This window comes from Zingiber officinale, chromosome 2B (genome assembly GCF_018446385.1).
Source record: "Zingiber officinale cultivar Zhangliang chromosome 2B, Zo_v1.1, whole genome shotgun sequence".
Lineage (NCBI taxonomy): Eukaryota > Viridiplantae > Streptophyta > Magnoliopsida > Zingiberales > Zingiberaceae > Zingiber > Zingiber officinale.
Window position 1 is genome coordinate 142,744,073 of NC_055989.1, and position 72,089 is coordinate 142,816,161.

A 72,089-nucleotide genomic window follows, 5' to 3' on the forward strand; every position below is an offset into this window, starting at 1 on the left:
ACTATGCAACTTATTAAGAATTAATTAAACAGAGCGTCAACATTTATCCAATCTTCTGCAGCAAGCTTTCAGGCATATGTTGTTGAACCTTCACACATGCTGATGACCTGAAGAGTGTTAAGTTCCATATGAGCATCTCTATCAAATTATATGGTATGAGTATAAAATCATGTTAATATGTAAATTAGTACATGTAAGCACATACTACATTATCATAATCTGCACATAGCATAGGCTTCTCCTTGAGGAAAAGGGAGCTGCTCTTGGCACAAGTTCCATGCCAACATGCTAACAATCATGAGTTGGAATTACATAAATGTATCTTTTCTCTTTAAAGAAACCCCAAAAATCTCATCAATCCAAGAGAAACTAAAGATATGGGGAAAAAGACAAAGGGAAATTATAAATCGACCCCAAATACATAAAAATACCATCTTTTGATGGCAGACGAGTCGCAAGCCCCAAAATAACACAAATCACGTCGAAAAAGAATGTTGCACGCTTGGATCGTGAACACTGAAGCACAAGGAAAGCAGATCCAGCCCTCCCAGACTAGACATCAGCAGAACTAGGATGAAACCCAAGAAACAAGACAAAAAATGGGAGCAAAGCGCGAGTAAAACCACACCTTGTGTCAAGTTTAGACCTTAAGATCGCTAGACAGGCAGTGAGCAAGGGTTCCAACTCTTACACTGCAGTCCACATCTCACCATGGAACATAGAGAGAGCGAAGTGGGGGGATGGGAAAGGGAGAGGGAATGAAAAATTTCTTAGGGTCTGAGAATGCGAAGGGGAAACACGGCGCTAAAAAGATTTTCGGAGAGAGGGAAAACAAAACTGCAGGGGGAAAATGACGAAACGAATAAAGTCAAAGACAACGGTTTTATCAAAACTGTTGTCGTAGCCTCTAAAAACGCGCTTAAAGACAATGGTTTATAAAATCGTTGTAAAAAGTGTTGTTGTTTTAAAAAGAAGTTGCTCAATGACAACAGTTTTCACAAAACCGTTGTCTTTTATATTTAATGGGGAGTTCAAAGACAACGGTTTTGGCAAAAACCGTTGTCTTTGAGTGCATACGCAACGCTTTCTCTTAAAACCGTTGTCGTAGGGGTGTTGTCTTTTAACATTTTTGTTGTAGTGTGCACTTCATGTGCATCAACTAAGTTTGAGAGTTGGTTGATGTGCCAGTATGGATAAAGCCCATAGGATGTAAATGGATCTTCAAGAAAAAAATTGACATGGATGGGAACATAAGTGCCTATAAAGCTAGGCTTGTGGTAAAGGGTTTCAATCAACGTCAAGGAATTGACTATGATGAAATATTTTTGCCTGTTGAAATGCTTAAGTCCATTAGAATTTTGTTAGTTATAGCAGCTTATAAGGATTACAAGATTTTGCAAATGGATATTAAAACTGCTTTCCTAAATGGAAGGTTACAGGAGGAATTATATATTGTACAACTTCCCGATTTTATAAAAGCCAAGAACGCCAATAAATTTTGTAAGCTCAGGAGGTCCATTTATAGACTAAAGCAAGCATCTCGGAGTTGGAATCTACGATTTGACAAAGTCATTAAAGATTTTTCTTTTGTCAAGAATCCAGAAGAACCTTGCATTTACAAGAAGGTTAGTGGGAGCAAAATTACATTCCTAGTGTTATATGTTGATAATATACTTTTTATAGGCAATAACTGTTGGTGCAATTTCCAGTAGGTCAATGTTGACCTAAGTTGACCAAGCGTAAACCTTGGTCATGGTTTCGATATTTGACAATACAGAAAGACATATAGACATGGACAATGCAGGTGCAGTTGTCCATGCGGAGAGATACTGATCAGGGTCTGATCAGGTTGGATGAAGAAGAGTCAAGTAGGTGAAGGTTGACCGGATACTTGACTGGGAAGTCCTAACTGGGATGTTAGGCAGTTCAGAAAGTCCTGGTGAGTGAAGCCAGGCAGTTCGGAAAGTCCTGGTGAGTGAAGCCAGGCAGTCGGGAAATCCTGGTGAGTAAAGCCAGGTGAAAATCCTAGTGAGTGAAGGTAGGTGAAAGTGAAAGTCCTGGTGAGTGAAGCCAGGCAGGGGAAAGACCTAGTGAGTGAAGCTAGGCAGTTTGGAAATCCTGGTGAGTAAAGCCAGGTGAAGATCCTAGTAAGTGAAGCTAGGTGAAAGTGAAAGTCCTAGTGAGTGAAGCCAGGCAGGGGAAAGACCTAGTGAGTGAAGCTAGGCAGTTTGGAAGTCCTGGTGAGTGAAGCCAGGCAGATGGAAAGTCCTGGTGAGTGAAGTCAGGCAGTTGGAAAGTCCTGGTGAGTGAAGCCAGGCAGTTGGAAAGTCCTGGTGAGTGAAGCCAGGCAAGGGAAATCCAGATAGGTCAAGGTTGACCAGACATCTGGTGAAAAGTCCAAGCATGGAGCTTGGCACGAGAAAAGTCCAAGTAAGACTTGGCACGGAAAAGTCCAAGCAGGCAACTTGGCACGGGAGAAGTCCAAGTATGGAAGATTGGCATGGGAAGTCAGAGAGGGCTCGGTAGCTCGGTAGCTCGGTAGCCCGGACTAGGTCAGAGAGGGCTCGGTAGCTCGTTCTCTGGGCCGGATGGAGTCGGAGAGGGCTCGGTAGCTCGGTAGCTCGGTAGCCCGGTAGCTCGGTAGCCCGGTAGCTCGGTAGCTCGGTAGCTCGGTGGCTCGGTAGCTCATAGCTCGGTAGCTCGGTAGCTCATTCTCTGGACCGGACGAAGTCGGAGAGGGCTCAGCAGCTCATTCTCCGGACTAGGTCAGAGAGGGCTCGGTAGCTCGGTAACTCGGTAGCTCGGTAACTCGGTAGCTCGGTAGCTCGGCTGATCGGTCTGGTGACCGATCAGTAACCAAACAGAATGCTTCTGTGGATTATCTGATCGGTCTGGAAACCGATCAGAAAGCAAACAGAAGAAGAAGAAGGAGAAAGGCTGATCGGTCCAGGGACCGATCAGACTCCTCCTGGACCGATCAGGACATAGCCTGATCGGTCCAGGCTTAGCCTGATCGGTCCCCAAGACCGATCAGAAGGGTCCTGGACTGATCAGGGTGGAGCCTGATCGGTCCACGTTCGACCGTTGAGTCACAACGGGTCGCTCCGTCTTCTCCGCTGGCTTCTGTCTTTGCTGTGCAGGTTCGCAGGTTATAAAAGGAGATCAAGGCTTTGGTGCTATCGCTCCTTTTTCCTTCTTCCTGTCCCTAAGTGCTGCTGTGCTTGAGCTTTGTTGAGCTTCTCCAAAGCTTCGCGTGAGCTTCCGGCTGGATCATCTGCTGTTGTAGGCGCTTGGAGCTGTTGCTTCTTCCAGTCGACGAGAAGGCAAGATTGTTTTTACACTTGTATTGTCTTCTGCTTTCTTGTATTTCTTGTACATTCATCTTGTTGTTACAAGTATTGTGGCGAGGTTTCTCCACCCACAAGGAGCATTTATTAGCCGGTTCTCCGGGGACTCATCCACCGACGGATTGATAGGCTTCGTCCACCTTATGGACACGCCGAGGAGTAGGAGTTTATCTCCGAACCTCGTTACATCGGTTTGTTTGAGGTTCGTCTTCTTTCCCTTTCGTTTCTGTGTTTATTTTCCGCTGCGCTAACACGTTTTGTAGAAAGAAACGACGATTTGGGGTCGGCTATTCACACCCCCCCTCTCTAGCCTCCGTACGAAGGATCCTAACAAGTGGTATCAGAGCAAGGTTGCTCTTCGTCGGATTAACACCCGGGGGAGCACAAGCTAGAGAATGGATCGACTCGGAGAAGACATCACGATTCCACCCTTCTACGAGTGTTGCGACTTCGCGTATTGGAAGGTAAGAATGAAGTATTTTCTTATGACTAACCTAGCAAATTGGAATTGTGTACAAGTAGGTTTTATTCCTCCGGTGGATAGAAAGGGAGAACTTCTCAAGAAAAAGAAGTGGACGAAAGAACAAATCCACCAATCCACAATCAACGACGAGGTAACGAAAATCCTTGAATTTTCATTACCTAGTGATATCTTGTGTAAGATAGGAGGATACAACAATGCCAAGGAGTTGTGGAACAACTTGGCAAAGTTCCATGAGGGGAACTCCACTTCAAGCCATGAAGAGGAGTCAAGTGAGCCAAGTAGCTCACATCATGGAGGAGAGGAATTAGAAGTTGAGGGCTACTCAACATCTAAGGAAGAAGAGGAGGAGAGTCCTTCTTCAAGAATGGAGCAAGAGGAAGAAGCTTCTACCTCCGGAAGGGATGAAGAAGAGAGCATTCATCCATCCTCAACCCTAGGTAACTCAAGCAATTTAAGTTCAAATAAATTGCATATAATGTGCTTTGAGTGTAGGGAATTTGGGCACTACAAGAGCAAATGTCCAAAGAGGATTAGAAAGACTCCACCGGCGCCAAAGGTCAAGGAAGCCGGAGTCCCGACACGCAAGGGCAAGGAACACGTGGTGTGCTTCCAATGCAAGCGAAGGGGACATTATCGGAGTCAATGTCCGAGGGGGAGGCAATCTCACAAGGACAAGAGACCGAGCACGTCGATAGGGGGAGCTAAGGCAAACCCTAAGGTAACATTTAAGGCACATTCTTGCAATAATAATAAGACTCATGCTAGTAGTTTTATTGCAATTGTCAAGAATGATAAGCATGATAATCTTAGGAATCGATATATGTGCTTAGGTGCCAAGCATGTTAGTCTAGGTAAGGACAATGCTAGAAATGATAACACTAGGATTAACTCATCTAAGGTTAAGGAGAACCTAGGTAGAAATCCTAAATCATCTAGACATATGCCTAGAAATACCTCAAGGAATAATGATAAATTAAAACTTGAGGTATTAGAGAAGGAGAATCAAGTCTTGAGGTCAAGACTTGATACTTTGGAAAAGGCTCTTAAGAACTTAGAAAAGTCAACTCTAGGGTCTAAGGGTCAAAAACCCAAGTCAAAGGACAAGAGAGGTTTGGGTCACAAACCTAAGTCCCAAGTGGTCAAGCCCACTTATCATAATGTTTCATTCGATTATGGAACAAAATCTAGGGCTAGGAAGACCACCACCAAGGTCACAAGGGGAGTCACCCCTAGAGTTGATCTTGATGAGTCCCAAATGACCAAGGCTTTAAAGCCTAAGAGGGTCATTAGGAGGGTTGCTAGGGAAGTTATCCCTAGTGAATATTTAGTGAACCCAATGAGCTCAAATAGGTATTGGGTACCTAGGAGCATCTTCTCTACCCCATAGATGGGTTAGAGAGTGTCAACTCCGATTAGAAGGGTAGTTAACCCAACTTTGAGGAAATTGACACTCAAGGAGCATTTTCAAGGTTTTTGGGAACCTTTGAAAATGAAATGGAACAATCATTAATATTTACTCCTTGGAAGAGTAAAATGTGCCATCATGGAAAATGATGATGTTAATTTCAATTGACAAAATTTGGGAAAATCTAGAGAACTCTTGAGGAAAAATGAAACATGCCAAGATTTGAGGATAAATTTGATCTTTAAGTGGCATGAATGAATCTAGAGTTCAAGAAGTGTCAAAATTAGGATTTTGGCATATTAGGGCAATCAAGGGTTAAAGCTTAAGTATTAGCTAAGGCTAAGGATACTTAGATAGGTAATCTAGGTATGTCTTATTCATGCTAAATCTTGCCATAATTGTTTGCCCTCACATGTCATGACATCATATTTAAGTTTATCTTTTGAAATGTCATGATAATGCTTAGGTTAGTTTTATGTCATGTTTATTTAAGTTTCAAACTTTATGCCATGACATCATGACATTGACACATGCTTCTATTTATGATATTATTTCATGTCATGTCATCATCTCTTGCATTAATGATCAATTTAAATTGATTTAAGGATAGAAACACAATTTGATATTGAGATCAAATTGATGTTTAGAAAATGCATGAGAATCTAGCCTAAGATAACCTAAACCCATATCTCACATCAAAATTGACTTGGATGTGTTTGATACACCTTAGATGTGTGTGAGATATTAGGATCATGAGTTAGGATCAAGGTGCATAGTTCTTGTACCTAGATGAGACTAATTCAAGAAGGAGGATCATAGGGAAAGCTTATGTACAAGTCATGTACATTTAGCCCTAAGATTATGGTCCTAAATTAAAGGGTTAAAAATCATTTTAAAATTGATTTGAAAAACCTTGATGAAGCCATTCTAGTGATAGCATTCATCATTGAACATTGTGATACAAAGTTTACTTAACTTTGAACTATTTCAAAGTCTTTTGAACTTTGTATCAAGATTGAAAAATGGAAGTTATTTTCATAGAAAACTATTTTTCCTTGACAGTATATGGTATGAGGAATGTATCCTCAAAATTTCACAATTTTTCGAATTTTCTAGAATTTGTTGTGAGTTTCTGAATTTCGGGAGAGAAGAAATCAGAAACCGCCTGATCTGAACTTGGATCGGTCACTGGACCGATCCAAGGAAGGCTGGATCGGTCTGAGGATCGATCCAGAGGGGTCCTGATCGGTCTGGTGACCGATCAGGCGTGCTGAATTTGCTGAATTTCAACTGTGGTCTGAAATTTCAGCTGTGGGAGTTGAGTTTCGGGTTTCTAAAGGTTTGAAACTCTCCAAGACATTGTTGGTGCAATGGTCAAGGGGGAGTTGACCTTTAGGGGGAGTCTTAACTAATTGTCAAGGAGGAGTTGACTTTTAGGGGGAGTTTTTACTCCTTAAGACTTTTGAGGATTAGTGATATGGGATTATCACTAAATTGACTACTGACATTAGTATCAAGGGGGAAATTAAGGGTTTCAATGAAAGGTATGAGACTTTCATTAGGAAGAAACTCTTGACCTTTATTCACTCTTTTTGATGTGTGTCAAAAAGGGGGAGAATGGAGAATGTCTAGAAAATGTTCAAGGAAGAACATTGGAGTTAGTGGGAGAGTTTGTTGATCACAACGAGTGAAGTTGTGAACAACGGTAACTTACTCTTCAGGGGGAGAGTTTGTTGATGTGTGCCAATAGGGGGAGAATGAAGGGTTTAAGTTAGACCTTCATTATCTAAGAAGGAGGTTGTCTTCTTAGAAGGAGAATGCAAGGTTGTAACTTATGTTTCATTACCTAGTGGCATGAAGAAAGTTGAGGCTATTGGATTAGCCTAACTTAAAGGTATTGTCAAACATCAAAAAGGGGGAGATTGTTGGTGCAATTTCCAGTAGGTCAAGGTTGACCTAAGTTGACCAAGGGTAAACCTTGGTCATGGTTTCGATGTTTGACAATACAGAAAGACATATAGACATGGACAATGCAGGTGCAGTTGTCCATGCGGAGAGATACTGATCAGGGTCTGATCAGGTTGGATGAAGAAGAGTCAAGTAGGTGAAGGTTGACCGGATACTTGACTGGGAAGTCCTAACTGGGATGTTAGGCAGTTCGGAAAGTCCTGGTGAGTGAAGCCAGGCAGTTCGGAAAGTCCTGGTGAGTGAAGCCAGGCAGTCGGGAAATCCTGGTGAGTAAAGCCAGGTGAAAATCCTAGTGAGTGAAGGTAGGTGAAAGTGAAAGTCCTGGTGAGTGAAGCCAGGCAGGGGAAAGACCTAGTGAGTGAAGCTAGGCAGTTTGGAAATCCTGGTGAGTAAAGCCAGGTGAAGATCCTAGTAAGTGAAGCTAGGTGAAAGTGAAAGTCCTGGTGAGTGAAGCCAGGCAGGGGAAAGACCTAGTGAGTGAAGCCAGGCAGATGGAAAGTCCTGGTGAGTGAAGTCAGGCAGTTGGAAAGTCCTGGTGAGTGAAGCCAGGCAGTTGGAAAGTCCTGGTGAGTGAAGCCAGGCAAGGGAAATCCAGATAGGTCAAGGTTGACCAGACATCTGGTGAAAAGTCCAAGCAGGGAGCTTGGCACGAGAAAAGTCCAAGTAAGACTTGGCACGGAAAAGTCCAAGCAGGCAGCTTAGCACGGGAGAAGTCCAAGTATGGAAGATTGGCATGGGAAGTCAGAGAGGGCTCGGTAGCTCGGTAGCTCGGTAGCTCGGTAGCCCGGACTAGGTCAGAGAGGGCTCGGTTGCTCGTTCTCTGGACCGGATGGAGTCGGAGAGGGCTCGGTAGCTCGGTAGCTCGGTAGCTCGGTAGCTCCGTAGCTCGGTAGCTCGGTGGCTCGGTAGCTCGGTAGCTCATTCTCTGGACCGGACGAAGTCGGAGAGGGCTCGGCAGCTCATTCTCCGGACTAGGTTAGAGAGGGCTCGGTAGCTCGGTAACTCGGTAGCTCGGTAGCTCAGTAGCTCGGCTGATCGGTCTGGTGACCGATCAGTAACCAAACAGAATGCTTCTGTGGATTATCTGATCGGTCTGGAGACCGATCAGAAAGCAAACAGAAGAAGAAGAAGGAGAAAGGCTAATCGGTCCAGGGACCGATCAGATTCCTCCTGGACCGATCAGGACATAGCCTGATCGGTCCAGGCTTAGCCTGATCGGTCCCCAAGACCGATCAGAAGGGTCCTGGACCGATCAGGGTGGAGCCTGATTGGTCCACGTTCGACCGTTGAGTCACAACGGGTCACTCCGTCTTCTCCGCTGGCTTCTGTCTTCGCTGTGCAGGTTCGCAGGTTATAAAAGGAGATCAAGGCTTTGGTGCTATCGCTCCTTTTTCCTTCTTCCTGTCCCTAAGTGCTGCTGTGCTTGAGCTTTGTTGAGCTTCTCCAAAGCTTCGCGTGAGCTTCCGGCTGGATCATCTGCTGTTGTAGGCGCTTGGAGCTGTTGCTTCTTCCAGTCGACGAGAAGGCAAGATTATTTTTACACTTGTATTGTCTTCTGCTTTCTTGTATTTCTTGTACATTCATCTTGTTGTTACAAATATTGTGGCGAGGTTTCTCCACCCACAAGGAGCATTTATTAGCCGGTTCTCCGGGGACTCATCCACCGACGGATTGATAGGCTTCGTCCACCTTACGGACACGCCGAGGAGTAGGAGTTTATCTCCGAACCTCGTTACATCGGTTTGTTTGAGGTTCGTCTTCTTTCCCTTTCGTTTCTGTGTTTATTTTCCGCTGCGCTAACACGTTTTGTAGAAAGAAACGACGATTTGGGGTCGGCTATTCACACTCCCCTCTCTAGCCTCCGTACGAAGGATCCTAACAATAACATCCCTATCCTAGAATCTACCAAGACTTGGTTAAGAGAGTATTTTTAAATGAAAGATCTTGGGGATGCAACTTATGTCTTAGGTATTAGAATATATCAAGATAAACAAAGCAGGTTACTAGGGTTAAGTTAAGGTATATATATTGACAAAATGCTGAATAGATTTGGTATGTAGGACAACAAAAGAAGATATTTACCAATGTCACATGGTATACATCTTTCTAAGGCTATGTGCCCAGAAACGTAAGAGGAAAGAAGTATAATGGACAAGATACCTTATGCTTCGGCTATATGGTCCATAATGTATGCTATGATATGCACTCAACCAGATGTCTCGTATGCATTAAGCATGACGAGTAGATATTAGTCAGATCCTGGAGAGGATCATTGGACTACGGTAAAGATTATCCTCAAGTATCTTAGAAGAACAAAGAACATGTTCTTAGTTTTCGGAGGAGACGAAGAATTAGTCGTTAGAGGATATACTGACACAAGTTTTCAAATAGATCATGATGATATGAAATTACAACAAGAATATGTGTTTTGTTTGAATGGTGTAGCTGTTTGTTGGAGGAGTTTCAAGTAGGAGACAGTTATATATATTCAATAGTTGAATTCAAGTACATAGCAGCTTCAGAGATAGCAAAGGAAGCTATGTGGATCAAGAAATTCATCGGAGCTTGAAATGGTTCCTAGCATTGTTGATTCAGTTGTGCTATACTGTGACAATAATGCAGCCATAGCTCAGGAAAAAGAGCTAAGATCTCACCAACAATCCAAGCATGTACTGAGGAAGTATCACCTCAGAGAGATTGTTCAGAGGAGTGATGTGTTGGTTAGCAAAGTAGATACCAGCAAGAACATTGCAGACTCACTCACAAAGGCATTACCTCTACAAAAACATGAGACCCATGTAAGGATCCTAGGACTGAGAGTCTATAGTATTTGGCAATAATGCAAGTGGAAGATTGTTAGTGTGTGCACATATGTGTCAAGACATTTCTTATGTATTTTGTGGATTCATAAAGATAAGTATTTATCGTTAATTATTTACTTTTCTGTATATATACAATTAATGATAAAGTCCCACAGATTAATGGATATATTAATATGAAAATAATCCTTGATCGGATAGTTATTTAGAGGAGACGTGAATATCTAGATCAATCTGAGCATGACTAGATCGAGATAGACCGAGAGATGGATATCCATGCTGGCACAAGGTGATTCGCTCACCCCTAACCCATCTCAGGGCCAACATGGAGGAGGTAAATCACAGAGGGAGGATGGATATTCAAGTTATACTTAGGGGTGTCTTGAGTTTATAGGTACACTGGACACGATTCGCTTAAGAGGAGAGCACATATTAAGCATCATTGATCATTACTCATTACTCTTATAAATGAGTGTAACTAATCTTTTGACTTGAGACCTTCATTTATCCTTGGCGCCCCCGCCCGCCCGAGGCAAGCCTGGTCCGGGCGGCCAGACCAACTTTTTCAGCTTCCCCTTTTTTTCTGCAAAACAAAGTTAGACCAGGCAATAAATAATATATAATATGAATTTGACAGCATCTGACTGTCCGGTTCTGACTTTGAGTTTCGCTGAAACTCCAGGTCAAACTAGCGCTTACTGTTCCCTCTTCGGAGGAACGTGTCCTCACCTACTCCTCTTAGGAGAGTTTTGTTAGTTAATCCTAGGAAAATGTACCGGTTCCACTGTACAAAAATTTTTGTACAAGAGTCGAACATTTCCTTAAATAACCTATTGTGTTCTTTAGAAGTTAAATTAAGAATCGCAGACGGAACTTAACATCATTGATTCCAAATTTAACTTATCTGTTCTTAATGATTTAGATTTGAATCGCAAGCGGAACTTAACACTATTGATTTAAATCTACCTATGTTATTAATTCTATTAAATATTAGTTTCTAAAATTAGCTCACAGGACAAACATGGCGAGACACTCGACCTTCTTGGGTATGAGATCATCCACCACTGCCTCGACAAAGCCTTTTAAGGAAAGTTAATATTTAATTTCCTTAAATAACTCTAGGTTAACCAAAAAGAACAATCGAATCACAAATTCGAAAAAGAAGAAAACACAAACTCGAAAATAAATTTGAAAACTAGATCTAATTGCCTCTTGTGTTTGGAATTCATACAAAGAAAAATAAATTAGCATGATGCGAAAAATAAATACTAGTAATACCTTTCTTTGTAAACTTTAATGACCTCTTGATCTTCTACCATATTCCTCTTCTAACCTCGGACATTGTGTGGGCAACAATCTTCCGAGATGAGAACCACCAAACACCTTCTTCTTCCTTCTAGGATTCGGCCACCAAAAGCTCTTCCAAGGATGAAGAGGTTCGGCCACCACCATGCTCCAAGGGATGCTAGAAATATCGCCTCCTTTTCTCTCCTTCTTCTCCAAGCAAGATCCGACCATCACAAGGACTCTAAGGATGAGATGAGGTTCGGCCACAAGATGGAGAAGAGAGAAAGAAGAGGGGCCGACCACACCCAAGGAGAAAAAGAGAAGAGAAAAATAATAGAGTTGTGTTAGCCATGAAACCTCCTCTACCCTCTCTTTTATAATCCTTGGTTTTGGTCAAATAAGGAAATTTAATTAAAAACTTCCTTAATTATTTCCATGAAAAGAAAAAATTTATTTAATTAAAAATAATTTCCCTTTTCATTATTATATGGACGGCCACTTTTTTCCCCAAAACAAGGATAGTTTTAATTAAAACAAAAATTAAAACTTCCTAATTTGTTTCCGGAAATTTATAAAAAATTTCTCTTATAATTTTTCCCTTCATGGTGGTTTGTAAAAAGGAAATTTTATAAATTAAAATCTTTCTTTTAAACATGTGAATAAAAAGAAAGTTATCTCTAAAAATTAAAATCTCTTTTAATTTACAAATAAGGAAAGATATTGAATCTTTTCTTAATCTTTTTTAGAAGTTTTATAAAAGAAATATTTAATTTTTAAACTCTCTTTTAAATCATGAACATGTTTAAAAGGAAAGTTTTTACCAAAAATTAAAACCATCCTTTTAATCTACAAATAAGGAAAGAGATTAATGTCTTCTCTTAATCTTTTGTAGAATGCTATAAAAGGAAATTTTTAATTTTTAAACTCTTTTTTAAAACATGGCTTCCACATAAGAAAAATTTTAAAAATAAAATTCCTTTTTATTATTCTAGTGGCCGACCACCTAAGCTTGAGACCCAAGCTTTGGCCGGCCACTAATCTTGGCTCATCCACTTGGTCTTGGCCGGCCCTAACTTGAGTTCCAAGCTAGCTTGGCCGACCCCATTAGGATGGGTAAGAAGGTGGGTATGTGGTGGGTATAAATCTCTATATACAAGAGGCTACGATAGGGACCGAGAGAAGGAATTGGTTTTGGTCTCCCGATGAAATTAAGCATCCCGTGTTCGCCCCGAACACACAACTTAATTTCATTAATAATAATTCATTCTACTAAAGAATTATTATTGAACTACTGCACCAATCCCAAATTACATTTTGGACTCCTTCTTATTATGAGTGTGTTAGTCTCCCTGTGTTTAAGATATCAAATGTCCATTAATTAAATGAGTTACTGACAACTTACTTAATTAATATCTAGTTCCAAGAGTAGTACCACTCAACATCATCGTCATGTCGGACTAAGTCCACCTGCAGGGTTTAACATGACAATCCTTATAAGCTCCTCTTGGGGACATTCTCAACCTAGATTACTAGGACATAGTTTCCTTTTATAATCAACAACACACACTATAAGTAATATCATTTCCCAACTTATCGCGCTTATTGATTTATCAAACTAAATTGCACCCTTTGATAAGTCAAAGAAATAAATATTAAATATATGTGCTTGTTATTATATTAGGATTAAGAGCACACACTTCCATAATAACTAAGGTCTAGTTCTTTTATCAAGTCAGTATAAAAAGAACTTACCTTAAATGGTCCTACTCAATACACTTAGAGTGTACTAGTATAATTTATTAGTCAAGATAAACTAATACCCAATTACACTACGACTATTACTAATGGTTTGTTCCTTTCCATCTTAATCGTGAGCAACTGTTTATAATTTATAAAAAACCGACAACATGATCTTCTGTGTGTGACACCACACACCATGTTATCTACTATATAAATTAATTGAACAATTACATTTAACAAATGTAAATATTGACCAATGTGATTATTTTATTTCTAAATAAATGTTTATACAAAAGCTAGGCTTTTAGTATACGCTCTAACAAGTTTATCTTTTGTCAGATCGGTCCTCTAGACTGTCTGGACTTTTGCTCAGTGTTTGAGACTTCAGGTCTTCATGTTGAACGTCCGCTCCACAATTCGTCTAGACTTCCAACTGATTCGCGACCACCAAGATTTTCACCTAGAGTCCCCGACTCTAGGATTTCGCCCAAAGTGCTCGACCTGCCAAGACTTCGTCGTGCCTAATCGCAGCTACGACTTTCCACCACCTAGGGTTACCTCTCCTAGGGTTTTCCACCTGTCTAGAATACACTAGGACTTTTGCCTAAGAACACTTAGGACTTTCCTGCAATCTCATTCACACTTGTTAGACAACAAATAATCTTAACTTTGGACCTTTTGTCATAATCAAAACTTAGGTTTGATCGTCTGGTGCTCCATGTACCAATAATCTTCCCCTTTTTGATTATGACAACCTGTTTCAAAGTTAATTAAAACATAACAATAATTAAAAGAACTTAAGCACGAGCATGAGTGATGCAATTGAAAGAACTTATGCACAAAAAATCTCCCTTATGCTCCCCCTTAATCAAAAGATATATGTTTAACTTAACTTTAACCCTTCTCTCCCCTTTGACATACATCAAAAAGATACTAAATTAGAGAGAAAAGTAAGATAGTAAAAAAACTAATTCTTAATTTCTTTTAAAATTTTAATTTGAAGTTCCCTTTGAATTTATCACTTTAAACAAATTTAGGTTAAAATGAATTTAAAATACTTAGCTTTTGAAATATTAAAAAGTTTAACTAAATGCTTTGTTTTAGGAAATATTTTTTTAAAAAAATAACTAAATACTTAGATTTTTCAAAAAGCTTGGATAAATTTAAGTTTTGAAACTTTTGTAGCTTTAAAAAATTTCTTGTAAAAATACTTAACTAAAAAAATGATTTCAAATACTTAAAAATGCTTTATCAAATACTTATCTTTATCAAAACTTAGTTTTTTTTTTTTGAAAAGATTTTAAAAAAAACTTAGTTAAGTACATAAAAATTTAGTTAAAAATATTTTTTTCAAAAATTAATTAAACTTCCTTTTTCAAATAACATATTTAAAGTTACTTTTCAAAAATAGTGAAACCCCTTTTGTTTTTCAAAAATAATTAAAAAAAACTTAAAAGAATAGTTGAGATTTTGAAAAAGCTTTGAGAAAATGTTTAACCCAAACTTAATTCACTCCCCCTTGATTAATGGTTAAAAAATTTAAGAAAATTATTTAAGTTTTGAGGGTCCTAGAGTCCAAACAAAAAAAAATAAAAAAATAATTATCTATTTTCCTGATTTTCCATCTCACAATTTCTAGGTTATCAAATATATGAATCTTATGAATTTATATGAGATGGAGTTAATCTTTGTATCTGAATTCTGAAAAATATTTAAATGTAAGGAGAATAATTTAATTTTGAATATCAAAACAAATTAAATTTGAGTTTTTAAGTTTCAATTTTGAAAAATGACTAATTTTAAATTTTGAAATTTTAATTATGTTTTGAAAATAATTATGTGTTTTAAGTTTGTTTTGAAATTAATTATATTTTTAAAATTATTAAGATTTTAAAAATAATTATTCTTTTAAAATTAATTAGGAATATGAACTTAATTATACTTTTGAAATTAATTAAGAAATTAAAATTAAAGAATTTAAAATTATAATTTTAGTTGAATTTTAATTAAGTTTAATTAATTTGGGTTTGGTTAACTACTCTTTATTTTAAACTTAGGTATATCTCACCATTTTCTAGATTTTCAATCAGGGAACCTTATAAGTTTTTATGAGATAGTTAATTTTATCTTCAACATCTAAGGATTGATTTACATTTGAGTTAGACTAAAGTTTAACAGTTAGTTAATTAAATATTTATTTCAATAATTAGCTTCCAGACTGTAGCGAGACACTAGGCCTTCTTAGGCATTGGATCATCAACCACTTATAGACAAAGCTTTTTAAAGAAATTGAATATTTAATTTCCTTTCTGAAAAATCTAGGTCTAACTAGTCAAGTGTAGATCAAGCCTAAGTCTTTATCTATCCTAATCTAGGCATGCATAAGAGCAAAAAGTAAATCAAACATCAATTAGGTTTATTTAATGATAAAAATGGTCTTTTTATTGGCTTCCTCTAGATCATAGCCTCAATAGGGTCTATCAAGATAGTGGATTTGATCCTTGGGGATCCAATATTGACTAAGTCCATCTTAATTAATCAAGTTAGACCTGGGGACTCATGCTTGGACTATGTTTCTATTTGATCGATTCACTAAAGATAAGTAAGACTTGAATTGATGATTGACCTTATATCCGAGTCCGGATCGCTTGTATATAGCCCTTTGTTTTCTAAGAATTAGGTCAAGATTCTTGGAACTCAAAGTGAACCGTTCCAATGAGTCCTTGAATTCTTTGACTTGAGTTTTTAAATTAGAATTCTCTTCCTCATGTTGTTAGACTTGAGTTGAGATTCCTTCTTGAATTTGTTTAGTCAAAGAACTCAAGTTAGTGTCTTCCTTAAGGACTATTACCTCCTTTTGGAGTGACTTGACTCGGAGATTGGATTTAGCCAATTTTCTTAATTAACAAGTATTCAATTAAATTTTGTAATTCATCTATTTGAGTACCAGCGAATAGAGAACTTACAAAGTGGTTTGGCCATTCAGAATCGGATATGAATCTGTGACTTCTTTCAAACTCGGTTTCTGATTCTACACCGATTTCGGACTCAAACTCGGTTTTGACAATGTACACTTGTGCTGGTAGAGCAACGAAGCTTGCTTGCTCATGTTCTTCTTCGTCCGACTCTTATGATGACTCGTACCACGTTACCTTCAACACTTTCCTTCTTACTTGCTTATGGTTTGGACATTCAGGCTTGTAGTGTCCCTTTTTGTTGCAATGGTAGCAGACAACTCCAGACTTCACCTTTGTGTTCAATTGAGTCACCTTTTCTCTTAAGTACTTTTCGAACTAGTTTGACTAGTTCAATGGTGATTTCGTCTTCTTCTGAGTCAAATTCACCTTCGGACTCAGGTTTGGTCTGACGCTTAGGCTTTGACTTCTTGTTCACGAGTTTCCCTGCAAGTAACGTAATACCTTTCTCGACCCCAATAGTATTAGTTTGTTCATGAAGTTCAAATTCGAAAAATAACTCGTCTAATTTAATTTGCGAAAGATCCTTAAACACTTTGTAAGCATCTTCCATGGATGCCCACAAAGTGTTCCTCGGAAATGCATTGAATGCATACTTGATGACGTCGTGATTTTTTACCTTTTGACCAATTGCGTGGAGACCGTTGAAGAGGTCTTAGATGCGCGTGTGAAGTTGGCTTGCCGATTCACTTGTCTACATTTTTATATTATAAAGTTTATTTAATATCAAATCACGTTTGCTTAGCTTCATGTCGGAAGTTCCCTCGTGCAGCTCAATCAACTTTTCCCACAGCTTTTTTGTGCTTGAAAATGGACCGACTCGGTTCAGCTCTTCTTTGGTTAGTCCATATTGTAGAGTGCATGTTGCTTTGGCGCCAGCCTCGATCTTCTTCATCAGATTTGTGTCCTAGTTCTCGCATGATACTGGCCTTCTAGTGTCCTTCTAGTGTCGTCAAGAGGGAGGACGAGGCCTGTTTGGATGATTATTCTCATATCGACGTGTGTCTTGAGATGGTACTTCATTCAGCTCTTCCAATAGCCGAAGTCTTCACCGGAGAAGAGGGGAGGGTGTGCAGTGCTATATCCTTCTTGGTGGGTCATTTATTGAACAAATCTAGCACACAACAAAAACAAGTAGACTTGTCCCAAGACTTGGTCTTGGATTAGCAGTGGTGAAGAAAAATAAAATAATATTTCACTACTTTCGAGAAAAACTAATAAAATAATAATAAAATAAAATAATAAAAATAATAAAAATAAAATATTATTACAAATTTTGTTAAATGTGATATTTCGTCAACACTGATCAATGGTGAAAAAATGAAAATAAATTTTTCAAAAAAATGGAGGGAAAAACGGACAAAAAATAAAATTCCCTGCTCTGATACCAATTGTAGGATCAGTGCGCTAGAGGGGGTAAATAGGGCTCGTGACTTTCACGTTCGGATAAATGTTAGGGTGTATACTAAAAGCATAGCTTTTTGTATGAACATTTATATTTTGAAATGAGAATCACTTTGGTCAAATGTTGCATTTTATATTTATTTATATGTTAATGCAGTTGTCTATTTAATTTATATTGTAGATAACATGGTGTATGGTGCCACACAGAAAATCATGTTATCAGTTCCTTATAAATTATAAATAGTAGCTCACGACCGAGATGAATAGGGACAAATCATTGGAACGGTCGTAGTGTAATTTGGTATTTGTCTGTCTTGACTATAAAATTACACTAGTACACTATGTGTGTATTGAGCAGAACCATTTGAGGTTGTTCGATTTATACTGACTGCATAAAAGAACATAACCTATGTTATTATGGATGTGTGTTCTCTTAATCCCGATATAATAACAAGCACATATATTTAGTATTTATTTCTTTGACTTATCAATGGCTGAGATTTATTCGTTAAATCAATAGGCTTGATGAGTTGGAAGATAGTACTATTTATATGGTGTGTTGTTGATTATAAAAGGAAATTGTGTCATATTTATTTAGGTTGATGATATCTCCTTGAGGAGATCATAAGGATTATCATGTAAACCCTGCAGGTGGACTTAGTCCAACATGATAATAAGGTTGAGTGGTACTACTCTTGGAGCTAGATGTTAATTAATTGAGTTGTCAGTAACTCATTTAATTAACGGACATACGATATCTTAAATACAGAGAGATTAACGCACTCATGATAAGAAGGAGCCCATATTGTAATATGGGATTGGTGCGGTAGTTCAATAATAACTCTTTAGTGGTATGAGTTACTATTGATGAACTTGACCTGGGTGTTCGGGTCGAACACAGGAAGCTCAAGTCCATCAGGAGGCCAAAACCAATTCTTCCTCTCGGTCCCTGTTGTAGTCTCTACATAGCCTCGCATTCACTCGTTTGATTTTGTTTCCTACCGAAGAAAGGAGCCGGCCAAGCCTTGCTTGGTGCCCAAGCAAAGGGTCGGCCAAAGCAAAAGAAAAGAAAAAAAAAAGGAAGAGAAAAAAAAAGGTAGATTTTTTCTCAACAGAATTAGAGATTTTTCTAAAAAGAATTAAGTTGATTCTTTCTTAGAAATTTTCTAAAAAGAATTATATTAATTCTTTCCTAAGAAATTTTTCTAAAAAGAATTATGTTAATTCTTTCCTAGAAATTTTTTCTTAAAAAAAAGTCTGTTAATATTTCTCCTCTTTTATCTGGTGCCAAAGGTTATAAAAAGGGAAGAGACCATGCCACCATAACCTAATCTCTCTTGAGTTGTTTTCCCTTGCTTGTGGCCGGCACCTCATTTCTTCTTTTCTCTCTTTTCTTTTCCCCAAGGGTCGGCGCCCACCTCCTCTCTTCCTCCTAGGGCCGGCACCCCATCTCTTCCTCCCTTTCCTCCCTCTAGGGCCGACGCATATCTCCTTTGGTGGCCGGAGCTTGGAGGAGAAGAAGAAGAAGAAGAGAAGAACCACCCTAGGTGGTAGGCGGTTTGGAGGAGAAGAAGAAGGAGGAGGCCCCTTTTTCTTTACATCTTTTGGTGGTAGGGGGCTTGGAAACAAAAGAAGGATCGGGTGATTTGTCTTGGTAGATCGTCGCCCACACGACCTTCAAGAAGAGGAGAGGAATACAGCATAAGATCAAGAGGTCATTATCTACGAAGAAAGGTACAACTAGTTCTTTATTCTACAGCGCAATTAGTTTGTTTTTCTTTGTATGGATCCTGAAATACCAACTCAAGAGGCTACGATCTTGTGCTTCGACCAAGGTGTGTTTTGATCAATTAAGAACTTGCTTGATTGATCAAACACATGTTTGATCAAGCATATGGTTTGCTAGGAATAGTTCTGTCCTTGTACACATTTTTGTACAGGGGGTTTATACAGAACGGAAGTCCCAGCGCCAACAATAAAAACGTTCGAGTTAAAACACAGCGGAATAAGAAAGAAAAGAAAGGAAGTAACAAAGCAATTGTGAACACCAAGAGCTACTTGGTTCGAAGTATGTGGCAACTCCTACTCCAAGGCCCGCCACGTGAGAGTGTTTTCGATGGGTAATCTACTAATCAATCTAAAGTTACAAAGAGATTTACAATTGTAGTACAAGTAACATTTAAATAAAATAATACCAACGACTTGCAGAAATATATCTTCAGCGTAGTCGTCGTTGGAGCAATTTTCGGGCGTCAAGAGGCTTTATCGAAACAGTGCACAAGTGCAGAAGTCATTCTGAATGTTGTTATCTAGTCCCTGGTCGAATGCTACTTATATAAGCTTTTCCAGGCACCTGGAACCCCTCTGGGCGCCTGGACCACGTGTCCCGATCAATTGACGCACTCTATGTAGGCTTATGGATGATTTTTCGGGTTCGGGCTCCTGGACCGAGTCTGGGGGATCGAACCGCCTCGCCTGGGTGCCCCTCGCCCGCCCGGGGCGAGCCTGGTCCGAGCGCCCGGACCAACTTTTTTAGCTTTTCCTTTTTTTTTCCTAAAACAAAGTTAGTCCATGCAATGAACAATATATAATATGAATTTGATAGCATCTGACTGTCCAGTTCTGATTTTGAGTTTCGTTGAAACTATAGGTCGAACCGACGCTTACTGTTCCCTCTTCAAGGGAATGCGTCCTCACCTACTCCTCTCAAGAGAGTTTATATTTTGTCAGATCGGTCCTCCAGACTGTCTGGACTTTTGCTCAGCATTCGAAACTTCAGGTCTTCATGTTAAACGCCCGCTCTACGACTCGTCCAGACTTCCACCTGGTCTGCATCCACGAGGATTTTCACCTAGAGTCCCCGACTCTAGGATTTCGCCCAAAGTGCTTGATCTGCGAAGACTTCGCCTTATCCAACCGTAGCTACGACTTTCCACCACCAAGGGTTACCTCCCCCTAAGATTTTCCACCTGCCTAGAATCCAATAGGACTTTTACCTAAGAATACTTAAAACTTTCTTGCAATCTCATTCACACTTGTTAGACAACAAATAACCTTAACTTTGGATCCTTTGCTATAATCAAAATTTAGGTTCAATCGTCTGGTACTTCTTGCATCAATAGATACCATCTGTTTTGTCGAATAAGTACGCTTCCAAGGTGTGACAGGAAGTATTATAATTGTTAATTGATTTGATTTTATAGTTGATTGATAAATAAGCATTATATTCTTTTATTTTTTTATCATTGCACCTAGCTTATAAATAGGGATGTTTGGTATAAATAATAGAGAATACAATTCTAGCTTTAATTTTCTATTCCGCTGCTATTAAATTATAATACTTATTAATATTAATTTTAATATTTAAAAATTGTTATTATAATATTTTTAAATTATAAATTATAATTTTATTAAAATTATTTATTTTTTCTCACAATAATTAGAGACCTATTTAACTATTAAGTAACCAACATTTGACCATCCTTTATGAAAAAAAGTCATACTCTTGAAGCATTGAGTATTAAAATAAATAAATCAAATTGATATGATATTTTATTGCATGGTATAGTTCCTTGGTTGCCTTGTCAAAAAGAAAATTAAAATAATAATAATAATAATTTTAATTAATTTTATTAATTATTTTTAGGATGATGAAATTAAAATTTTTTATCGATCATCAAAATATATCGAAAAACGCACGTGATGTCTTATTCAGAAGTTCAGAATCATTTTCAAAAGAAATGGAGTTATCATGACATATGATTTTTTTCAACCCAAATCTCCCATTATTAAGTGATATAAATAAAAATAAATAATTTTAATAAAAATTTGATTTAAAATTTAAAAAATATTAATAATCATTTTAAAATAATAATAATAATATTTTTTTAAAAAAAACTATTAAATGTTAATGGTTTTATGCGAATATGTTTGACTTAATTTTTGGTTCCAATTGATCAAAATAAACATAACGAATAAAATGTTAAATAATATGGTGTGATATGAAAATTTAAATTTTTTTGAATATGTTATAAATCGAGACAAAAAGAAAATTATAGTTAGCCAGATATAAGAATCATTAAATAAAATAATAAATAAAAAGGAAATTATTTGTATATTTAAATGTGTAATTTATATTTTTTTGTTCTTTTAAATAAAAATAAATGGAAGGGAATTTATTATTTTAATAACATTAATTTTATTATTAATTTTTATTAAATTTTAAAAATATATTAATAGAGAGATAATTACGTACACTTTGTATAAATTTAGATTTATTATTTTGACATTAATGGAGGCTTATATATGGTATAAATTTTAAAATTTCTTAACATTAATATAGATAAGCTTAAATTAATTTAACATTGATTTCATACCAATTATAAGATTACATTAATGATAAATTAAACATTTAAAAGATTACATATAATTTCCATTTTATTTATTTTTTTTATTTAATAATTATTATATCTTACTAATTATAAATTTTTATAATAAATTATAAATTTAAAGAATGCAAATAAGTTCCATTCATTCTTTTTTTTATTTAATGATTCTTAAATTTTACCAACAATAGAATCTTTATTTGTGTATTTATAAGTGAGAATGGGTCAAGATTTACTACATATTGCAATACTAAACTTTCACATCATGTTACTTCGTATTTTATTTCTGATGATTATTTCAATTGTTGGGACACAAGCAAGATCATGGAACAAGAAAGCTAAGCATTCGTTTAAAACCATTCAGGTCGTTATTAATGTTTTTTGATAAATTATAAATGATATTTTTATTAAAATTATTTATTTTTTGTTAGACGATAACTGGAGATCTATTTGACTGTGTTGATATGTATAAACAACCAGCATTTGACCACCCTTTGTTGAAAAATCACACACTTCAGGTATTGAGCATAAAAAAGCATAAATCAAATTGATATTATATTTTTTATTGCATTGTATAGTTCATTCAGCCTTTTAACTGGCCTAATAATCTTTGCAGTTAAAACCAAGCAATCTTCCAAAAGGAATGAAACTGGCAAAATCTAAACCAGCTTCTTTTTATGGATTCAATGATACTTGTCCTTATGGTACTGTTCTCATCCACCGTACTCGAAAACAAGATTTAATTGAGTCTCAGCTCTTGAGAAGTCAATTTAGAGCACAAGTTGCAGCTAACGATCCAATTACGAAAGGAAGTCACGTGAGTTATTATTATTTTTTTTTTATCACTTTTATTATTATTATTATTATTTTAATTCGATATTTATAGAGTTCAAAGATAAATAATATTTGCATATACATAGTACGCAATAATTCAATCTGAAAGTGGTCCATTTTATGGAGCATATGCAAAAATGGCGACATATAAGCTTCCAGATCTACAAGCCGATCAATCATCATCCAGCACTATATATCTTTTTGGCGATACAAACGTTCCAAACAATGAACTCAATGTGATCCAGGCTGGTTGGCATGTAAGCTAATATAAAACATTTACTAATATTGTTTTATATTATCACTAATAAATATCTAATTTCGCAGATTTCAACATTCTTGTATAATTCCAGTTATCCTCGATTTTTTACTGCTTGGACTGTAAGTATAAATCTTTTATTTTTTGTTATATATATATATATTCTTAGATAAAATATTTAATTATGTATTTTCAGAGCGATGGGTATGAGAAAGGATGTATAAATTTGCTATGTGCTGGTTTTGTTAGCACCACTAATATTTATGGGCCTGGAAGTTTTATTCCTGAATTTTCCACTTACGGCGGTGAACAAAAATATCTATCTATACTAATCACTAGGGTAATTTCTTTCTTTTTTTTAAATGTGTTGTTTAAAATTTTTATTGAAGTTTAATCCTTATTAATAAATTTTGTGTATTTTCATTTATAGGATTCTAATACAGGGAATTGGTGGGTTACATATAATGATCAACTACCAATTGGGTATTTTCCTAAGGAATTACTTCCAAAGATGGATGATTATGCAAACTCAATGCAAATGGGTGGGCATGTTAACTCTCCCTTGAATGTGCCTAGTCCTCCGATGGGTAGTGGTCATCCAAGTTATGAAGGACGTAATAAAGCTGCTTATTTCATTCAAGTTCAGTTTGTGAATAAATTGAATAGCATGTTCGTTTTGAATGCTGATTATCTTGAAACTAACATTGATATCGGTGATTATTATAGTATATCGGATAATCGTTATGTAGATGATAAAGATAAATATGTTTTTGCTTATGGAGGAGCTGGAGGTTTCAAATAAGAGATATTAATCTTCTGTGTAATAAATTATCTAAAGTTCATTAATAAATTTATATGAACTCTTTTTTTGGTTATTGTTCAAGATTTTTTTTTTTTAATTTAGATCTATGTTTTTTAAAAGGAATTATTTTAGCCCAAAACAAACCACTGGCTAGATTCAAAATGGACTTTTATCCCAAACCGACCTTCCATTGTGATATCAACCATTTTGCATTTTCAGGATCCTTTTCCAAATGTAGAGATTCTCTCTTTTATATAGAGGAATTATGTAATCACATCTATAGATTATATTCAAATATGAACTAGTGCATGTGCATCAACTAGGCTAATGCATGTGCATTTCTATCTTAAATCCGGTTGTAGATAAGGGGACTTGTACTTTGCATCGGTTGTGGCAGCTTGATGGCATCAACGTAACTTATGTTTTCTTCCTCCGTTATCATCCTCATGTTTAGGGGTGATCAAAATATCAAATAAATTAAAATAATCAAATGAATCAATTTATTTTAAAAATCCAATTTGGTTAATTCAGAAAGCTATTTATTTTTTAAATTAATCTCAATTTATTTAGTTCAATTTTAATTATAAAATTTTGAATTTGATTAAACTGAACTTCCAATAATCATTATAATTAATCAATAGTCATTACCTGAGCTTGTTTGGAGGATTGTCGTGTCTTAGTGGAAAGATACTTAAACCATGTCTTGGAAAGATACTAAGAATATATAAAAGAATAAAATATTATGTTAATGAATTAAAATAAAATTTATTTATAATTATTTAATAAATTAATTTTCAAATTATATAAATTACAAACATATTAATTTTCTATTTAAATTTTTTAAATAGATTTATTGATAAATATAATTTTGTATCAAATTTTGTTATTACTCTGTATTTATTTTTATTTATAAAAAATAATTTATAAATTCTGATTCTAATTTATTTTAAGTTCCATTTTAATTTTTTTATATATTATTTTTTTATTTAAGTGAAATAGAATACTAATTTAGTAGTAAATCCATTTTTGATTTAATAAAATTTGAAACTAATTTTATTTCTATTTTAAAAATCCATATTTTAGTTTATTATTGATATTAATTAGCTGGGATTGAATTTATTTTGTAGTTGCACCTTATATATACATTGAAAAAAATAGTGATAACTGTGTATCTATCTATCATTTTGTTTATACAACGTTAAATATTAAATGCCAAAATTTGCATAGGCTTGAGTTTCAAAGATACTAACTTCGGCAATTTACCATAAGACGTACGTGGTATACTGTATTTATCAAAAGGCATATCACCGTTTGGTATTTACCGAAAGACGCAGGTAAGTGATGTGTAATATTGAATATAACCCTCCCGCCAATCTCCTTTGATCAATCATCATTTCCCAGGCATCCGAACCACATTTTTAAATAACTTTGATTTAAAAAAAATAAATTTGATCATTAGTGTACCTCCCTCCTTCGTGCCATGCGAATGCAGCTCCTTCTTGTGAAACTCTAGTTTAGTGACCTCGAGTGTTTCTCAAGCGGCATCAAGCATTTCAGTTCAATTAAAAACTAGGACTGTTCGCGAGCCAACAGTGAAGGATTCTAGGGTTTACATCAATCAGCTAGTATCATAATGGCACAAAGACGTCGATCGGGTGTATCATCATCCTCTCCACACTAATTAGCTGTAAAAGTTATCATTTTACAAACTATGTGATCTTGAGAAGCTGAACTAGTATGATTTAATTTTTTTTATTTTTATAAAGTATAGGGTTCAGTTGATGTTGGACAGAAACTGCATTGGAACAGTGTCCTCGATCACTTTAAAAGTTTTTTTCAAGCATCCACGAAGAAAGGAACGCATGAAGGGTCTGTTATTTTACATGACCGATACATAGTGCTAATAAAACAGTCACCCTTTCGTATTTTTTTGGACATAGAAGATATGCAGCACATCCGTGGGATTTTGATAAATATATTTCAAAATTGGGATTCAAGTAGTCAAACCTTTAGATTCTCAGGTACAATTTATAATTTCGTATTTTAATCACAAAGTAGTTGTATAGTAAAATTTAATCTTTTGCTAAACGTGAGCCTGATACGATGCCGTATCAGGCCCAACGTGGGCCTGATACGATGTCGTATCAGGCCTATCGTGTGCTTGATATGGCATCGTATCATGTCCACGGTGTTCCTAATACTTTTGTATGTGTTGGTAGAAGTCTAATAATAAGTTAACTTGGTTAGGTGTTCCGGTTGGCTTCACAAGAGGAGACGTTTCATTGCTGCTTGGTATTGCAGACCGAGGAGCTTCAATTCCGATGAATTCAGCTAAAGCATCCAGTGACATCTTTCTAACTTACTTCTCAAACAAAAAAGAAGCTACTAGATCAAGAATTGAGGAGTTTCTTAAATTTTATGGCAATCGCGTTGAAGGCGAAGATGATGTTTTATTATTTTGCAAATTCTATATTTTGTATATATTTGTTTGTGTCTTATTTTCTTCTAGTACATATAAGGTCTCGTTAAGTCTTATAGATATAGTAGATGATTTTGAGAATCTTGATAGATTCAACTGGGTTGAAGCAATCCATGAATTTATGGCTCCACAATTACCTAAGATTGGGGACATATTTTCATCAACTGAGACAAAATAGTCTAACACCAACCTCCCTTACCTAAAGGGATTTGCTGGTCTTTTGGCAGTAAGTGTATAATTTATGTGAAATTTTTTAATATTTTACGGATATTTTTAAAATTGTTAACCCTTGTGATGGTGAATCAGGCATGGTTGTTGGAGCATGTTCCAATCCAAAAACCATACAAAATAAAAGGAGCAAGAATAAATAAGTGGAGGAATATTCCTTCACATATTAGTAAGGTGAGGGAATTGATTGACCAAGTCTCATCTGAAGAGGTAAATTTTGAATACTTTCACTATAGTTTGGTTAAAAAGTCTTGTTTTAACATGTGGTTTAATATTCCTACAGGTCGTGATTGACCTAATCCCTAACCCAGATGAAAGATCATTGGTTGAGAACATTGCTGGCATTGATGACAGTCCACATGCAATGGAGGCATCACAAATTGAAGTCACTATAGGAGGAAGGCATATTAATAAGGAGTGCTGTAATTGCATTATTCAAGCAAACAGAATTAAAGAGCTAACAATGGAGAACATGCAATTGAAGGAGAGGGTGAAAGAATTACTTAAAATAGTTGAAAATAAATGCATGGAATCTCAATATAGCGAATCTGTAGATGATCCTCAAATTGAACCTGTATGTGTTACAACAAGAAGTAGGAGAGGACATGACAGAAGTCGCTATGATTACAAGGATACTCCAATTGATAGTCCATTGTGGCTCAAAACTTTACCTAAGAGGCAGCATAGAAATATACAAATAAATGAGCCCGCGGAGAAAGTTACAAGTCTAGGAGAAGGAAAAAAGTTGTAAAAGAATATGTTGTTGTGGGCAATGGGAATGGAAAAATTGATTTGGATGAAATGGAAGAAGAAATTAATATTGTACAATTGATGGAAGACAAATCTGATGAAGAGGCAGAGAATGATGTAGATATGTTTGCCAAATATGACAAAATGAGGAAACAAGCAATTGTTGTAAGACGATATCTGCAAATTTCATTGTAATTTGTTAGATTTAATGGATTAGCTAATTGCCTTTTTTGTTTGTGTGCATAGTATGTGAAGAAGCAATTTAAGTCTTCCAAGAAAAAAAAACAAGACGAAGAGGTGGCGTACTTGTTAAAAGCCTTGGAGAAAATAAAGTATGTAAATTACATAGTTGATTAGTCAAGACTATTATATGCTTCTCTAATTACATAGTTGAGCTAAGGTTATCAAAATTAAATTTGTAAAAATAATCTCTGATTTGTTTACTTTGTAGGTTTACAAATGATATAGTTTGGGAGGAACCACCCTTTTGTTTAAATTTGTATTCCCTTTTATCTGATGTGAATGGAGAGATGTTGACAAGAGGGGATGTAATCGACACGTATTGTAAAATTCTATTTAGGGGGGCATTCCCGTCTGGAAGCACATACAACAAGTCAATATATTGTTCAACATTCTTCACAGTAAGAAATTGATTTGAGTATAGTAAAAATTAGAATTCTTTTTATTATTTGGTTATGTATGTATGACTCTGCATATTTGTAGTCATTAATGAAATCGTCAAGTAAGTTTGCCTTCCAACACCTGATAAAGACGGATAGAGGAGATGAAGAGGTAGGTATATATTTATACCTTTGTGCAGTGATAATACACACTTCCACTTGCTGCTGGTGGACACCAAATCAATGACGTTCAATCAGTACAATTCTCTAACAAGTGGAAGTAAATACAAATATGAATTTGAAGCAGCAGTGAGCATCTAATAATAATGTGTATGATTGTATTTTAATATAAATGCTAGTTGATGGAAAATGGAAATTTCCTCTTCAATCTTCAGGTATCAGAATTTAAATTATATAGTCGTGAGCACCTTGCTGCTATTCATCCAAACTTGGAAAGGCATTATCCGTTCGATAAATGGGTCTCTCGCACAATAGAATGTCCACAACAATAAGCAAGGTAAATCGAGCACATAGTGTGAATATAAATTATTGATAAAAAAAATATTGACCATAAAAATATTGTTGTTATTTACAACGTTGACTGTGGCTTCTTTGTGATGCAATACATTCGATGTCTCCTATATGATATGAAGATGGACTTCAAACAAAGAGACATGAAAAAGATTAGAATTGATGTAATGGTATCAATTTTGAGGGATAAGTATTTTAAAACATTGGATTAAATATCCAGTCTTATAAGGCAAAAACTTGTATAGAATGTAAATGAACTTATTACGTAGTGTAGGTAGTTTAATATCTTTATATGTAGTTTTTGTTATATAATACAGTGGTATGTATTATATGAGAAGATTATAAACTGTCACTGGAATATTAATAATATTGCATAGTGATTAGTCAAATATAAGTCACAATATACAAAATTCGATGCTGGTTCTTATCAGTGGAAAGAGACAAAATGTATATAAGTTATACTGCACACCATTTCTATCTTCTCAAAACTAAAAACATAGTAACGGTTGGGATTGTTTAAAAAATCAAATAAGCTCAGATCAACAGTCGATTTCAAGAGCACAAGGTCACTAGGTTCCGTGCCAACTGGCACGGAGCAATACCTTCTCAGACAGGGGGTATAAATACTTTTTGACACCAGATATACCTTCTCCCCCAGTCAGACTTTCACAGGGAACGTTATTTCAGGTAAATCCAAGAAGGGGAGGGTCATCAGTGGGTTTTGGTCAAAACCCACTGATGGACCTAGACACCTCTGATTGGACCCAATTAAGTTTTAGTGGTATTCTGGAGTTGCAAGGACTCCAAATCTGCTGGAAAATCCTTATTTAAATCTCTATAGGTGTTGGGAAAAAATAAAATATAATCAACCTCCGTTGGGCCTGATATGAGTGCATATTAGGCTCAACGTGGGCCTGATATGAGTGCATATCAAGCCCAACGTGGGTCTGATATGAGTGCATATCAGGCCCAACGTGGGCCTGGTATCATATCATTTCATAAATCTTGATTCTATCTCCCCCTAATATAAACTCCAAACATTCTAACAGGGGCCTGATCAAAAAAATAAAATAAGATCAATTTTAAAAATCCCCTTCCATAGGGTTTAAAAGAAAAGTTATGCACTGTTCCGTGCCAACTGGCATGGAGCAATACCTTCTTAGACATGGGTGTATAAATACGTTTTGACACTAGATATATCTTATCCCCAGTTAGAACTTCACAGGGAATGTGATTTCAGGTAAATCCAAGTAGGGGAGGGTCATCAGTGGGTTTTGGTGAAAACCCACTGATGGACCTAGTCACCTCTTATTGGACCCATTTCAGTTCGAGTGGTAATCTGGAGTTGTAAGGACTCCAAATCTGCTGGCAAATCCTTATTTAAAGCTCTATAGGTGCTGGGAAAAAAATAAAATATAATCAGCCTCCGTTGGGTCTGATATGCTTGAATATCAGGCCCAACGTGGGCCTGATATGAGTGCATATCAGGCCCAACGTGGGCCTGGTATCGTATCGTTTCATAAAGCTTGATTCTATCTTCCCCTAATATAAACTCCAAACATTCCAACAGTGGTTTGATCAAAAAAATAAAATAAGATCAATTTTAAAAGTCCCCTTCCATATGGTTGAAAAGAAAAGTTGTGCACCGTTCTGTGCCAACTGGCATGGAGCTATATCTTCTTATACATGGGGTATAAATACGTTTTTACACCAGATATACCTTATCCCCAGTCAGAACTTCACAGGGAACGTGATTTCAGATAAATCCAAGTAGGGGAGGTCCATCAGTGGGTTTTGGGTGAAAATCCACTGATGGACCTAGACACCTCTGATTGGACCCATTTCAGGTCAAGTGGTATTATAGAGTTGCAAGGACTCCAAATCTGCTGGAAAATTCTTATTTAAAGCTCTATAGGTACTGAGAAAAAAATAAAATATAATCAGCCTCCGTTGGGCCTGATATGCTTGAATATCAGGCCCAACGTGGGCTTGATATGAGTGCATATCAGGCCCAACGTGGGCCTGGTATCGTATCGTTTCATAAAACATTAAATATCCATAGTATTTTAAGGCAAAAACTTGTAGAGAATGTAAATTAAGTTACGTAGTGTAAGTAGTTTTATATATTTGTATGTAGTCTTTGTTGTTTAATACAGTATTATGTATTATATGAGAAGAGGATAAACTGGCACTGGAATATTAATTATATTGCATAGTGATTAGTCAAATATAAGTCACAATATCCTGTGACATCCAAATTGTGATGCTGGTTCTTATCAGTGAAAATAGAGATAATGTATATAAGTTGTACTGCACACCATATCTATCTTCTCAAAACTAAAAACATGGTAACAATTGGGATTGTTTAGAAAATCAAATAGGATCGGACCAACACTCAGTTTCAAGAGAACAAGGTAGCCTATGAAATTTGAATTAGGCATGTAAATATGGAACACCAAAGTAACTAAGTTACGAGAAAAAAAAATTGGTTCTTAGTCTTGAAACTACAAGAGGCACTGTTCTGTGGCAACTAGCACGGAGCCATACCTTCTAATGCATGGTGTATAAATTCTATTTGACACCATATATACCATCTACCCACCAAGACCTTCACAAGGGACTTGATTTCATGTAAATCCAAGTAGGGGAGACCCATCAGTGGGTTTTGGTCAAAATCCACTGATGGACCTAGATACCTTTGATTGTACCCATTTCAGTTCGAGTGGGATTCTAAAATTCCAAGGACTCCATCGGTGCTAGCAAATCATGGTTTAAAGCTCCATAGCTGTGGTGGCACGTGATGGAAAAAAAAATCAGGCACCGTTGGTCCTGATATGCTTGAATATCAGGCCCAACGTGGGCCTGATATGAGAGCATATCAGGCCCAAAGTGGGCCTGGTATGGTATCCTTTCTTATAAATTTATACTATCTTCCCCTTTCTATAAACTCAAAATGTGCTATCATGCTCCTTATGAAAAAATAAAAATAAAATAAAATTAGAAGGTGCTACCATAGGGTTTAAGTCTATAGCATGACCATAAGTGGAATATGTGGCAACTGGCACGGAGTCATACCTTCTAATCCATGGTGTATAAATTCTGTTTGACACCATATATACCATCTCCCCACCAAGATCTTCACAGAGGACTTGATTTCATGTAAATCCAAGTAGGGCAGAACCATCAGTGAGTTTTGGTCAAAATCCACTAATGGACCTAGACACCTCTAATTCGACTCATTTCAGTTCGAGTGGTATTCTGGAATTTCAAGGACTCCATCGGTGCTAGCAAATCATGGTTTAAAGCTCCATAGCTGTGGTGGCATGTGATGGAAAAAAAATAGGCACCGTTGGGCCTGATATTCTACCATATCAGGCCCAACTTGGGTCTGATATTAAAGAGTATTATTTCAAAATAATAATAATTAATCTTACACATAAATCGAGTCGATTAAATTTAAAATAAAATAATGGGATATCATGCCCAAGTTTCAATCTGCAAAAGCGCACACTCTCCTGCTTCGGTCGTCATCTTCTTCTCGAAACCATTCTACGCAGCTCCGTTCGAGGTGTGACTCTACCTTCACCGGCGTTCGAGAATCAGTTTCGTACGTAGATCGGTTGCTCATTTAGTTATGCTTTCTATAACCGTTTAACCTAGGGTTTGTGTGGGCGTGTTAGAATAAGAGCGTAGTCGTTATTACGGGATCTAAGAGTTATTTTTCTAGGTGTGGTTATACAGTAGCTAGGTTCGCAATAGCAACAAAAGAAGCGTCGACAAGTGTGAGTGTTGATCGACCAAATTATCCAAGTTATGTCAACAGAGGAAGAACTAAAAGAATGAACTGGAAAAGTACCATTTGCCATTTCAGAAAGTTTATCTCTTCTGTTATCCCGACTGCAGAACAAGAACAGAAGATTCGAGACACACCTTTTTCATGGATCCTCAACCTCCCTGATAGTTCTTTTGTAAGAGCTCAAGTACAAAATATATTTGATAATTGGGATCATGAGGAAAAAAACTTTATCTTCCATGGACAGAAGCTCAAATTTACAAAGGTAGATGTGAGACTGATTCTTGGCCTACCCGACAATGGAGAGATAGTTCGTCTCAATTTAAATGAGGCTTCAAGTGCACTGTACATGGAGTTTTTCCGAAATTCGGATTGTTCTGCCAGACATTTGGAGAAACTGATTAGGAAGTCGAGATCAAATGACAAGTTGTAATGTCAGCTGTATATCCTGTATTTTTTTGCAACTGTTCTGTTTTGTGGGAGTAGCAGTGTTCTCAGAATACCTTTGCTCTCCCTAATTGACTGTGTAGATGATTTTGACAACTTAGCTAGGTTTAACTGGTGCAATGCAGTATACAGTTTCATGGCTCAACAATTAGACTCCATTGGATTGAAGCTTACATTAAGACCAAAACCACAGGTTGCTGATGCAACGCCCAAGGCCCCCTTGCTCAAGGGATTTCCAAATATTTTGGCTGTAAGTCCGATTACATATATATCATGATATTTGTAAAGATTATGAATTATTTTTATAATCATATTGTAGGTATGGATGTGTGAGCACAGCAGCATTATTGATCCAGACCATCCAGAAAAATTGCCAAGAATACTACGGTGGAGGTGGCCTAACTATCATATTGACACAGTCAAAAAAATGATAGACTGTGTAACTATAAATAAAATTTTAGTAGATTTAATTCCGGCAGAATCAGAGTTGGATTTACTACCAAACCGGCCTCAGCCAACTGAGTCTCTTGAGTTGGTTGGCCAAGGATCTTTACAGCAAGCCGAAGAAGGTCTACTGCAGTGTGACGATACAGTAGATTGTATTTTGTGCAAGGAAAAGGATAAAAAAAATTGATAGTTTAAAGCAAGAATTACATAAAGCTACTCAAAGTTTGGAGCTCTACTACAAAATGAGCCTAAGGTATCACTTTGGGAGCAACACTTTAGTAAATTGTTGTCATATATCAAGTTTTGGAAAAAACATGCAACACTTTCAAATAAGTGTTGCATTATAACTAAAATGCAACACATTTTTTTAAAAGTGTTGCAGTTGATATTAGAAAAGGCAACACTTTTGTAAAAGTGTTGCAATAGTGCAGGAATACGTAACACTTTTTAAATGCGTTGCAGTAGTAGTAATATTTGCCGCAACCGGGATAAATGACATGTTTATTTTTCGCAAACTACCAGCAACTATTTTTCACCAAACAGAGCTCCCGTGCGTGAACAAAACTCGTGAACTCCCTCCCTAAACTTGCGACCTCCCTCACACGAACCTAAACCCGCAATCTCCCTCACGCAAACCCTTGAATCGTGTGTTCCTCCCCTCCCTCCACCGAACCTCTCTGCTCTAACCCTAAACTCGCAACCTCCTCCTCATGCTCCCTCGATAAAATTTCTCTGCTGCACGCCAATCTAAACTCTGTCTTTGTTGAACATCTCTGGCGAAGCCCTCTCCGTGAACGTCTCTAGCGAATTGAACATCTTCGTCAGGTGTATAATCGTGTGAAAAGTGAGGAGTTTGTGGAAAATTATGATTTGTGGAGTTTTCATGGAGTGGATCCATTATCATTTAAAACTACAAAAAATTTAAATGACGACGTTCCATGAATCCATAAAAATATTAATGAATTATTACAAGATACGATAATTAAATAATAAATATTATTAGAGAAATAAATTTATAGAATTTTTGTAAATTTTTTTAGAAATTTAAATAAAGTTAATAAGTTGTGTTTTGAGAGAAATCTTGTTTGGATAATAATTAAGTTGGAATTAATTGATTTCATTAAATTATTTAAATCTACCTATATAATATAATGTATATAATGGAAACTTAAGTTCCATACCCTAATTCCACTCGCGATTTCCCTTTCTCACTTAACGCCGCCACCCGTCCCTCTCCCTCTTGCAAACTCACCGCACCGCCCCTATCGCCGACATCGCTGCCCTTGCAGCGCCACTGATCGCCGTCTCCGGTCGTCGCCTAGCCCAAGTAGTCGCAGGTCGTGCCCTAGCTTCCTTTCGCCGCACCGCCACCGTCCCTTCCTCCTCGAGCCAATACCGGCGACCGTGGTGTGAGCGTCGTTGCCGACTCCTCTTCGGTCACGAGTGAGAGTCGCCGGCCTCCCTTGTGTGATGCCCTCTCTCCCTCTTGCGCAGCGCTCATCGCGCCTTCAAAGTCACCAACGCCCGATCTCCCGACAAAGCCGTCGTCACCGCTTCGCCTACCTCCACCCTTTTTACCATCACGGAAAGGGGCTACAGACAACCGTTGTGGGTTGTCATCGGAGAGCCGAGACACTACGGGAAGGAAAGATGCCACCATCTCATGACGCGCCACTTGATATCACCATCGCCTCCCCACTACCGGCCTCCTTGGAAGTCTACGGCCAGCAATTTCCCTCTCGCATCCCCCTCACATCATCGAAGCTGTCGTAGCCAGATCACCCGCGATGCAGTTGCCCCGTTGGCCACAGTGAGCCGCTACCATAGAGGAAGGAAACCGGCTATCTAATTTGGGTAACAAATCCCTTAACCTAATCTTTGTTGACCTATGTTATCTCTGATTAGAAGTTGGAATTTGGTTGTAGTATATTGATTTGGGTAAATCTGGATCGATCAATGGGTTAAAGATAGACTTGTTATCCAATTGATCATGTTAATGAATTTGGTATATTTTCATCATGAAAGATTGCTATGATTTAATTGCTTGAAGGTAGCTTTAACTAATGTTCTCTTGGAATTGCCATCACCTGCTACTCTTCAATCCATCTATGAATTAAATTTTATCCTTCAACAATATGAGCAGCTCTAAAATTTTGAATTATCCCTTTCTTTTATCCACCTGTTATGTATAAGACTTATTTTTTTTTTCACTGGTTGAACTCTTAATGGTTGGATATGATTATTTAGTTTTTTTAGTGAACTGTGATTGTTTATTTGAAAACAATGCATATGAATGAGCTATACCTATTTACAACGGTTCAATCATGCATGTGTTTGGATATAATACAAGGTTTTTTTTAGGTTTTGAATGACTTCCAATGATTCAATGTGTAATGCAAGACTTTGTTTTCAATTAATTAACAAGTGTTATTATTTTTTGGTGTGCACATTCGATGCATGGACCGATCTCTTTTGGGGGATTACTTAATTAAGTTGATCACATGTGCATTACCCTTTGTGGCTTCATATTCTGGTATCTTTGATCAATCAAAAAATGTCTCAATAGCTAAAGTTGAAAATTTGCAAGAGAGCTCTAAAGTTGTAGATACTGGTGGGGCATTGAACATTCCTATCGAAGTAAGTTGGAATTAACTTTGTATTATAGTGTACATGTGAATCTCCTTTGATATTTTTTGTATATACACAGATCAGAAATGCACACTTGTTGCCTCACTGTGCTTTAGCAAAATTTTTAATCAGGTGTATGCAGTGAATATTTTATTTTGCTCAACATTAAGAAGAAAGATACACTTGAAGTGAATGATATTTATGTATGAATTAGATGGGCAATAAAGTTGTTTTAAAAGACACTTTGAACTTTGCATGTTCATTTGGAAGTGCTTGTGAATGTTTGCCATGTAAGTTTAAATTAACTAAATCCCCAGTCCTTACTTCCATTAATCATATAAAAGCATTTCATTTTGACTATGGAAATTATCCACTTGCTGCAATTTGATGCTTGAGGTTTAGTTCTTCCTGATGTGGCTTTGTTGATAGATATTTATTATTGCTATTAACTTTGTAAGTTTGATGCTCAATTATATAATTTTTTGCTTTGAATTATGATAAGTTTAGCATCCAATTGCAAATTTATAGCATAGAAGATTACTTGGACTAGTAACATGTGAGTCTTTCCTCATGTTTGTATATGTTTTACCTCTTGCTTTTCGCTAACACCCATTTCACTACTATTTCCTTTATTTTCCTGGATTTCTAAGATCAATGTGCTTTCACATACATTTTTCTCATATAATAGTACTAGTTTATCATTCTTTATATGGTTGGTTCCTAGTTATGCTATGAGGTTTGGTACTTCTTTGTAGTTGATCGAGCACAAAGGTTATTTTCCAACTGAAAGATGGTGGTTTGATAAGGTGTGTTTAGATATATTGTCAGTTGAACAGAAAAGTTATTACTTTTGCTATATGATCAAGTCTCTATTCTGACTTTTGTTGTCCACATTGTGATGCTTTTCTTGTAGGCGGCAAGCATTTTGGATAACTAAGCAGCTGTTATAGTTGGGAATGGGAATGAGTGTTACATTTTGTATACCTATGTGATTTTTTTTAAGGCAAGCAAAGAGTATGTATTGTTAGTTGTCTTTTTTGGGGCATTCATGAAGGTATTAATTGGTGGCTTTTGTATAGTGCTTTAGTTGGCTATATATTTGTAGATGTCATTTATTGAATTTTGTAAAATTCTTAAGCAGAATATAATGTGGTACAATTTTTACAGTACAATGATCATATTTTGAATAATCTATTTTATACAAATGTGTTTGATTGTATAATTAAATTGCATTATCAATAATATATTGATGAAAAAAATAAGTATTACTATTAATGGCTAAACATGTTACATTTTAAAAAATAAAACACGAATATAAGTGTTGTATATGTATCAATAAGTGATGCGTTTAAGAGGTAAAAGTTTTAATAAAAAGTGATGCATTTAAGGAGAAAAGTGTTGAATTATTGTGTTAAAAAATTGTAAAAAGTGTTGCTATTAATAGTCAAAAGTGTTGTAATTGTTTAAGAGTAACAAAAGAATAAGTGTTGCTGTTGGAAGGAAAAAAGTGTTGCATTTAGAGAAGTGTTGCCTTTGCTATATATCGCGACAGTTCAAGAAAGTGTTGCATAAAATGACAAAAGTGTTGCGTTATATCTAACATGACAGGACCTGATAAGATAGAATGAAAAGCGTTACCTTAGGTATAATGCAACATTTATATGACCAAAAACAATACTTTAGGAGTGATGTCTTAGCCTCAATTTGTAGTAGCGAGGAAGCTAATAAAAATCTGGCAACGGTGATAGAAGAAAAGGATAATCTAGTAGCAGCAAATGATATTGTGATTGCTGATATGGAATCTATGCTTAAAGAAAAGGATCAACAAATAAGTGAACTGCGTAAGGAACGGGATACGATTGACATCAAGATTGACACTATAAATTCTGACGTGGATAATAGAATTTTAAATGTAAAAGACAAAATCATTGTCGATACCAAAAATAAGATTAAAGAGCTCCAACAAGTCATACAAAGCATATCAGGGGAGCCAAGAGCATCAGAAGGCATAGACCCTGCATCAGAATGCATAGACCCTAATCTGCCTATAATTCCAACTAATTTTCGGGTAGGCCCCAAAAGAAAGAGAACCCAGAGAAGTTTGATATCCGAATGCACAAAAAAAAGGCAAACAACTTGTTCTTACTGTCGAACCAGATGCTCCTGCACCATCAAAGACCGAAGATACAAGTTCATCACAGCTAGAAACAAAATGTCATGAACTTAACAAGGTCAAAACCAAAATATTGAAGGTACGCTCGAGAGTAGGTAAGTTGTTATTTTATAATCCTTAATGACATAGTATTATTTTAATTATCTCAGCAAGCGAAGATATTTTTTAAAAAGAGTCAAGATGGTGTGATGGCCGATGCATTATTGAAGCTTAGTCAGTTAAGGTAACGTAGTTGCCAGTCTAAATACTTAAACCACATGTCAACGAAGGATTATTATTGGAGTTTAATGATATTTTTTATACTTTTAATTTATTAAATACCATTGACTGTATCCTTGTGTGTAAGGTGACGGCGCAACCAATATGGACAAATGATAATTTCTCTTTAGATATGCAATCTTTTATGACAATATTTGATTGGACGCAATACACCAATGGGGATTGCATAAATGTTTATTGGAATATTCTTGCTAATGAAGCCAAAAACTCTAACTCACTGTACCACCCATCCATATTTTATGGGGTTGGATTCCGAGTATGTCCCTTATCTCATTGTAAATTTTTTATAATATATATTAGATGCAGTCACCTAAATAGCTCTATTATTTGCATAGGACTTGTTCGGAATGATGCACGTTGATGCATTGAAACAAACTGCAAAAACTAATGACGACAAGGACATTAGATATATTTTCTGTCCTCTAAATAACCAAGATGATCATTGGCATCTAATGGTCATGGACCTGGAGGAAGGTCAAATAATTCATTATAACTCTCTTGGCACCACAGAAAATTACATTTCTGTTTTTAATCAAACTGTAAGTAACAAATTTCTTATATCCAATAATCATTGGTTATGTATTAATTACTATGGTTTGATATTTGTATGTGTTGTTTTTTAAGGAGCTAAACTGGTCATACTATCACAATGGTATAAAGGTTTAGCACTTTTCTCCGGGAGAGTATAAAACAATGCAAGTTATTGGCCCCACACAAAGCAAATCGTAAGTATTTGTGTATGTTCCATAATAATTGGATTTAGCTTTTTTTATGATGGATTGTACTTTTGTTTTGTAGGTTGGATTGTGCTTTTTTTATAATGCGCTATGCAGAGATTTTGATGTTCCGAAGATCTACAGACTTTATACAAGCTGATATGAGAGCTTATAGATTTAGACTTGGACATAAAATCATGTCTAACAAAAACTTTAAACTGTAGATACTGAACAATTGTAATATACTATTCTTGTAATGATTTACTGTTTGTGTAAATTAAATTTATGGTGAATCAATTTATTTTATTTTAATTTATTTTTTTATAACGAGCATGGTGGCACATTTTGAGTTTATAGAAAGGGGGAAATAGTATCATTTTTTAATAAAGGATACCATACCAGGCCCACGTTAGGTCTGATATTCAAGCATATCAGGCCCAACGGTGCCTGAATTTGTTTTTTTCCATCACTTGCCAGCACACCTATGGAGATTTAAACCATGATTGGCTAGCACCGATGGATTCCTTCGAACTCCAGAATACCACTCGAACTGAAATGGATCGAATCAGAGGTGTCTAGGTCCATCAATGGGTTTTGACCAAAACTCACTGATGGTCATCCCCTACTTGGATTTACTTGAAATCACGTTCCCTGTGAAGGTCTGACTGGGGAGACGATATATCTGATGTCAAAACGTATTTATACCCCCTGTCTAAGAAGGTATTGCTCCGTGCCAGTTGGCACGGTACAGTGCACATCTTTTCTTTTCAACCCTATAGAAGGGGACTTCTAAAATTGATCTTATTTTATTTTTTTGATCAGGCCCCTGTTAGAATGTTTGGAGTTTATATTAGGGGGAGATAGAATCAAGCTTTATGAAATGATACGATACCAGGCCCACGTTGGGCCTGATATGCACTCATATCAGGACCACGTTGGGCCTGATATTCAAGCATATCAGGCCCAACGGAGACTTATTATATTTTACTTTTTTCCCAGTACCTATAGAGCTTTAAATAAGGATTTTCCAGCAGATTTGGAGTTCTTGCAAGTCCAGAATACCACTCGAACTGAAATGGGTCAAATCAGAGGTGTCAAGGTCCATCAGTGGGTTTTGACCAAAACCTACTGATGGCCCTCCCTACTTGGATTTACCTGAAATAACGTTCCCTGTGAAGGTCTGACTGGGGAGAATATATATCTGGTGTCAAAACGTATTTATACCCCATTTCTAAGAAGGTATTGCTCCGTGCCAGTTGGCACGGAACAGTGCACAGCTTTTCTTTTCAACCCTATAGAAGGGGACTTCTAAAATTGATTTTATTTTATTTTTTTGATCAGACCCCTTTTAAAATGTTTGGAGTTTAAATTAGGGGGAGATAGAATCAAGCTTTATGAAACGATACAATATCAGGCCCACGTTGAGCCTGATATGCACTCATATCAAGCCCACGTTGGACCTGATATTTAAGCATATCAGGTCCAACGGAGGCAGATTATATTTTATTTTTTCCCCAGCACCTATAGAGCTTTAAATAAGGATTTTTCAGTAGATTTGGAATCCTTACAAGTCCAAAATACCACTCAAACTGAAATGGGTCAAATCAAAGGTGTCTAGGTTCATCAGTGGGTTTTGACCAAAACCCACTGATGGCCTTCCCCTACATGGATTTACCTGAAATAATGTTCCCTGTGAAGGTCTGACTGGGGAGAATGTATATCTGGTGTCAAAACGTATTTATACCCCATTTCTAAGAAGGTATTGCTCCGTGCCAGTTGGCACGGAACAGTGCACAGCTTTTCTTTTCAACTCTATGGAAGGGGACTTTTAAAATTGATCATATTTAATTTTTTTGATCAGACCACTGTTGGAATGTTTGGAGTTTATATTAGGGGGAGATAGAATCAAGCTTTATGAAACGATACGATACCAGACCCACGTTGGGCCTGATATGCACTCATATCAGGCCCACGTTGGGCATGATATGCACTCATATCAGGTCCACGTTGGGCCTGATATTCAAGCATATCAGACCCATCGGAGGCTGATTATATTTTATTTTTTTTCCCCAGCACCTATAGAGTTTTAAATAAGGATTTTTTTCCAGCAGATTTGAAGTCCTTGCAACTCCAGATTACCACTCGAACTGAAATGGGTCAAATCAGAGGTGTCTAGGTCCATTAGTGGATTTTGACCAAAACCCACTGATGGCCCTCCCCTACTTGGATTTACCTGAAATAACGTTCCCTGTGAAGGTCTGACTGGAGAGAAGGTATATATGGTGTCAAAACATATTTATAACTCATTTCTAAGAAGGTATTGCTCCGTGCTAGTTGGCACGGAATAATGCACAGCTTTTCTTTTCAACCCTATGGAAGGGGACTTTTAAAATTGATCTTATTTTATTTTTTTGATAAGGTCCCTGTTAGAATGTTTGGAGTTTATATTAGGGGAAGATAGAATTAAGCTTTATGAAACGATACGATACCAGACCCACGTTGGGCCTGATATGCACTGATATCATGCTCACGTTGGGCCTGATATGCACTGATATCAGGCCCAACGTCAGCTGATTATATTTTATTTTTTTCCCAGCACCTATAGAGCTTTAAATAAGGATTTTCCAGCAGATTTGGAGTCCTTGCAAGTCCAGAATACCACTCGAACTGAAATGGATCAAATCAGAGGTGTCTAGGTCCATCAGTGGATTTTGATCAAAATCCACTAATGACCCTCCCCTACTTGGATTTACCTGAAATAATGTTCCCTCTGAAGTTCTTACTAGGGAGATGGTATATATGGTGTCAAAACATATTTATACCCCCTGTCTAAGAAGGTATTGCTCCGTGCCAATTGGCACGGAACAGTGCACAGCTTTTCTTTTCAACCCTATGGAAGGGACTTTTAAAATTGATCTTATTTAATTTTTTTGATCAGGACACTATTAGAATGTTTGGAGTTTATATTAGGGGGAGATAGAATCAAGCTTTATGAAACGATACGATATCAGGCCCACATTGGGTCTAATATGCACTCATATCAAGCCCACATTGGACCTGATATTCAAGCATATCAGGCCCAACGGAGACTGATTATATTTTATTTTTTTCTCAGCACCTATAGAGCTTTAAATAAGGATTTTCTAGCATATTTGGAGTCCTTGCAACTCCAGAATACCACTCGAACTGAAATTGGTCAAATCAGAGGTGTTTAGGTCCATAAGTGGGTTTTGACCAAAACCCACTAATGGTCCTCCCCTACTTAGATTTACCTGAAATAACGTTCCCTGTTAAGGTCTAACTGGGGAGAAGGTATATCTGGTGTCAAAACGTATTTATACCCCATTTCTAAGAAGGTATTGCTCCGTGCCAGTTGGCACGGAACAGTGCACAACTTTTCTTTTCAACTATATGGAACGGGACTTTTAAAATTGATCTTATTTTATTTTTTTGATCAGGCCCCTGTTAGAATGTTTGGAGTTTATATTAGGGGGAGATAGAATTAAGGTTTATGAAACGATACGATACCAGGCCCACGTTGAGCCTGATATTCAAGCATATCAGACCCAACGGAAGCTGATTATATTTTATTTTTTTCCCAGCACCTATAGAGCTTTAAATAAGGATTTTCCAGCAGATTTGGAGTCCTTGCAACTCCAGAATACCACTCGAACTGAAATGGGGCAATTCAGAGGTGTCTAGGTCCATCAGTGGGTTTTGACCAAAATCCACTGATGGCCCTCCCCTACTTGAATTTACCTGAAATAACATTTCCTGTGAAGGTATGACTGGGGAGAAGGTATATCTGGTGTCAAAACATATTTATACTCCATTTCTAAGAAGATATTGCTCCGTGCCAGTTGACACGGAACAGTCACAGCTTTTCTTTGCAATCCTATGGAAGGGGACTTTTAAAATTGATCTTATTTTATTTTTTTTATCAGGACACTGTTAGAATGTTTGGAGTTTATATTAGGGGAAGATAGAATCAAGCTTTATGAAACGATACGATACCAGGTCCACGTTGAGCCTGATATGCACTCATATCAGGCCCACGTTGGGTATGATATTCAAGCATATCAGGCCCAACGGAGGCTGATTATATTTTATTTTTTTTCCAGCACCTATAGAGATTTAAATAAGGATTTTTCAGCAGATTTGGAGTCCTTGCAACTCCAGAATACCACTCGAACTGAAATGGGTCAAATCAGAGGTGTTTAGGTCCATCAATGGGTTTTGACCAAAATCCACTAATGGCCCTCCCCTACTTAGATTTACCTGAAATAACGTTCCCTCTGAAGTTCTTACTGGGGAGATGGTATATATGGTGTCAAAAGGTATTTATACCCCCCTGTCTAAGAAAGTATTGCTCCGTGCCAGTTGGCACGGAACAGTGCACAGCTTTTCTTTTCAACCCTATGGAAGGGGACTTTTAAAATTGATCTTATTTATTTTTTTTGATCAGGACACTGTTAGAATGTTTGAAGTTTATATTAGTGGGAGATAGAATCAAGCTTTATGAAACGATACGATACCAGGCCCACGTTGGGCCCGATATTCAAGCATATCAGGCCCAATGGAGGCTGATTATATTTTATTTTTTTCCCAATACCTATAGAGCTTTAAATAAGGATTTTCTAGCAGATTTGGAGTCCTTGCAACTCCAGAATACCACTAGAACTTAATTGGGTCCAATCATAGGTGTCTAGGTTCATTAGTTGGTTTTGACCAAAACCCACTCATGGCCCTCCCCTACTTGGATTCACCTGAAATAACGTTGTCTCTGAAGTTCTTACTGGGAAGATGGTATATATGGTGTCAAAACATATTTATACCCGCTGTCTAAGAAGGTATAGCTCCGTGCCAGTTACCACGGAACAGTGCACCTCTTTTATTTTTCAATGACCGAAAACTACTGTCCTATCTTATTTTGCAAGGATTACTGCAATCCCTTTGTGCGAGTTTTAACACATTTATATTTCACAACATATTTACGTGACTTTGAAATTACGAACCCCTTTCTGTTGAATTGAAATGTATCGCATTTTTATTTTACACAATGGAGATATGGTGTGAAGTATTATTTCTGCCTTGCCGATGATGGTTTACACTTCTCATACCTACAATAACACTGAACACAAAATAAATACTTCATAAACCTATATAACAGAAACATCACTTTCCACAACTGTTTTTCTTACAATCTTATATATGTACTTCATACAAAGCATATGGCTCAACTCCTCCAATTTACAATTCAGTCAAGAACCAGGGGCTGGCGGCATTCTGCATGTCCTCCGATTATGGCCCAGTTGTTTGCACCTGCTGCATTTGATTTTTACCTTCCCATTATGTTTCGACTCGATCCTTGCCTTCTTTCGCCTATCAGGCTGCACAAGGCTACGGGGACATAGCACTATAATGTTGTTGACTCCCCTAGGCCAAAATTTCTTACTTCGACAGGGGTAAATACAATCCATGTATGTCGTTTTCCAATTCTGTGAATGAAAATAATGCTCACAATATGGGAGTGTATTCATGTTCCGGTGAATTATGACGGCAATTACATGTGAGCAAGGCAATCCTGAAATTTGAAACTCCCCACAGTTACAATATTTTTTCTCCAAACAACAATGTATGAAGCACCCCATGTCTCTACTTCCATTTCGGATTGAGAGTAGGGGTGGACTTTATATCGTTAAGCTTTCTCCCTCCTTGATTTCATTTCTTTGGTAGCATGAGGTGTCAACGCAACATACCATTTCGACGCTTCCTCCTTATGGTTAAAGAACCATTGAGCTACCTTTCTTCTGGTATTATCAATTAACCTGTTTATAGGAAGTTCACGCGTCTCCTTGAACAAAGCATTTAAACTCTTTACACATGTAACACCTCACCCTCCTCACTACTGGACTGTGAGGGCGGAGTGCTACTGGACTACTAACTTTACTTAACTATCCTTGTTCACATGTTGATAGTAAGTCCTAAAACTCTCGGAGAACTCAAAACTTACAATTAACTAGCAGCGGAAGACTAAATGACTCATCTAATACATTCTACTCAACTCTTTGTTAATAAATTCTTATGCTAAATCCCAAGGCTTCTATAGTCCAGGCATCACACATCCATCCGCACCTCCTTGTCGTCTTTCCTTTGCTATAACTTTTCCTTTCCTTTATCTGCAGTAAGAGGAAATGCAACTGTAAGCAAAATTGCTTAGTAAGCGCTATCTGACTCACAAAACTCGAATATGCATGTAACTGGAAGAAGTCTAAAACTGAATGCTCAGAAAGAAATACTATTCATACTCATCTAACTGCAAAGGAAACAAAGCATACTGGAATGCTAAACATGTAAATCAAATCTAAACAAACATGCTAGCATAAAAGAAAACTAAACTTGCTGATTTAAAACAAAATGAAACTTATTTCATTTGTTCTAAACTTATTCTTTTATTCCACTTGTTTAAAACTTATACTTGAATACTTTTATACTTATGTGAAACTTATTTTACTTGCTTTATACTTATAATACTTCAAAATAATAATCAACTTTCTTCTTGGGCCCAGACGTAGTACCATCTTATGCGCGTTCCCTAATAGGTTGGGGTAGCGAGCCACCAATCCTAAAAGAGCAGACCTCGGTCTACCAGGGCCAAGACCTCGAAATTGGACACCTAGATTTGTTTAACGACAATCTCGGAAGTCGGGTACTAACCTCTTAAAAAGTAAAATACTTTATTATCTTAATTATTTCTTCTTTAAATGCCTTGGCATTTTAACGAGCACCTTGTGTGACAAAATCCCTAAAGTCTTGACTTTGGGACCTACTTAAGGTCTTGGCCTTTTTCTTTCTTTTCTTTATCTTTCTTATACTTGTTAATACATCTAATAAAAGAATGCTTCTTTAAAAACTGAAATGTTTAAACAAATTCTAACTTTGAAATGCATAAAGAAATATTTGCATACTATGCTAATCAAAATTCTGCATACTATACTAATCAAGATTCTGTATTCTATGCTACCCTATTTCTGCATACTATGCAAATATAAATTCTGCACTATAATACTTAACCAAACTGCACTATAATCTTTTTCTTTAAAAACTGCACTATAAGTTCCACCAAAAATCTACACTACAAGATCTACCAAAAATCTGCACTATAAATTCTACCAAAAATCTACACTATAAACTTTAAAAAATCTGCACCATAAGCTCTTAAGAAATCTGCACTAAAAGCTCTAAAGAAATCTGCATTTTAAGCTCTAAGAAATCTGCACTACAAGCTTAATTAAAATCTGCACTATAAACCTACATAAAAATCTGCACTATAAGCTTAATTAAAATCTGCACTATAGGCTTAATTAAAAATCTGCACTATAAGCTTAATTAAAATCTGCACTATAAGCCTAATTAAAAATCTGCACTATAGGCTTAATTAAAATCTGCACTATAGGCTTAATTAAAATCTGCACTATAAGCCTACATAAAAATCTGCATTATAGGCTTAATTAAAATCTGCACTATAAGCGCTTCTCATGCTTCGAATTCAAGAAGAACAAAGGTCCGAAACTACTCCTACTGCAGGTGAGAAACACTTACCTTGATTCTTGGACTCACAACTGAATAAAAAGGGCTTCTAGGACCTTGGCCGACCGCTGGAGATGATGCCCTAACTCCCTTTCGTTTTCTGTCCGAACTCCGCCATCGTACGCAGAAGAGAAGGAGAGAATGATTTAAGTCACGGGAAAACAGAGCATCAACTTATCCCTTTTTATAACTTAATATTCTATTAATTATCTTAAATAAATTAGCTACCTTTTCTAAACAGACAAATTCAACATCAACTTATCCTTTTTATAATCCAATATTCTGCTAACTATCTTAAATAAATTCGCTACCTTTTCTAAACAGACAAATCCAACATCAACTTATCCCTTTTATAATATTCTGTTAACTATCTTAAATAAATTCGCTACCTTTTCTAAACAGACAAATCCAAGATCAACTTATCCCTTTTTTAATCCAATATTCTGTTAACTATCTTAAATAAATTCGCTACCTTTTCTAAACAGAAAAATCTGTTTGCCCACCTGGTCAGCCGTGTTTTGACCGAGTCAAAGGTTGTGGGTTCAATTCTCGGCTTGGACATTTTTTTGTCGAAACTTCCTTCGTTTAGTAAAAATACCAAACGACCTCCAAAAATTACATAAAAATACTCTAAAAATTTCTAAAAATCCCTAGAATATTTCTATAGCATTTTTAAATAATTTTAAATTACTTTTAGGAATCTAATTGAGGAAATTTGGGGTGTTACAACACAATTGGTGGTTAGCATTGTGTACCTTCTGCCACTAAAGTGTGCATTAGCCCATCTTTTAGGGTCAATGTTCTGAAGCCACTTATGAGCATCTGGATGTTTTTCAAGCATGGACTGCATTATGAGATCATATTGTAGTATTATGTTTGCTTGATCTGCTGCCCAAAACAACCCTAAACCTGACCTACTGTCAGTATCTGTTACCATATTGCAAGACATGTGGTGGCAACAAAAAGCATGATGGGCAGTAGGGTAGACTTTCCTAACTGCTGTTATAATGCCACGATTTCTATCTGATACTATACTCATTGACTCTGGATCAACATTAAAGAATCTCTTCGTATGATCCAGAAACCACTCCCATGCATACTCACATTCAACTTCAGCGATTCCAAAGGCTACTGGGAGGGCATTGTCATTAGCATATATTGATGTAGCCATCAACAACACACCCGGATATTTGCCTCTTAGGTGTGTGGCATCAATTCCAATTAATTTACGAAGATAAGACCTAAATACTCTTCTACAAGCTCCAAAACCCCAAAAACAACGTTGGAACTGATTATCTCCATTCCTGTGTAGTGCCACATAGGTTTCAGGATCCCTGACTCTTAACTCACGCAGATATAGTGGAAGATCTCTATATGCTTGGTCATAATCTTCAACAACTTTCTTCATCACTTTCTCTCGAGCTATGTATGTTTTTCTGTAGGATATGGTCACTCCGAACCTGGCTTTTATATCTGATATAATCATACTTAGCTTGTATTGTTCATTAGCAAGAAATTGCTCTTCAACAAAAGAAGCTACAAAGAATGAAAAGCATACTTGATGATCAGCACTTTCCCTAATGGTGCCACATTGGTGTTCCTTTATATATTTCATAACAATGAACTCTACATCCCCCCTCCCCCGGGCAACTACTCTCCACTTACACGGTTGATTGAAGCATACAACTTTTACTTTATTTTTCCGAGTGTCAATTGGGTTATATCTCATATGTTTAACCATGACATGCTTCACAAGTTCATTCTTGAACTCTTATCGAGACAGAAATATCTGTCCTACAAAAAATTCATGCTGATCTGTTGCCTCTTCAATTGACCTTTGGAGCAATCGAAAATTTAGAATATATGGATCATCAGCTATTGGGAACTCATCCTCTAAGTCACTGTACTGCTCTTGAGATATTTCATATTGTTCAATCTATAAAGAATTCTTGTACATCTGTATTGCATTGCATTTCCTCTCCATTTCGGTTATAATACCCTTCCTCCTCACTCCAAGTAGGCTCATAGTAATCAACAAGTGTTGCACACGGGTTCAGAACCTCATCTTCTTGAATACTAGCTTCTTCATTTAGATCAAATGTGAAATTACTGCTTGTATTTCTATTTGTGTTAGGCACACAACTATACTGCGAAGATGATGAATATTTGTTCTGGATACTTCTCCTACATTAGCTGCATGTCCAATGCTAGAATTTGCATCAAGAGTATTCCATATCTTAGAGAAAATTTCTTCAGTTATATGATCATCCCTGATAAATAAATTACAAACTATTTTAGTAAATTTGTAACTACATAATCTATTTTTGTAGTTAAATTGTAATTTTGCTCAAACTAGGAAGGGTATGATGTAAAAGTAAAGTTTTAACCACATAACACGTTATCAATATCAGGCCCAAGGTGGGCCTGATATCGATGATATTAGTCCCAACGTGGGCCTGATAACATAGATATCAGGCCCAACGTGGGTCTGATATCATAGATATCATGCCCCTTTTGAAGCAGATACTTCTTGTAAACTAGGACCACCACTGACTGAACCATAAACCATAAATAAATAATTTTTAGCCAAACTTAACTATCAACGTCAGAAACTAACATGACTTAAATCGATTAAATCTTCTATTACATCATAATTCAGGTGTTGTTGAATATTATTCCCCACACAACCAAAATAAACCATAACAACACTTTTTGCCGCCACCCTTCCCACCAATACTGTCATTTTTATTTACCATCACTACCCTAATTTACAGTAAAAAAAAACAATACATACATGTCTAAATCTTTAAATGTGTGCTTCTACTAATTCCCCTCTTGCAAGAAGTTTGTCCTTCTCGGCTGACGTTCTTAACTTAATTTGTCCTTTGTCTCCACTAGCAACTCTAATGTCATTATGCCATAAACCTAACTGGTCTATTGCAATCCCGCCAACTAGCACGAGCAGTAATGGCAAACGTAGGATTCATATTTCTTTCAAGTTTATAATACCACGCAGAGGGATGGAGGGAGAGAGACAGTGAGAAGACGTGCATCCGAACCACAAATTATTTTTCAATTCTAATTTCGGCTTAGATGCTTGGAAAATTATGTTTGAAAAAGGTGGTTGGCAGGTTGGCCAGAGGGATAATCTGGGAATTGATTTTGATAAACTGTGCCTTTTGGTAAATACAAAACCGTGATGCGCCTTTTGATAAATACATTAAATCTAGTACGTCTTTTGATAAATTGCCGTGATAACTTCCCTTGCTAGTGGTGTCAACTCAAGTAAAATGCTTTATATCGACCCTCTCAATATGATTCTTATTGTCATGGGGACCATCAAGAGTTTCTTGATTTATCTCTTTATAGTGGTTATGAAGACGACCGTGTGGAGCGTCCGAGATCAACATATGATATTTTGTCTCATATATTATTGTCATGGCAACACTTTGCATCTGAAATGCTCATCCTAGTTTGGAAGACTGAGGCATTCAATTCTACTAGGTACATTACAAAACCTAAAAAAAAATTCAAGACCAATATCCAAGTAAATTTCAAGGATGCACCAACTCCACAGGTCAAAGTCTCATGGGCAAACACCATCCCCATGCCAATCAAATGGCATGCACAATATTATAGGAGCTGTCTCCAGCTGCTTGAGAAGGTTTTTGCAACAAGTAATTATCACAAGTTCCTCGTAAAAAATGTCTTGCTTCTTTTCATTTTGTCTTGGTTGCCTTATAACGATGTTTAGTTTGGTCATAGTTTTCATTTCTGCTAAAGATTCCTTTGGGTTCAATCTGAAAAGAATCTAACATATAAATGGGTTCAGTCTACTGAAAGAAGGGAAGTTCTAACAAGTCATTTTTGGTCTTTTTATGTGTCAATAAAGAATAATAGGATCTTAATGCTTTTAGTAGTATTTAAGGGCAACTAGTATGTGTATTATAGTATTGTTTGCCAAAGTATATCCAAAAATAGTGCTAACAATGTAATTTGTCTATCATTTTGTTACTGGCAACAAAATAAAACACTAACTCTAAAATACTAAATGTCAAAACTTACACACGCTTGAGTTTCAAGAAAACTGAAAGTAGATTGCTGGAAGCCTGGAAGCAGAACAAAACATCCCAATTGATAATAACTTCCTATGTTGGTGGTGCTAGCTCTCATGAAATGCTTTCATCAATCCTTTCAACATGATTCTTATTGTCGTCGCAGCACATTGGTAAATGCTCATCCTAGTTTTGACTAGTGTAGGCATTCAATTCTACTAAGCTGCTTGGTTCAATAAGGGGAATGAGAATGGGAATGGGAATAGGAATGGGAATAGGAATAGGAATGATATTAGTAGGGAATGATAATGGGTATCATTAATTTAATGGGGTTGTTTGGTTTAGCAAGGGGAATGAGTATCATTAGTAATGGGAGGCTTTTTTCAAGGAATGAGTTTCAAACCACTGGTTTCAGTGGGGAATGAATGATTGCTAACAAATAAGGAATGAAACCCTTGTGAAAAAATGAAACCCTCAAACCAAGCACCTATATTTCATTCCTTTCCCATTCCCTATTTATCAAACCCTCTAAACAAGCAACCCCTTATATCCAAGTGAATTTGGTACGAGAAAAGTAAGTCATTTCTTCATATACTACATTAATGCTATCTTATTATAGTGTTGGATTTAATCTTCTATTAGGTGGGCTCACGTTCGATTTGTCATACGGATTATGTCGTTAAATACCAAACTTATTAAGTGATCTAACTCCGATTTATTGGATTTCGGATTATTGAATGTGGATTAGATGCGTAGAACTTTTTAGTCCGATCTGTTATCATTGATGGGCTGATAATGGATATGGATCCTCTGTATAAAGGATTAACTACGGATTATGTCGTTAAGATACCAAAGTCGTTAAATGATCTAACTTCGGTTTATTGGATTTCAAATTATTGAATGTGGATTAGTAGTGTAGGATCCTTTAGCCCGATTCATTATCATTGATGAGCTAATAATGGATGCGGATTCTCTATATAAATGATTGGTCCTCGTTGGATTAGGAGATGTCGTGAATCGCAAATGTACGATTTATCGTCAAGTAATAAAATATTGATCCACAGGAATTGTTGATTAAACACTAGATGAGGTTGCAAGGCTAGTTATCTAGACGGTCCAAGTTGTGTGCAATCAAGAGAGCAAGAGAGCAAAGAGAGGGGCGAGAAAGAAAGCAAGTAATCATTGAGAGAAATAGGATTGGAGGAAAGATTCTATGATTCGGTTTTCCTATGATGATAGTTGATGCTGTAAGTAATATTCACCTCCTTACTTCCATGTTTACTTTTTTTATAGGGATTCTAACCAAATAAATGATACAAATCTGTGAGGGTTATATCAAAGTGTCTATCCTAAATTCAACGCTATTAAGCAAAGAAGTAACACTAGAAAGTTCACATAAAAGGGCCCATGTCACATGAGATCCCACGGTCTTACAATCTAGATTACTCACTCCACTTTTTAACCTCTAATTGGGGCAAACCCATAAACCCCTAGTTAGTTAATCCCTTGGAGTGAATTAGCTCTCTTTCAAGGTGATAATTCTAGAAAGTCCACTTAAAGGGATACCCCTTGTCACATGAGGCCCCGCGATCATACATCTTAGAGCATCTTCTTTACATGGTGACCAATCCTCCACATTAAATTCCATTCACAACTCACACAATCAATCAAGCAAGAACAAGAAGCAAACGTCTCGTAGAATAGGGAAATAAATAAATACATAGTTTACACGTCAACAATTACATCATAGTTACTCTCTACTCCTAGAATCCGGTGATCTACTCCATGCCAAGATAAATACAACCAAAAGACAAAGAGAATAGCATTTACAATCCCTAAAACAGAAACGAGAGGAGAAGAATGCTTATCAATGTGATGTCGGTCTTCTCGGATGAAATCCTTACTTGGATGGTGGATAGATCATCGAAATCGGCCATGGAAAATGCTCTCCTAGGATTTCCTAGAAAGAGGAGAACCCTCCTCCTCTAGTTAAGGGTCCTCTTGGGCCTTTTATAACCCTCCCAACGATTAAAAATGGTTAGAAATTTGGTGCAATCTACCTCTAGGATTTTGATATTTTATAATATGTTTAATGGAGCTTGGTTAAGGTTGAATAGAAGATTGGAAAATGGTGAGTAGTCTACCAAGTCACTACAAGTGGTGAGTAGTCTACCGAGTGACTGCAAGTGATGAGTAGTCTATTGAGTGATTGTAAGTGATGAGTAGTCTACCGAGTGACTGCAAGTGGTGAGTAGTCTACCAAGTGATTGCAAGGGGAGAGTAGTCTACCAAGTGACTAGCAAGCCCAAGCAGCACAAGGTGACCTGATGCTTTATTAGAGGAAAATCCTAGGGGGAGGTAACCCTAGGTAATGAAAGTTCTAGTAAATGAAACTAGGTCCTAATGAATGAAGGTAGGTGGTGAAAGTCTTGGTTAGTGAAGCTAGGTAGTGGAAAGTGTTAGTACCCTAAGGTAGTTTTGATATGATCAACCAAGTCCGGTTAGGTCCTGTTGGTATTTAACCCTTGTGTCTAATTGTGCAGGAACTTAGAAGCACAGGAAGTCGAGTAAAAGACGCAACTAGAGAGAAGGACGGCACGGGAGAAAGCCGACGGGCCTGGTGCGTCCGAGGGATGATGTGCTGTGGAAGAGTACACGGACGGACGAGAAGGCGCACGACATTTCCGAGGGACGAGAAGCATGAGCGGAAGATTGCTCGAGAAGGTCGAAAAATGGGTTCGGATGAGCCTTATTCCGGATGACCGAAATCACCCAAGCAAGTGGAACCAGAGCGAAAGATCCGGACCAAGGCAAACGGAACTGGAGCGGAAGACTCGGACAAAAAAGTCAATCGGACACTGAATTTCGGGCGCTCGGACCAATAACTTCATCCAAACGTGACGTGACACATTCCATTACGATGAGGATAAAATATTATCCCCCTCCAGGTGCCTAAAACCCTTCCAGGCACCCCGACTAGGGCTATGAATACAGCCCTAGTCCCAGTAGCACATAATAACACTTGTAATCATCTTTCTTTATTTATACTACTACTTTGTGAGCTGTCAACGTTATAAAAGGCTACTCCGCCCAGAGGAGAATCTTAGTGCGCTTTTCAAAGTCTTGGATTAACAACCTTTGATTGCAAACCAAGTAAATTCTGTACCTCTTCCTTCTTCTTAATTAGTTTTTTAACTCTTTTATGCAAGTGTTAGTTTTAATTACATTGTAAAGTTTGAGAAATGTTTCGTTTTTATTGCAGGCTATTCACCCCCCTCTAGCCGACCGCCAAGGCTCCAACAAGTGGTATTAGAGCCGGTATGCTTCAGAAGGACTAACCGTCGATGGAAGCACAAGAGATGGCCGAACCGAGCATTTACTCACCTAAGTTCGAGGGGGAATTCGTGATTTCGAAAAGAAAAATAGAGGTAATTTTCAAAACAGACTTTGATTTATTGTTAATCTTGAAGAATGATTTTGTAGCTCCAAAGGACAAAAAAAGAATATTAGTGGACAAAAAATGAGCAAGCAAACTTTGTAGCAAATGGATGAGTTGAATTTCATCTACTGAGTGTGCTACCTTCGCAAGAAGTCAACAGAATCAGCGCCTATGAATTAGTAAAAGAGCTTTGGGAGAAGTTCCTTAAGCTACACGAAGGTATATCCGAAGCCAAACTCGCGAAACGGGATCTGCTCAAGAACCAGATCAACAACATCAAATTAGAATAAAGAGAAATTGTTGCACACCTTCACTCAAGAATAAAGGAAATCATCACCGGACTCACGAATCTCGGAGAAAAAGCAAGCAATCAAGATTTGCTAAGGTACGCGCTTAACGTATTTCCTAGGACTACTGAATGAGCATCATTAGTAAATGCTTATTATATATCTAAGGATCTAGAATTAAGTACTTTAAAAGGATTATTTTCAACACTTGAAGTACATAAAACAAGATGTGCAGAACTAAAGAAGGAGCCAAAACACAACATTGCCTTAAAGGAAAAAACAGACGAACGAGATTCTGAATCTTCTCTCGATGACGATGAAACGACACTTATGGTAAGAAAATTTTAAGAGTTATTTAAAACTAAACAATTTAATCAAGTGCAGGATACAAGAAGAAAAAGAAAAATAAGATACTACCACTGTAATGAAGAAGGGCACGTGATAGATAAATGCCTAAAATTGAAGAGCAAGAACAAAAAGCCAGCTCAAACTGACAAGTATCCAAAATTGAAGAGCAAGAACAAGAAGCCAGCTCAAACTGACAAGTACAGAAATCTAAAGGTGACTTGAGACGAAACATCGTCCGAATCGGAGATAGAAGCCCTTACCGGAGTTGCGCTAGTGGCAAGTCACCAAGAAGATGAAGATGAAGACGAAGCAAGTGTTAGGATGTATACTAAAAGTCTAGCTTTTTGTAATGAACATTTATCTTGAAATGAGAATCACATTGGTCAAATTTTACGTTTAGTTAAATGCAGTTGTCCATTTAATTTATATTGTAGATAACATGGTGTGTGGTATCACACAAAAGATAATGTTATCAGTTCCTTATAAATTAAAAATAGTAGTCACAACCAAGATGAATTGGGACAAACCATTGGAATGATTATATTGTAATTTGGTATTAGTTTATCTTGACTATAAAATTACACTAGTACACTATGTGTATATTGAACAGGACCATTTGAGGTTGTTTCTTTTTATACTAACTGCCTCTATGTGTTTAGTTTTCAGTTAAATTATGCACTTTTCATACATAAATTTAGACAGGATAATAATAGGATGTGCAAATAGATTAACTCTGTAGTTGTGGGCATCCTAGATCCAACTATTATGGCCTATTGTGTTTGTGTGTGATTGGACCCTCAAGCATGTCGAGGGCATTTTATGTGTGCATGATTGTAATTATTAAATACAGCAGGAGTTGTATTAGTTGTAGGATTTTACATTCTGTTCGATCTACATTACATGTACATTCCCTTGTGGAATATAGGATCGATAAATGTAAAATTTTATTTTTGTCGCGGATCGTATCCTTGCAAGGCGTGGTGCTATTTGAGGACCAAAGGCACAGCGGAAAAGGAAGCAAGATAGACGCGACGACATCATCCGTTGGCGACGGCTAGGGTCAGTGGCATACGGAGGACAGCTATGGATGAGGTCATAATAGATGAAAAATCATTTTTTTTTCATATTTATTGTCTTTATGTGCTATGATGTGTATGCTTTTGTGTGCATGTGTGATATGTGTGCATGTTAAAATTCCTTGTTTAAATAACTAAGTGGGAGATGTTGGTGCAGCGAAGACCGGCAAGAGGGGGGTGAATTGCTGAAAACAAAAACAAACTATACCCTCCTCGGATTTCAACTCAAAATTTAAAACAGCAATAATAATAGCAACTAAATTAATGAAACAGAAAAAGAAACAGGAACAGAAAATAGACTCAAGGATTTAACCTAGTTACAACCAAGGAGGTTGTTAATCCAGTACAGTAGAAAAGAGCGCAGTAAGAAAAATCTCCTTCTCTGAAGGCGGAGAAGCCTTTTACACTTTTGTAGCTCACTAGTTGCTTAGGAATTGCTTACAGATTGATTGCTTGAGTTGTAGTTAATTCCTAGCTCCAGGGGCCTTTTTATAGCTCCTGGAAAGTCTATCCCGAGGGTCCAAGGCGCCTCCAGCTCCGTCAACGGATAAAACTTTATCCGCAGTGCAAACGGTCAAAACAGACCTGTTGAAGGCGCCTTCAACAGGCTTGAAGGCGCCTTCAAGGGCGCCTTCAAGGGCGCCTTCAAGCTTGTTTAAGGCGCCTTAAAGCTACAGTAACTTCTGCTACAGTAACTTCCTACTACAGTAATTTCCAGCTTCTTTTGACTCCTTTTCTTCTTCGCTTTGGCTTCCGAAGCTCCGTTCTTTTGGGTGATTGCGGCCAACCGAAATAGGGCTCACCCGAACCCAATTTCCGGCCTTCTCCTCGAGCAGCCTTCCGTTCCGGCTTAACGTCCCTCGAACGCCGCGCACGCTCTTAACACCCACCGGAGTATCTTCCGCAGCTCTCTCGTCCTTCGGACGCACCGAGCCCGTCGATTCCCTTCCCGTGCCGTCCTTCTCGCTAGCTGCGTCTTCCGCTCGACTTCCTGTGTTCCTAAGCTCCTGCACACTCAGACACAGGGATCAAACACAGCAGGACCTAACTAACTTGGTTGATCACATCAAAACTACCACGGGGTCCAACAATCTCCCCCTTTTTGATGTGCATCAACTCAAGCTCAAGTTAGAGTTAAAATAAACATAAAGAGTAATTTTAAAGAAAAATTACTAAACTAACAAGTTAAGCATAATTTTTGCAATTAGTAAAATTGTAACACTTTTTATAAAAATAATAACAGAAATTTTAAATTTTTCTAACTCCCCCTAAACTTGAACTTTACTCTCCCCCTTTGATCACAGCAAAAATGGGGTCTTAAGTAAAATATTTTCAAGTAAGATTAAATTTTTGACAAAATTTTCTAAGTAAAATGAATTTTTGGAAAAATTTCGAAGTTAAATTGATTTTTTTTTTTAAATGTTCCAAAAGAAACAGTCTAAGTCAAATGAAGTTTTCCATAAAAAAAATTTCTAACAAAAAAAAACAATTTTTCAAGAAAAAATTTCTAAGGAATATTTTTTTTTTTTATTTTAACACATATTTAAAAAACTTTCAAAGCATTATTTAATTCTTGTTTAATGCTTTTTCAGAAGTCAATTAAACATTTTCTTTCAATATTTTAGCTTCCAGGTGGTGGCGAGGCACTAGGCCTTCTTGGTTATTGAAGCAACAACCACTTCCTTAGGCAAAGCTTCCATAAAGAATTTCAATGTTTAATTTTCTCACTGTAAGCTTTTAATTTTTGAAAAATTAATTAAGCACAGATTTTAGAACCCAATCGAGGTTCCTTCCTACAGGATTATTCAAAAATCTAGGGAGTACATAGTTTGTTGCTATTTTCCTAAGTTGTCCTTGATGCTTCCTTATATACCAATTTAATTTACCATAAATTCTAATTTTTGACTTTGGAAATCTCTTTAAGCATACATTATTTTTCAATTTTTTAATTTCTAATTTAAAATTTTTATTTTCTGATTTCAAATTCTCATTTTCTTTTTCTAAGTTATATAATTCTCTAGAAAGAGTTTTAATAAATCTAAAGGATTGATTTGGGGTTAGTTTGCGTACCTTACTTACCTGATCTAGTGACGCTCCCCCTTCATTAGTGCTTTCTTCTTCTGAGGTTGCTCCCCCTTCATCTATGCTCATTTCTGAGCTAGACGTTTCTTCTAGCTGATGGTCGGCCATCAGTGCTAATCCCGAGAATTCTTCGACTTCGGACTCGGAGGACGATGAGTCATCCCACGTGGCCTTTAGGTTGTGTTTAGGTCAAGCTGGCTTCTTGTATTTTGACTTTTCTCTTTCTTTCTCCTTTCTCTTTAGCTTTGGACAGTCATCTTTGATGTGCCCCTCTTCGTTGCAGTTGTAGCAGCGAACCGTCCTCTTCTTTCGATGATGCCTCTACGATTTAAATTTATTAGAACTGAAAAACTTATTGAAGCGTCTTACCAGTAGTGTCGCTTCGGATTCGTCGACTGAGGCTTCGGAGTCAGAACTGTTTACTTTTGCCTTTAGAGCTATGGTTTGACTGGTCTTCTCTACTCCATTGAGTTCTGAAACTCGATATTCGTGAAGTTCGAAAGTGAAAAATAATTGTTCTAAAGTACTTACCTCGAGGTCCTTAGAGATGTAATATGCATCTACTAAGGAAGCCCACTCTGGAGTTCTGGGGAAGGCGTTGAGCGCGTACCGGATAGAGTCCCGGTTGGTTACCTCTTCTCCAAGATTCATTAGTTGCGTTATCAGATCCTTGATTCTCGCTTGGAGTTGCGCTACCTTCTCGTCTTGGTTCATCCGGAGGTTCGTTAACTGGTTTCGAAGGATGTTGCGCTTCGCTAGCTTCGCTTCGGAAGTACCTTCGTGTAGCTCCAGGAATTTTTCCCAGAGATCTTTCGCTGAGTCGTAGCTTCCGATCCGATTTACTTCTTGTGGTGGCAGCACACTGAGCAGGCGGAACTCCACCTTTCCATTGGCGACGAAATCGGCTTGCTCCTTCTTGCTCCATGTGTTTTCTTCTTTGTCTTTCGGCGCTGCAAAACCATAATTCCGTTTTAAAAAATACCTCCATTTTGCGCTTCTATGTGGCGAAGTCTCCGTCGAACTTCGGGGGATGGATGTTCGCTCCGGCCATCGTCTTGATCGTAGTGCTTCAGTTGACGATTAGTCCTTCTGAGGCGATCTGGCTCTGATACCACTTGTTGGTGCAACGGAGACCGGCAAGAGGGGGGTGAATTGCTGAAAACAAAAACAAACTATACCCTCCTCGGATTTCAACTCAAAATTTAAAACAACAATAATAATAGCAACTAAATTAATGAAACAGAAAAAGAAACAGGAACAGAAAATAGACTCAGGGATTTAACCTAGTTACAACCAAGGAGGTTGTTAATCCAAGACATTAGAAAAGAGCGCAGTAAGAAAAATCTCCTTCTCTGAAGGCGGAGAAACCTTTTACACTTTTGTAGCTCACTAGTTGCTTAGGAATTGCTTACAGATTGATTTCTTAAGTTGTTGTTTAATTCCTAGCTCCAGGGGCCTTTTTATAGCTTCTGGAAAGTCTATCCCGAGGGTCCAAGGCGCCTCCAACAAGGTTTAAGGCGCCTCCAGCTCGGTCAGCGGATAAAACTTTATCCGCAGCGCAAACGGTCAAAACAGACCTGTTGAAGGCGCCTTCAAAGGCGCCTTAAAGCTACAGTAATTTCCTGCTACAGTAATTTCCAACCTCTTTTGACTCCTTTTCTTCTTCGCTTTGACTTCCGAAGCTCCGTTCTTTTGGGTGATTGCGGCCAACCGGAATAGGGCTCACCCAAACCCAATTTCCGGCCTTCTCCTCAAGCAGCCTTCCGTTCCGGCTTAACGTCCCTCGAACGCCGCGCACGCTCTTCACGCCCACCGGAGTACTCTTCCGCAGCTCTCTCATCCTTCGGACGCACCGAGCCCGTCGGCTCCCTTCCCGTGCCGTCCTTCTCGCTAGCTGCGTCTTCCGCTCGACTTCCTGTGTTCCTAAGCTCCTGCACTGTGTTCCTAAGCTCCTGCACACTTAGACACAGGGATCAAACACAGCAGGACCTAACTAACTTGTTTGATCACATCAAAACTACCATGGGGTCCAACAGGAGAGGGTTTATTTATTTAAATTCCATGGTCTCCATTACTGGTTTGTAAGTGATGCATTCAAACTTACGCGCTGGCTCTAAATCTCTTCCTCCACATCGAATAAGTTTGTTTGCGGATCACTAGATTAAAACTTCCTTTATGGATGATTATAGGAAATTATTTAGGTTTGTGTGATCTTCTCCATCTGAAGAGGTACAATTTTATTTAATGGACTAAGTATCAAGTAATGATATACACTTAGGCGTATTTAATAGTATCCTCCGCATCGGAGTTACTGCTATTATTTTGTGTGACCGAAGATAAATCAACTATTAATTTTATTTATCATAAAGTTAGGTTGACAAGATAATAAAATTAATGGATAAAACCTCCTCTTACAAATGTTTAAATTTGTATACGTCCGCACTATCGTGGCATATAAAATTCACGGTGTTTTGAGGTGTTGGTGAATTTAAATGATATTTTTTTAGGAATCAATATTGTTTTAAATTCTAAAGTTTTGACCAAATATCTTATTTTGTAATTCTCAGAATTTCAAAATGACTTTCAATCCTCTCGCTGTTATTTTAAGAGAAAACAAAATTACTGGTCTCAATTACATTGATTGGAAATAAAACTTGGACATTGTCTTAACTGCTGAAAGTTATAAGTTCGTACTTCTTGAGGTCTGTCCTAGCGTGCCTAATAGTGATTCTAGTGAAGAGGAGATTGACAGGCATAGGAAATAGGTTAAAGCAGATGAGATGACGCGGTGTTACATTTTGACTTCTATGTCAAATGTGCTACAACATCAGCATCAGGCTCTATCCACTGCCTATGACATAATGCTCAATCTCAAGGAACTCTTCGGACACCAAAATCGGGCTGCCAGGCAGGAGGTCATGAGAAACTTAATGACAACTACCATGACTGAGAGAACACCCATAAGGGATCATATCCTCAAGATGATGGCTTATTTAACGGACTGTTCTTGCAGAAATGAGAACAATGAAAGTGTATCATATTCATTAGTTATCAAAACATATTTAACGATGTTATCTACCGGTACCTGGTGTGTAGATACGGGAGCCACTGACCATGTCTGCAATTCATTGCAGGGTTCCAGGAAACCCGACGACTACATGAAGGGGAAATCATCGTCTTCATGGGCAATGCTACGAGAGTGAGAGTAGCGGCTGTTGCAGTGGGAGATGTTTATTTATCCTTTGATAGGAATAAAACATTGATTTTGAGAAATTATCTTTATGTACCAAGTTTTATAAATAACTTGATTTCAATTTCTAAACTATTTAAGGATACATATTCTGTTTCTTTTGATGACAAAGTGGTTGTCAAGAAAAATAGGGAGATTATCTGTTCTGGTACGTTGGTTGACAACTTGTACACTCTAAATCCAATAACTCCCATGATACGACAAATGAAAATTAATAACACATCTTCTAAATCGAATAAGAGAAAGCAGTCTTCGAAAATGAACCAAACATATTTTTGGCATCTAAGGCTAGGTCATATTAACTTAAGTAGGATTCAAAAGTTAATAGCCGATGGACCTTTGGGTTCATTAGTGGTGAAAAATTTTCCAACCTATGAATCTTGCTTGGAAGAAAAAATGACCAAGAGACCTTTTAAGGTCATGGGGTATAGAGCTAAAGATGCGTTGGAATTGGTTCATTTTGATTTGTGTGGACCTATGACTATCCAGACAAGAGGTGATTTCGAATATTTTGTCTCTTTTATAGACGACTATTCGAGATATGGGTACATTTACTTGATGCGCCGCAAGTCTGAGTGTTTTGATAAGTTCAAAGAATACAAGGTTGATGTGGAGAAACGTCATGACGAGTACCTCTTAGGAGAGTTTAGGAGTTACTTATCAAAGGTCAGGATTCAATCCCAACTGTTTGCACCTGGTACACCCCAACAGAATGGTGTGGCAGAACGAAGGAATGGGCAGTGTATATTCTGAATCTGGTACATTCTAAGTCAGTACCCTCTACACCCACAGAATTGTGGAATGGGCGTAAGCCTAGTCTGAAACACATTCGAATTTGGGGTAGTCCAGCACATGTGCTGAAGGGAAACACTGATAAGTTAGAATCACGTACAGAAGTTCACTTGTTTGTGGATTATCCTAAAGGAACGAAAGGAGGTTTATTTTATAGTCATAAAGATCAGAAGGTCATTGTTAGCACCAATGCCCGATTTTTAAAAGAAGACTATGTGATGAACCACAAGCCTATGAATAAAATTGTTCTTGAGGAAATAAGAGATGACACGTCTACTTTAGTACCAATGGTACAAGATGAGATACCACAAGAAACTGCAATACGTGTCACAAATGATGCACAATTACAGGTAGTGCCTCACCGTAGTGGGAGGGTTGTTCGGTAACCTAATAGATTCATGTTTTTAGAAGAATTTTCAGACTTGATCCCTGGTGAACATGAAGCTGATTCCTGGACATATGATGAAGCACTCCAAGATAAAGATACAGCATCTTGGCAAAATGTAATGAACTCTGAAATAGAATCTATGTATTCTAATCAGGCCTGGGAGCTTGTAGAACCACCAAATGGTATAAAAGTCATTGAATGTAAATGGATCTACAAAAGAAAAAGAGGGATAGACGGGAAGATGGAAACCTTCAAAGCAAGGCTTGTTGCAAAAGGGTATACTCAGAAAGAGAGAATCGATTATGAGGAAACCTTTTCGCCAGTAGCCATGCTCAAGTCTATCCAGATTCTTTTATCTATTGCTGCTCATATAGATTATGAGGTTTGGTAAATGGATGTCAAGACAGTTTTCCTTAACGGAAGTCTTGAAGAAAACATCTATATAAAGCAACCAGAGGGATTTATTGCAAAGGGCAAAGAGTATCTTGTATGTAAGCTCAAACGGTCCATTTATGCACTGAAGCAAACTTCGAGATCTTGAAACATCCGGTTTGATGAAATGATCCAGTCTTATGGATTCATTCAATGTCAAGATGAGTCTTATGTATACAAGAAAAGTGACAGAAACGTGATGGTATTTCTTGTACTATACGTAGATGACATTTTGCTCATTGGCAACAATGTCAAAGTGTTGTCAAACGTAAGGACATGGTTGTCCAAGAAATTCGATATAAAGGACTTGGGAGAATGTGGACATATTCTTGGGATCAAAGTAATAAGGGATCGCAAGAAAAGAATGTTGTGCTTATTCCAAGCTTCATACATCGATACTATCCTAACTCGTTTTAGCATGCAAAACTCCAAGAAAGATTTTCTATCTTTTCGGCATGTAGTACCTTTATCTAAAGAGATGTGTCCTAAAACATCAAAGGAGATAGCGGAGATGAAGGCAGTTCCTTATGCTTCGGCTATAAGAAGCCTAATGTATACAATGTTATGTACGAGACCGGATATCTATTTTACCGTGGGCATAGTTAATAGATATCAAAGTAATCCAAGACAGGGACATTGGACTGCCGTAAAGCATATATTAAAGTACCTGAGAAGGACTAGAGATTATCTGCTAGTTTACTAGGCAGATGATTTGCTCCCTGTGGGTTACACGGATTCAGACTTTCAATCAGATAAGGACAGTAGTAGGTCAACCTCAGATATGTGTTTACTTTGAGAGGTGGAGCCATAACATGGAGGAGTGTTCAGCAGAAATACGTTTCGAACTACACCATGGAAGCTAAATATGTGGCAGCCTCTGAGGCAGCAAAGAAGCAGTATGACTCAGAAACTTCTTGATAGACTTATATGTGATTCCTGGTTTATCCAAAATTATCACAATTTATTGTGATAATAGTGGTGCAGTAACAAACTCGAAGGAACCACGAGCCCATAAGGCAAGTAAACACATTGAGCGCAAGTACCACCTGATACGAGACATCGTAAAGCGAGGAGAAGTTGTCGCCAAGATTACATCAGCAGATAACCTGGCAGATCCTTTCACTAAGACCCTTCCGGCGAGAGCTTTTGACGGGGATGTTGAGGGAATGTGAATCAGATGTATGACAGCATATATGGCAGCATAGTCTTTTAGTATAAGTGGGAGATTATTAGGATGTATACTAAAAGTCTAGCTTTTTGTAATGAACATTTATCTTGAAATGAGAATCACATTGGTCAAATGTCTACGTTTAGTTAAATGCAGTTGTCCATTTAATTTATATTGTAGATAACATAATGTGTGGTGTCACACAAAAGATAATGTTATCAGTTCCTTATAAATTATAAATAGTAGCTCACAACCAAGATGGATTGGGACAAACCATTGGAATGGTTGTAGTGTAATTTGGTATTAGTTTATCTTGACTATAAAATTACACTAGTACACTATGTGTGTATTGAGCAGGATCATTTGAGGTTATTTTTTTTATACTGACTGTATAAAAGAACAAAACCTATTTAGTATTTATTTCTTTAATTTATCAAAGGGTGAGATTTATTCAGTTAAATCAATAGGTCTGATAAGTTGGGAAATAATATTATTTATATGGTGTGTTGTTGATTATAAAAGGAAATTATATCTTAGTAATCTAGGTTGATAATGTCCCCTTGAGGAGCTCATAAAGATTATCATGTAAAACCTGCACGTGGACTTAGACCGATATGATAATAAGGTTGAGTGGTACTACTTTTGGACTCAAATGTTAATTAAGTGAGTTGTCAATAACTCATTCAATTAACGGACATACGATATCTTAAACACAGGGAGACTAACGCAGTCATGATATGTAGGAGCCCATATTGTAATATGAGATTGGTGCGGTATTTCAATAATAACTCTTTAGTGGTATGAGTTATTATTGATGAACTTGAGTTGGGTGTTCGGGTCGAACATAGGAAGCTCAAGTCCATCAGGAGGCCAACACCAATTCCTCCTCTCGGTTCCTGTTGTAGCATCTATAAAGCCTTGCATTCACCCGTTTTAGTTTTGCTTCTGCCCAAGAAAGGGGTCGGTCACATCCTTGCTTGGTGCCTAAGGAATGGGTCGACTAAGCCTTGCTTCCTACCCAAGAAAGGGGGCAGCCAAGCCTTGCTTGGTGTCCAAGCAAGGGGTCGGCCAAACAAAAAGAAAAAAAAAATGAAAAGAAAAAAAAAAAAAAAATTTCTCAACCGAATTAGAGATTTTTCTAAAAAGAATTATGTTGATTCTTATTTAGAAATTTTTTAAAAAGAATTATATTAATTCTTTCCTAAGAAATTTTTCTAAAAAGAATTATGTTGATTCTTTCCTAGAAATTTTTCTAAAAAGAATTATGTTGATTTTTTCTTAGAAATTTTATAAAAAGAATTATACTAATTCTTTCTTGAGAAATTTTTCTAAAAAGAACTATGTTAATTCTTTTCTAAACAAAAATCTATTACTTTTTCTCCTTTTTTAATCTAATGCAGAAGATTATAAAAGGGGAGGAGGTCATACCACCATAATCATCCAATCTCTCTTGAGTTGTTTCCCCTTGTTTGTGGTCGGCACCTCATCTCTTCTTTTCTCTCTTTTCTTTTCCATCCTCTAGGACCGACGCCCCACTTCTTCTTCTTCCCTCTAGAGCCAGCGCCCCATCTTCTCTTGGTGGCCGGTGCTTGGAGAAAAAGAAAACGAAGAGACGAAGCACCTTGGTGGTCGGCAGTTTAGAGGAGAAAAAGGAGGCGCTCCTCTTCTTTGCATCTTTTGGTGGTAGGTGACTTGGAAACAAAAAAGGGTTCGGGTGGTTTTTATCTTGGTAGATCGTCGCCCACATGACGTCCAAGAAGAGAAGAGGAATACGGCAGAAGATCAAGAGGTCTTTGTTTACGGAAAAAGGTACAACTAGTTGTTTATTCCGCAACGCAACTAGTTTTTGTTTTCTTTGTATGGATCCTGAAATACCAACACAAGAGGCTAGCGATTTTGTATTTTCATTTTTGTACTTTGATTTTGTGTTTCGATCTTGTGCTTTGATTGATGTCTCTGTAGTAAAACCTAAGGTTACTATTAAAAGTTTAAATATTCAATTTCTTTAAAAGGCTTTGTCTAGGAAGTGGTGGATGATCCCATAACTAAGAAGGCCTAGTGTCTCGCCAACGACCTGGAAGTCAATCCTTGAAATAAATATTTAATCAACTACTGTAATATGATTTAACTTTAGAAGAACACAAGTGTTGAACTTGGAGTAAAAATGTTAAGTTTCGTTTCTAATCCAAGTTTAACTTCTGAAAAGCACATGGATTGCTAGGAAAAGTTTTGTGCTTGTGTAAATATTTTTATAGGGAAAACAGAATGGAATTCCAAGAAGCACCCAACAGCAAGCTCGTCCAAAATGAGCATCGAAAGCATCGATGAAGGGGGAGCGCCATTTGAAGAAAGTAGCAATTCAAGGAGAGCTTCAAATTTAAAATCGACAAGATAAGTCGGGTACGGTCTCTTCCTCCTGATAAGTTATTTCAATTCATAAAAATATTATCAAAAAATTATTGTAAGTTAGAAAAAGAAAATAAAGAGTTAAAATCAACCTTAGTTATATCTTGTCGATTAGAAGATCTCGATAAAATGAAAATAGAAAATGAAAATTTAAATGAACAAATACAAAATTTTAATTCTGCATGCTCAACTTTTATTCCTTGAAATTTTAGAAATAATTCAGAACTTAACTGGTATCTCAGGTATCATAAAGGCCAAGTTAGAAAGTTGTCACCAAAATATATACCTAAAATTTTTTTGATTAATCCGGTAGGAAAGAATCTGTTTTGGGTTTCAAAATCATATATAAATTAAAACTATCTGCTTGTGCATGCTTTTGGAAAGAAAAAAAAATATTTAATTTTTTTAAAAGACTTTGTCTAGAAATGGTTGATGTCCAATAACCAAAAAGACCTAGTGTATTGCCATAGCCTGATAGTCAATTACTAAAATAAATATTTAATTAACTAACTATTAAAGCATTTAACTGTTATAAAATCATCTAATGCTTTCAAATAAATAATGTTGGAACTCCAAAGTTGTTTTGGTGTGATCAACAAGTTAAGTTAGATCCTGTGTGTTTCTAACCTTGTGTCTAAGTGTGCAGGAGCTTAGGAGCACAGGTAGTCGAGTGGAAGATGCAGCTAATGAGAAGGACGGCACGCGGTGCGTCCGAGGGACGAGGTGCTGCGAAAGAGTACACCGGCGGACGAGAAGGAAACGTGCGGTCGTTTCGAGGGACGAAAGCCGGAGCGGAAGACTACTCGAGGAGCAAGAGACGCAGCTAGCGAGAAGGATGGCACGCGGTGCGTCCGAGGGACGAAAACTGCGGATGAGTACGCCGACGGACGAGAAGAAAACACGCGGCGATTCCGAGGGACGAGAAGCCAGAGCGAAAGCCCACTCGAAAAGACCGGAAGTTGGGTTCGAGTGAGCCCTTTTCCGGATGTCTAATATCACCCAAGCAAGAAGATCCAGACTTGAAGACCCGGACCGAGGTGACCAGAGCCGGAGCAGAGGACCCGGACTGAAAAAGTCAACCGAAGTTGACTTTTGGGTCCAGGGCGCCTGGACCCCTCCGGGGCGCCCGGAACGTACCAGGGCGCCCAAACTTGACTTTTTTTCAAGATCGAGCTTTGACTCGATCTGAACGTTGGGGGATAAAATTTATTCATCCCAGGGCGCCCGGAACCCTCAGGGCGCCCCGACCAAAGCTATAAATATAGCCTTGGTCCAGAAGCTTTTCAACAACTCAGAGCAATTCACTTCCAACGCTTGCACGCTTTAATTTTAGATTAGCTTCTCTATTTTACGCTTTCACTGCTGTAAGAGACTTCTTCGCCCGAAGGAGATACTAGTGCGACATTCCTTGGATTAACAACTTTCTTGGTTGTAACCAAGTCAAATCCGGTGCCTCTTCTTTTTGTTCTTTTTCTGTTTAGCTAATTTAAGCAAGTGTTAGTTTAAAGTTCGAGAAGAGTCTTTTTGTCTTTTTTACAGGGCTATTAAACCCCCTTCTAGCCGGCCGCAATGGTCCTACAAGTGGTATCAGAGTCAAGGCGCTTCAGGAGGACTAACCGCCAATCGAAGCAAAGATAATGGTCGGACCAAGCATCTACCCACCGAAATACGAAGGGGATTTCGCTACTTGGAAAAAGCTAATGCAGGTATTTTTTACAACAGATTTTGAATTAGTTTTAACAATGGAATCTGGCTTTATAGCCCAGAGGATAAGGAAAAATGTCAATCGACAAAAAAGAAGCAGGTCGAATACGTGGCGAACGGTAAAGCAAAATATCATTTGTTAAACATTCTTCCGCCACAAGAAGTCAATCGAATCGACAACTATAACTCCGCGAAGGAACTTTGGGAGAAGTTCCTCGAGTTGCACGAAGGAACTTCCGAAGCCAAGCTCGCTAGATGAGATCTGCTTCGCAATCAGCTCACCAACCTGCGACTTGGGGAAGACGAGACAGTCGCGCATCTGCACTCGAGAATAAAAGAAATCATTATCGGACTTTTGAATCTCGGAGAAAAGGTAAGTAACCGAGATTCGCTTAGGTACGCACTGAATTCCTTTCCTAGAAATTCAGCATCACTAGTAGATGTCTTTTACATTTCAAAAGATTTAGAAAAAAATTTATTAGAAAAATTCTTTTCAACATTTGAAGTGCATGAGTCAAGATGTGCAGGAATGAAGGAGCCCAAGAACAATGTCGCCCTCAAAGCTTCGAGAGACGAACCTGAGTCGGAATCTTCTCTCGACGATGAGCAAATGGTAATGATGGTAAGAAGATTCAAGAAACTTTGTAAATCTATATCTACTAACCATCCACAGGGGAAAAAGAAAAGGATGATCCGTTGCTACCACTGCGACGAAGAAGGGCACGTCAAAGACAACTGCCCTAAGATGAAGAACAAGGATAAGGAGAAGGGTAAGAAACATATTCAAAAGCGAAAGGCCCTAAAGGCGACGTGAGACGATACGTCGTCGGAGTCGAAAGTTAAGGCATTCTCCGGACTTGCTCTAATAGCAAATCATCAAGACGACGATTGCGAGTCAATCTCTTCCGAAATGAGCATCGAGAGCATCGATGAAGGGGGAGCCACGTCGGAAGAAAGCAGCAGTTCAGGGGGAGAAACGAACAATGAGATCGACAAGGTAAGTCAGGTACGATCTCTTCATTCCGACAAAATGTTTAAGTTCGTTAAACTTTTAACAAAAGATTGCTGCAAATTAGAAAATAAAAATAATTCTAGCTAAGTCCTGTCCCTTAGAAAAATTAGACAAATCAAAATTAGAAAATGAAAAATTGAAGTCAGAAAATAAAGATCTGAAAATTCAAATAGATAATTTGAAAAACCATGCATGCTCATCTAATTTTAGAAAATTTAAAAATTTGAATTGGTATTATAGATATCATCAGACACAAATTAGGAATATCTCTAGAAAATATATCCCTAAAAAATTTTTAATTAATCATTAGGTTGGAACCTATATTGGGTTCCTAAATCATGCTTAAACTAAAATTTAAAATTAAAATTAGCGCTTTCAGTGAGAAAATTAAACAATGAATTTCTCTATGAGGCTTTGTCTAAGGAAGTGGTTGTTGCTCCAATAACCAAGAACACCTAGTGCCTCGCCACAACCTGGAAGCAAAAATATTGAAACAAATGTTTAATTAACTTTCTGTCAAACCATTAAAATTAGAATTAATTAATACTTTTAAAGTTTTTTCAAACTTTTTTTTAAAAAAATATTTTTATACTTAGAAAAATATTTTTACGTGAAATTTTTACTTAGAAAATTTTAGATAGAAAAATCTTAAGTTAAGATTTTTTTTTTATTTTCTTTCAAAAATAATTTTTGCAAAGATTTAAATTTTTTTAAAAATATATTTTTTGCTTAAAAAAAATTGTATTTTTTTTCTTAGAAAAATTCTCTTCTGTAATTAAAAAAATTTTCAGAAGATATTTTTTTACCTAAATTAAAAAGCTGTTATGAATTTGAAAATTTCTGCTTAAGTTTTTTTGAAAAAATTTTTTAAAAAAAATATTTTTTTTAAAAATGTCTAAGTTAGAATTTTTTTATAATTTCACTTAGAAAATTTTCTTAAAAATTTTTTCAGAGACTGTTTATTATTGCAAATTTTTTTAAAAAAAAATCTCAAAATTTTATAAGTTTTTACCCTTAAATTTTTTTTTTCTTAGAACCTCATTTTTTATATGATCAAAGGGGGAGAAAGAAAAGTATAAGTCAAGAAGGAGGTAGACCAAAATTTAACTTGTTTTATTTTTTGCACTCAATTGTAAATTTAGTTAAGTTTATTTTATGCCTATATTTTCTCTAGCTTAACTTGGGTTGCTCACACCAAAAAAGGAGAGATTGTTAAACCCCAAGATTATTTTGGTGTGATCAACAAGTTAAGTTAGGTCCTGTGTGTTTCTAACCTTGTATCTAAGTGTGCAGGAACTTAGGAGCATAGGTAGTCGACTGGAAGACGCAGCTAGCAAGAAGGACGGCACGCGATGCATCCGAGGGACGAGGTGCTGCGGAAGAGTACACCGGCGGACGAGAAGGAAGCGTGCGGTGATTCCGAGAGACGAAAGCCGGAGCGATAAAATGCTCGAGAAGCAAGAGACGCAGTTAGCGAGAAGGATGGCACGCGGTGCGTCCGAAGGATGAAGACTGCGGATGAGTACACCGGCAGACGAGAAGGAAACACGCGGCGATTCCGAGGGACGAGAAGCTTGAACGGAAGCCCACTCGAGAAGACCGGAAGTTGGGTTCGGGTGAGCCCTTTTCCGGATGTCCGAAATCACCCAAGCAAGCGGATCCGGAGTTAAAGACCCAGACCAAGAAGACCAGAGCCAGAGCAGAGGACCCGGACCGAAAAAGTCTACCAAAGTTGACTTTTGGGTCCGGGGCGTCCGGACCCCTCTGGGGCGTCCGGACCCCTCCGGGGCGCCCGGAACGTACCAGGGTACCCGAAGTTGACTTTTTTCCAGGATCGAGCTTTGACTCGATCTGAACGTTGGGGGATAAAATTTATTCCTCCCAGGGCGCCCGGAACCCTCAGGGCGCCCAGACCAAGGTTAAAAATATAGCCTTGGTCCAGAAGCATTTCAACAACTCAGAGTAATTCACTTCCAATGCTTGTACGCTTCAGTTTTAAATTAGCTTCTCTATTTTACGCTTTCACTGCTGTAAGAGGCTTCTCCGCCCGAATGAGATACTAGTATTCACTTCCAATGCTTGTACGCTTCAGTTTTAAATTAGCTTCTCTATTTTACGCTTTCACTGCTGTAAGAGGCTTCTCCGCCCGAATGAGATACTAGTGCGACATTTCTTGGATTAACAACTTTTTTAGTTGTAACCAAGTCAAATTCGATGCCTCTTCTTTTTGTTCTTTTTCTGTTTAGCTAATTTATACAAGTGTTAGTTTAAAGTTCGAGAAGGGTGTTTTTATTTTTTTACAATGCTATTCAACCCTCCCCCCCCCTCCCTTCTAGCTAGCTGCAACGGTCCTACAAATGGTTCTGCATAATTTCTATCAAAAAATGATTACAATTTTTTAAAAAATAAAACTTTTAACAAAATACTTATTCTTCAATTTAAAATATGTCTTTCAATGCTACTTTCTGCAAAATTTATTTTTCTATAGAACTTTAACATTTTGTATCTAAGAAGGATTTTCTTTTTTTTTGGAAAATATGAAATTATGCTAAAATAAATTTATTTATGCTTAAAATAATTTTTTTTGAACAATTTTAAATTTTGTTTTCAGATTCTTTTTAAGTTGAAACACCTTTTATTAAATTTGCTTTAGACTCTATTTTGCATTTATTTCAAGTTATTCCCTTAGAATTTGTTTTATTTTTTTTATATATTTGAAAGTATCCTATTTTTAATATGATAAAAGGGGGAAAAGTAAAGATTAAGTCTAAGGAGAGGATATCATTTGATTTTTTTCACATGATTAGTTGCAAAATTTACCTTGTTATTGGTTTATGTTTTTCCTTAACTTGAGTTATTCATATCAAAAGGAGAAGAGTGTTAGTACCCCAAGGTAGTTTTGATGTGATCAACCAAGTCAGGTTAGATTCTGTTGGTATTTAACCCCTGTGTATAAGTGTACAGGAACTTAGGAGTACAAAAAGTTGAGTGAAAGACATACCTAGAGAAAAGGAGGACACGGGAGAGAGCCGACAGACTCGGTGCATTCGAGAGATGAGATGATGCGGAAGAGTACTCGGGCGGACGAGAAGGAGGCGTGCGGTGTTTCCAAGGGACGAAAAGCTAGAGCGGAAGGTTGCTCTAGAAAATCGAAAAATGAGTTCGGGTAAGCCCTATTCCAGATGACCGAAATCATCCAAGCAAGTGGAACCAAAGCAGAAGACCAGACCAAAGTAAGCGAAACTGAAGCAGAAGACCCAGAC

General features: G+C 37.1%; 1 protein-coding gene across 1 annotated transcript; it reads left to right on the plus strand.

The window, feature by feature from the left end:
- The first annotated feature begins 16,774 nt into the window (after positions 1-16,774).
- On the plus strand, positions 16,775-23,706 carry LOC122048799. The gene is made up of 8 exons (XM_042610323.1): positions 16,775-16,864; positions 16,962-17,039; positions 22,246-22,332; positions 22,431-22,631; positions 22,735-22,905; positions 22,973-23,026; positions 23,101-23,244; positions 23,335-23,706. Exons 1-8 carry the CDS (start codon positions 16,775-16,777, stop codon positions 23,704-23,706), a joined length of 1,197 nt encoding a protein of 398 aa, XP_042466257.1.
- Positions 23,707-72,089: the final 48,383 nt, after the last annotated feature.

Coding starts and splice junctions, on each gene's coding strand:
- LOC122048799 (XM_042610323.1), top strand. CDS start 16,775: ATGTCGGAAGTTCCCTCGTGCAGCTCAATCAACTTTTCCCACAGCTTT. Junction 16,865..16,961: donor CTCGGTTCAGCTCTTCTTTG/GTTAGTCCATAT, acceptor CTGGCCTTCTAG/TGTCCTTCTAGTGTCGTCAA. Junction 22,632..22,734: donor CAATTACGAAAGGAAGTCAC/GTGAGTTATTAT, acceptor GCATATACATAG/TACGCAATAATTCAATCTGA.